Genomic DNA, 71,670 nt, shown 5'->3' with positions numbered 1-71,670 from the left:
GTACGTTTCCGTTTCTCGTACGTTGCATATCCGTTGGATGTCCGTTATGCATTCGTTAAGCGTCCGTTTTATTCGGTCAGTACATCAACGGACTCCCAACGGATAACAATTTTGTCAACGGACAACTTTTATTTTCATCCGTTAGGCGTCCGTTAGTGCCATCCGGTAAGGTGTGACCGAGGCTTAACTGCCTAATATATGTACAAAAATGAAAGAAAAACAAATATGTAACACATCAAAAAACGACAACTACTGAATTACAGGCTCCTGGCTTGGGACAGACACATACATACAGAATGTGGCGGGGTTAAACATGTAAGCGGGATTCCGTAATCGTTTCAGCGCTCGACTGATACCCTGTTACTTATTATTTCCTTTTTTGCTTAAAATACGTGTGTTATATGTTGCACCTTTAAAAAGAATCATTCTGATTTTTCTGGTCTCTGGTGCTAGCTATATGGGTTCTTATAGGTGAAATAACCCTATAAGCGCGTATGTACCCGCTTCAGCGCTCGACTTTGCCCTGTTTCTTATTCATTCCTTATTCGCTTGTTATACGTTGCACCTTTTAAATAAATTCTTGGTTTGACAACTCCGTATTTTTGCGCCTGTCTCAAGTCATGAGCTTGATTTTGTCAGTCTGTGTATTTTAAGCTCAACGGGGCCCGAAGGGCCCCATCTAAGATTATGCCTTTACTTTGCGTCCGTCGTCGTCCGTCGTCTGTCGTGGTTAACTATTAAAAAAATATTCTCCTCTGAAACTAAAGGGCCAAATACCTTCAAATTTAAATAAATGGTCCTTAGGGTATCTAGTTTTATTTTAGTACTTGTATATGTTTACTTTTAGAGTTATGTGTGACCGTCCATTTTCACTGAACTAGTACACAATTTTATTTAGGGGCCAGCTGATGACCACCTCCGGGTGCGGGATTTTCTCGCTGCGTTGAAAACCCATTGGTGGCCTACGGATGTTATCTGCCCTTTGGTCGGGTTGTTGTCGTTTTGCCTGACATATGCATTCTCATGCATTCTCAATTTTATCTTTTCATTTTTGTTCATGTCTCTGGTGTTAGCTATGAGTTCTAAAAGGTGAAATATCGTCTACTATTCACTTGTAATACGTGTGTTATACTTTGCACTTTTCAAATAAATTGTTGTAAACAAATTTCTTGTCTTTAGTGTATCTTATGGGTACTTAGAAGTAAAATAACATTATTAGCGCGTATGCACCCGTGTCAGCGCTCAACTAATACCCTTTTACCTATTAGTTTCTTATTCGCTTGTAATACGTGTGTAATACGTTGTACCTTTTAAATAAATCTTTACAATTGATTTCTTGTCTCTGGTGTTACATGTAGCTATGAGTTCTTCGGGGTGAAATCCCCCCATTAAGTCGTATGAACCAGTTTGAGCGCTCGACTGATACTCAGTTACTTATTCGTTCCTTATTCGTTTGTAATACGTGTGTTTTTACGTTCCATTTAATTCCGATTTTATTCTTGTCTCTGGTGTTAGCTATGGGTTCTTTTATGTGAAGTAACCCTATTAGTGTGTACACACTGGTTTCGGCGCTCGACTGATACACTGTTTCCTTTCATTCCTTATTCGCTTGTAATGAGTGTGGTATACTCTGTCTCTGGCCTTGAAGTCATAAAACTTTCGAATAAATTTGTTGTACTCATACTCCAAAATCAACCAATCAAAATGCTAGATTTCATGTTTCGAGCATAATTTGTGTGCTTCGAACACTGAGCATTGTTTTATGACTTAAACCCCAGGTGTTAGCTATGGATTCTTAGAGGTGAAATTACAATATAAGCGCGTAATGTAACGAATAAGGAATGAGGATTACTAGTAAGTAACCAACTTGAAAATGGGTGGGGTTTTTTTAAAGCAAAAAAGGAATATGGGACGGAAATTAGAAACAGAGGAATACATGTAAGCTTGTATTCATCTCAGGTTTAGGAATTTGTGTGAACTTTTCGGACTCCTTGTGGTTTGTTTTTTTAACAATACAGGGTAACATGTTTCCCCCATACATGTATTACCCTCTTTTCATTGCATATAAGACTTCAATTTATCATATCCACAAGGGTAACTGGGGACCGGTATTAAAACCCTCGTCAAATAGGGTCATCCGTTTGGCTGTGCGGGATGTACAAATGTGCAGCAACATCTGGTCAGAATGGAGACATCCAATCCGATGTCATGTGTATAGAGAGTGCCACGCTCTTTGAAAATTAAGATTCCTTGCAACAACTTCATGCTGAGTCCGCATGGCTAAATGTCTGTCCCTATCCAATATACCCTCATTTCCTTGGTTGTCTGAATTTATCTGACCTTAATCCCGGATGCTCTATTACGGAACCTACCTATGCATTTATTTTTAATTTTTTCTCGTCCTGAATATGCATGAAATATTCGCCATTGAACGCTTAGCAACCAACAATCAATCAATCAATATCTCATAAAAGGTCATTAACCAAATTCAAGCTGATTCTAGATTTCTTCTCTCACGATTGAGAGCCAAATATTGCCTATGCTAAATAAGGTAAAAGTCCAAGTCAGCCAATTCCCGCGAAAAAAAATATCTTAAAAAGGAAATCCATTACCTATCAATTATTTTAATTTATACTTAAACTAATATACGGAAGCGTGTTAGCGCCACACATTTTTTTTTAATTATTCTTCATATCTTTGAATTTAACGCAAACCTTTGCGAAATAACGCAAACATTTGTTTTTTATATAATCTTATTAAAGATTTAAAAGAAACAGCAGTTATTAATGCAGGAGCCTGAATATATTAAAATTTATCACCTTTGAAGTCATTGCAAAGTAAAATCATATGCTTGAATAATTAGAACATATCATTGAATAATTATGAGCAGAAAATATAAGAAGATGTGGTATGAGTGCTAATGAGAAAACTCTCCATCTAAGTCACTATTCGTTAAAGTAAACCATCATAGGACAAAGTACGGTCTTCAACACGGAGCATTGGCTCACACCGAACAGCAAACTATATAAAGGTCCCCCAAAACGATATCCATGTTACTACTGGTATACCAAGAAAATTGAGGTTATCCCGAAGAAAAAAATCAATCCTGCTAATATAGTTATAACCGAATATAAATATACTTCCAAAGTAAGTTCTCTTTGAGAACTGTGTAAAGTTGGTTAGATTCAAACAAGCTACCCTTTGATAATGAATGTATAGAATGAAGATGTTTAATTAATAAAATTATGTTCTCTCCATTCAAATTGCTACCCAGGCATCCTAAAAGTACTTAACTATATTGAAATGAAAATTCAATAACTTTCTAACAAAAAGTCTTTATCATATTCTGAGATTTTTGCTTCAAAATTAAAAAAAAATGTTTCCTTATTAATAATAAATCATTTCAAAGCATAAATAACATTTTGCGATTTGACTATGAAGTTTCACAATTGTATGACATTATTCTTGATCTTTCCTATATACTATACTATATCTATTTTCTTGTTAAATTATATACTTTTCTGATGCACAAATCAGTCTTAATTTATGTATAATTGTACTTCAAGTATTCCATTATTCCTATGCATATTTATTATAATGATTTGGCCTTGTATGTATCTTTTTTTTTTATATCTACAGTAACTAGTAAATTACAACCGAAAGGAAGGACAGACGGACATTTATACAAAACTTAATGAATGATTGCAATCAAGATATTTGCGTTATAACGCAAAGGTTAGCGTTGTATTGCAAAGGTTTGCGTTATTTTGCAAAGATTTGCGTTATATCGCAAAGATCACTTTGTGTTAGAACACACATGTTTGTGTTATTTCGCAAAGGTTTGTGTTATAACGATAAGAAAGGAAGAAAAACAAAAAATAAAAATGTGTGGCGCTAATACGCTTCTGTACTAATACTCTTCGGATTTAGAGTACTAGTATCAATTCTTAATTCCAGATATTTGTTTAATTTCACCTAACTGCATTATTCAAGATAAAAGATTTTAATGCATATTGTATTGATATGAATGGCATAAAATGATGAGACTATATTTTTGAAATATTGATTGTATGTAATTTAATGCGCGATAACCACTTCATTCATTTTATATTCTACTTGTAACCATGGCCGTACGTTGTAACGGTGAATTCATGCGATTAACTAAAGTTTGTTTGACTTTTCTTATTTAAAAAGTAAATAATAATGATTTTGGATTTAAACATCAACACGCAGTAACCCAACAACTCAAATAAGATCTACATATGGCATAAAAAGATTGATATTCGCACGACTTATTAATGCATGTTTAGTCCTTCAATGTTAAAGGTCATATGGCAATACATTGATGTTTTTTTTAATTGACTTAATACCGGGAGATTGGTGGCCTCGTGTTAATTTAACGCATGTCAGCTATCTAGTGTTATCTACAAAAAAGAGGGCCAGTTTTTATTCTTTAATATTAAGTCAATTCTCCCATGAAGAAAGGATAAATTTTTCTGTGTTCAGTAGCATCGTATTTTCTTAAAATATTTTCTCGCACAATATTTGGACATCGGTGGACATGCAGCATTGTCAAACCACAACCGTTCACCCGTCATCGTAGCTCTTATTTCGATAATATTCTAACAATTTCATGTATTTTTTTTAATTAGACAAAAGGTACTTCGGTATAAGAAAACTCCCAAGTTAAAAAAAATTACTAGATTTGCAAAAGAAAATCAACACTTAGAATTTAGTCAAAAAGTAGGACAATAAATGAACAAAAAACAAACCCGGGTACAGATAAGACACATAACTACAATAAAAGACCTTTAACACTGATTATAAAGATGGATCACGAAAAATATACAGGGGCAACATCAAAAAGTGAAGAGAAATCAGCTGATTTTTGCAAGACACTCGCCGTGAAAACAATATGATCTGAAGAAAAGCTTTTGTTTCAACTTTTTAAAATTTATTTCCAACATCAGACCATGTAGTTACGGCCCTGGGCTCCATATAAAATTATAAAATCTAAACTGACTTATTCAAATGGTCAATGTAATAAAATACATTTGTTGACTGAAACTCATTATAGATTACTTTTTGTTTGAATTTATTGGAAAAATTATATATTAAAACTAGGTCCGATAATTGACGGCAGTCTTTTAACCTGAAATCTGTGGCAAATTTTTATGTTTGAAATAATGAATAAGATAGTTTCTGCTGAAAACGAAACGTCACGGAAAATTCAGGGTTATGGATTTATAATATATAATGGAGCATCAGATCAGCATCGTCTGGTCAAACTATTCATAGGTGTTATTGTAACTAAAGGTTTAAGATTTACAACATATGGCATTCTTGACCTTGAAATACATTTAAAAGAAACAAATGTTATCAATCTGAATCACAATAGCTGTCCACCACAGCATGTATTCCAAGGGTTTATTAAAGATGAAGCGACTGATACAGAAACAACAGGTGACCATTAAAATTAATACAAATCTAACAAATTTTAGATTAGTATAAGTGGTTATATTAACGTCAAAAACGACGAAACTAGTATAATTACAAAACATATATATATATGTATTATTATTATTTATTGATTCTACTGAAATATTGCAGCACAGAAACTTAAACCAGAAAGAATATATTCATTATTTTTTAATAGCAAAATATAAAGTATCATGAAATATTCAAATAAATTTATTGCAGTCTGAAGAGGACAAGTGTTAAATGTTAAACCATTAGTTATGTAGAGCAATCACAAAAGTCTAGGGGAAATGCGAACTATAGATCAAGACTTTTAAAACAACAATTGATAGTTGTACCCCTAATGATGGCATATCTGTCATGATAATGATGAATCATTTATAGATTTATGACTGATTTAACATGTACTGGTAAACGATTTTTTTTTTTATATTTAATTATAATCAAGTCTAAGCTAGAGGACAAACCCAAGCTATAACTGCCGACATACTAAAACAGTGTCGGGTCCTATCAGACGACATTGGATGCATCGTTTTATGCATGATAATAAAATATGTACACGGAAATCATTTCAATCTATGAAAATACTCTCAAAGCCAATTTTAACATCATCGAGCCCGACTCTCACGAACATTTATATAGCTCTTTTGATGTTGTTGCTTGGCAAAAAAATGAGGGATAAAAAGTTAATGCAAAATAATTATAAGATGATATAATTTAGCCACAAATGTTTAGTCAATTAATTTGCATTAAGACTTTAGGGTAAATGTGCTAATGTGTTAAGGTTCTCACACTGTCCTAGGGATTGTTTTCGGTCGTTAGTGATTCGGCATCTGTCTCTTAAAGATTTAAACATTGGCTATGAATTGGCATAACAACTTATACACGAAAAATTCGGGATATATATGGTTTCTATAGGTTAAACTTTATGCAAAGCTGTTTAATTCAACAATTTAGTTGAATTTGGTTTTGAAATGGTGATATATGACAGCTAAAGGTCATTTTATTGATGATAATTTAATTAAGTAACAAAGAAGTCTAGTATTTTTGAAGCTAAATCTAGGTTGACACTGCCGATCAGACCAACTATATCAATTCCGATCAAGACAGATTAAGTGATCGGGAGACTGGTCTGGCTAGTTCGACAAGAATGTTCGGGGTGGTCTACCTTACTCGTCATCGATCTGACTTTCTTTCAGAGAGTTTTTGACCTTTCAAAAACATTCGAGTAAGCATCGAGAAGCCAGTCACTCGAGAAGAGATCGGAGTTTCGCCGAGTAGCGATCGATTTGATCGAAAAAGGATCGTAAAGGGATCGAGTTTGGTCTGAATACAAATATTTGAACAATCAGTACTCGATCATCACGACCTTTGTTCGACTAAAATGCGATCGTTTCTCAACCAACGTCATCGATCACTGCGACTACTATTATTTTTTTTTTATCCCAGACCAACTCGACCAATACCCAATCTCTATTCGACCAAACGCAACCACTTTTCGATGTATAGATCTAATTAACTCTCATAACTTTTCCCGCAAGAATATATTGTCCTTGTTATTTTGAAATGTACGAAAATGAAATCCGCAAAAATTTCCTCGTGTACCGTACTTAGCTGTACTTTAACAGAGGCAAATATACCAAACAAACAATCACACCCAGAGGTCAGGAACAAACCGACCCAGCCATGGAAAAAGCTAAAAACGACGACAAGACAAACAGCAGTCCACAACTCATTATAACTAAAATCTTAGCAACACGAAACCCACCAAATACACATTGCACCTGTCATATTGCATAAGTACCAATCCGGTGACGAGTCTCATTTAGTGGTGTCATTTTCAAGAAAAGAGCAGTAAATCTAATAAATAAGTAAATACAAACGTTTCGAATCATTTTTGAAACGTAAAAAAAAGGCAAAACATCTACCAAAGCTTTAGTACAGTTTTAAACAAAACAAGGCATAATTACCTTTATTTTAAAATCAATCCTGACAACTTTATAACACATAAAAACAAGGTGCCATATTGAAAAATAACTACATCAGTGGTTTAACGATAAAACTACAAGTAGCTTAATTTACAATAGCACTGATGAACAAAATCATACTCTCTTGCCACTCAACTGAACCTGCTGGCATTTTGAAATAGTGCATACGATAGTCTCGGTTTTGATATCTCTGGAGTACGGCTTCATCCAGATCTCAATGATAATGCACCATATTCAATCATGAGGTACCGGTATGAGTGTTCTCCATATCGCCGGGCAGTGGGTGTTTCTAGTTCCTCAATCAAAGTCCTCTATTCAGAATGGTTGAAGAGTCAGACGCACTTCCATCTCTGTACCATATAAACTTGTAACATGCGTCAACGAGGGCTAATAGTGTGACTGAGAATAATCCTTTGTAGTTGCAGTACAGTGTACCAGAGTCCTTGGTGCACTTTATCCGGACGCTTTAGCCCCCGTTCGCATATAACGATATTTAATCTGTGATATTTGATTAGGATACTAGTAATAAGCAGTGTGTACGAGCTTAAGGTAGCACTCCACAGTTAGGTGTGTAGTTTCGCATTTTGGCCCCTGTGGATTTTTCAAATATGAGAGCTAGTGTGCAATAAAATACATTTTTTGATAGCTGAGTATTAAAATAGCCTTTGTATTGGGTTTATATGAACATCAAGGTTATGTAATGTATGTAATATAGGCTGTTTTCTGTATGAAAGTCCGTATTTGCATGTCCATACCATACATTGGTCCGGCAATTATTGCAATGTTTTTTTCCAACTTTTTATTGCACGAACTTTGTGATTGGATTTTATGAAAAAATGAGGCGAAAGACACCCACTTTTTATTTGATCATTAGGAAGATTTAAGAAAACAGTTTCTAAAAAGGTATCACTCAAAGGCATTGAAATTCTAGTTTGATCCAAATTTTGGGGGGATATATGACATGTTCACCCCCCTTTTTGCAATATTTTATGGTAAATAAATGCAGAATGTTGCCATGGATACACATAAAAGGAATTAATTTTCATCCTTTTAACTTTTGAAAATTGAATCTATGGAAGATACTGATTACATACATATGCACATGTACAACACAAACAGTTAGGTTAATGTATTAGAAATCCAGGAATAAGAGATGATGAAACATTTTGGGGCTCATTTTTAATTTTATTTTCTAACTGGGGAGTGCTACCTAATAACATTAGGTTAATAGAGGCAAACCAAAGTTAGAGAACGGAAACTAATATGCGGAATGAACAGACGTACGGACGAATGGATTGACAAGTGTAACACTAAATGTCTCATTTGTTTCGGCGAGGCATAAGACAATCCGACTTTTTTCTAATGAAATTGCACTTACTCGACCAATTCCCGGCTATCCCTACGACCCCTTTACGATCAAGTCTATTAATTCTGGTCGAGATCGGGCTGAGTTCGAGCTTTGTTGACTTGTTCTAGCTAGTCGAGTAAAGATCTCGTCTTGTAGAGATCTTGTAGAGATTGTGAATTCGTCTTATAGTCGAATGTTTATTATAGTGGTGGTTGGGTTGGAGTCATGATGTAGTCATTAAGAAGTCGTGAATTGTCGAGTTAAAATCTTGTACAGTAGGATTGCGGTCGGGTAGAAGTCGTAAACAAGCCTGGTCAAGAATGTGGTCCCGCTTGATCGTGGGAATTTGAGCAATCGGGTTCATAGAGTTGATCTAATCGGCTGTGTGAATCTGGCTGATCTTGTGCGGGTAACTAAAGCTAGGTTCACACTACCGATCAGATCAACTCGATCAATCCCGATCATGACAAATTAAGTAATCGGGATACTGGTATGACTCAATCGGCAAGAATGCTCGAGGTTGTCTATCTTGGTCGTCATCAATCTGAAATTCTACCCGATAATTTTTGACATGTTAAAAACATTCGAGTAAGGATCGAGAAGCCAGTCACTCATATTTAATGCTTCCTTTCCAAATGTACAATGCAATGTAATGTTATTTAATATGTTTTTTCTGTGTACCTTTGTTCAACTTAGGTGATACCAGAATAAAATGATATACACAAGAAGAGATCGACTATTCGTCGAGTAACGGTCGAATTGATCGGGAAATGATCGTGTAAAGATCGAGTTTGGGTGGAATACAAATATTTTACCGATCTTTACTCGATCATCTCGACCTTTGCTTGATTAGTATCAGATCATTTCCCGATCAACGCCAACCTGTTTGATCTGTGGTCCAGATGAACTCGACCGATGCCCGATCGCTTAGATCACCGCGACCTCTATATTATTTTGACCCCAGACCAAATCGACCAATACCCGATTTCTACGCGACCATATTTGACATCTCTTCGATCTTTACTCGGCCATATACAAGTACACATGATTGCTACACGATTCACTAAAAATGTTTGCAAATCTGAATAACTCTCATAACTTTGCTTTCGCAAAAGTATATTGTCACTATTTATTTTTAATTGTACCAAAAATCCTCCATGTACAGTACTGGTCTGTACATTTGCAAGGAGGGGTAAAATTTTAACAGAGAGTCAAAAGATACCAAAGGAACAATCAAACTGAAATTTCGAAAATACCTACACAGCCATTAAGAAAAACGAAAAACGACGAGAAGAAAAACATGCAGCAGTCCACATAACACAAAATAGAAAGCTTAAAACTAATTAGCAACACGAAACCTTACAAAACCTGGGACTATCTCGTGCAGGTGTTCCGGAAGGGAAATAGATTCTGCATTTTGGTCCCTTGGGTTTTTTCAGATATGAAAGTAATTGTGCTATAAAAAATCATTATTAGAATGCTAATGACTATTATAGCCTCCAAAGTGGGGTTTACCTGTTTTATGAACTATTTTCTGTTTGACTGTTGTGTAGTATAAAAATAAGAACAGGTATGATTGCCAATGAGGTAACTCTCCACAAGAAACCAAATGATACAGAAATGAACAACTATCTGTCACCGTACAAACGAACTTTATGACGCAATTTTACAGAAAATAAGACGAAAGACAACTGATTTTGATTTGATCTCTTGATAGTTGTACGTAAACAGTTTCAGAAAAGGTTTCACTCCAGGGGATTATACAAGTCTACTTCTGGTCAATTTTTGGGAAATATATGACAGCTTTACCATCTTTCTACAATAGTTTTTAGCCAATAGGTAATTGCCATGGATATACACATACATGTATGCATATATATATGACACAAACAGCAAGCTTCATTTGTAAAAAAGCAAGGAAAAGGGGATGGTCAAATTTATGTATATTGCTATCTAACATAAGTACTAATCCAGTGACAAATCTCATTTTGTGGTGTCATTTTCAAGAAATTTAAAGACCAGTTAAACTCCCAAAATATATCTGCTTAGACTCTGAAGAAGTTTTTCAACCATTTGTCGAACTCTGCAAGTCTCTGATGCTACTCACACAGTGGTCGCCGTGTTACACACTGCCTAACCTAGACGTCTCGGCATCCGTTGCTGTCTACGCCTTCTTGTTCGTCTTCTACGTATGTCCTCACAATTAGTTTCCGTTCACTAATTTTGTTTAGCCTCAATAAGATTTTATGAAACTTACACACAACACTTATTATCATAAAACACAGATCAAGATCGAATTTGGAAGGCGTCACTTTTGTCGTTCTTGGGGAATGAACCTTTATAACGTTATATGCAAGCTGGGGCATTATCTATGTCCCATGGACACATTCTTCGTTTGTTTGGTTAAATTAAGTAGTGCACAGAAGGTCTGAGTAAAACCATTAGAATATCTATATGGAAATAAAGCAGTTGGATTTATAGAGCACAGAGAGACAGGTCAAAGGTATAAATTTTATAGTGTCAACTCGGTATTAGTCTTAATGACCCCTACACTGCGGCGTCGCATAATAAAATATGATGTTTCTATATAAAAATTGTATATACCCGACTAATTCCCGACTATCTATACGATTCGGTCGATCTGGTTTGGTAGAGATCAGGCTGTGATCGAGTATAATTGATTTGGTCTAACAAGTCGAGTAAAGATCGTGTGGATCGTAAATTGGTCGGAATTATCGAATATTTAATCAATTAGTGGTCGGGTTGGAGTCGTGGATGGTCGAGTTAAAGTCGTGTACAGTCTGTCGAATAACAGTCGGGCAGAAGTCGTAAACAGGCCCGATCAAGATTTTGGTTTCGCTTGGTGGTGGAATAGGGACAGTAGGGATCATCGAATTGATCTGATCGGCAGTGTGAACCTGGCATAAAATTTAAGTTTCCAATGAAAATTACAAAAAAACAAAAGTTGTGACCTCTATTTTGTATTTCATATTCCGATTTAATTCGGATTAAAGTCAAAAAGTGTACAAAATATTTAAAAAATCGGTAGATATGCAATTCGGTATCGTGTTACTTGTGCCATTAAATGTTTTGTAAACTCCCATGGCACATTCTACTTTATTGTCATCCAATGTTTTTTTATTTACTTTTGTTGCTGTGTTACAGTTTTGGTTTTTCGTTTATTATTATGTACATCAAATAGGTCGTTAGTTTTTTCGTTTGAATTGTTTTACGTTTGTCATTTCGAGGCAGTATATAGTTGACTATGCAGTATGGGTTTTACTCATTGTTGAAGGTGTCCTATAGTTGTTAATTTCTGCGTCTTACGTATCCTTTGGAAGCGTTAAAGATGGTTTAAAAGCCCAAAACAACTAGCGCTTAATATGTTTTTCCATTTTTTTTATAAAGAGAATGAACCAACCAACAATTATTCACAAATCGATCTAGAAATTATAATATTAAGGAATGAAGAGGAGAAATTCTACCACCTGGAAAGCGTCTACCGTGTGGTTATGTCGGCGTTAATATAAAAAAGGAGGTAGGGTGGGAGAAGAGGGGAGGCTGATAAGTAAATGAATCCATTTTTTTGGTGATTAATTCATGCAAAACAATCCGTTTTGTCATAAATAAAATAAAGATTACTGACGTGCGATATAGTGTTATGTGCTATAATATTGCCACGTGCTCAACGCTCGAAACATGTGGGCGTTCTTTAAGTAATTCTAATTGACCAAAATGGGAGGAGTAAGCAATTAAAATTACTGTGTTAACAGGTTAAGCGATAAACCTCCTCCATCAATCACTTACTTATTTTCAATAATTATTTGTTTTGTGCATAGACGATAAATTAGAAGTTATTAACACTCAAAAATAGTGGTTAACCGATAAAATAGCGGTTAACCGATAAAAATAGCGGTTAACCGACATACTAATAGCGATTAATCGGTATAAATAGCGGTTAACCGATACAATTAGCGGTTAACCGATATATAAATAGCGGTTAATCGATAAAAATAGCGATTAACCGATAAAAATAGCGGTTAACCGGTATATAAATAGCGGTTAACCGACAAAAATACCTTTTGAACCAAATGGTACACCATACAGACCTGTGGACAAGTCTGCTCCTGACCAGACCTGAGGACAGGTCTGCCTCAGACCAGACCTGTGGACAAGTTTGCTCCTGACCAGACCTGAGGACAGGTCTGCCCCAGACCAGACCTATGGACAAGTCTGCTTCTGACCAGTCCTGAGGACAGGTCTGCCTCAGACCAGACATGTGGACAAGTCTGCTCCTGACCAGACCTGAGGACAGGTCTGCTTTTGACCAGACCTGTGGACAAGTCTGCTATTGACCAGACCTGCGGACAGGTCTGCTTATGACAGATTATCGTTATAAGAGTTTTCATATCAGCCTTGAACTTTCCGCATGATTAAAATATGTAAACAACATTCGCATTGTTTTTCCACAGATATCGTTTATTATTTACTCGCTAGACTCTACTTTGATATACTTGTATTCTTATATAAATAAAAATGGCTATACGATCACACAGAGTTTTTTTTTATTAGAAGGCGGATAGAAAGGTTATCCAACGCATCGGAACAATATTCTTATATCACGGGATATCGGCAACATTGTTTACGTTACTTCGTTCCCCGTTGTTTACCTGTCCCTTCCTAAATTTTACTTTGTTCATAAATTTATACTTGCATGGATATTTCATTGATATTCAACATGTTTGCATTGGATTTACTATTCTATTTCCCGCAGAATATTCTAACAGAAATTGTACAGTGTCCGTAAGCATACGGTGTGGTAAAACTATCAACTATCTCGTCAAATTCGTCAGATTTATCGAGAGATTTGTCATTGCCGATATTTATATGGGACATCCTAAAATTATACTCAATGCGCACTCTAATGAAATAGTTGCCACTTGACGTTTAGCTATAAACAAAATCAATCAACCGACATAATAGATTCCAGGAAGAGAACCTCGTATCCCTTTTTTGTTAAATCATTGTAAATAGTACAAATGAATTCAGACATGTCAGTGTTGGTACTTTGATGATGTGGCATAATAGTTTTGTTTTACACGTACACCATCATGAACTCCTATACATGATCTGACTGTTATAATGAATAAAGAGATGAAATTCTGACATTCTCAATTTAATCAGAATATTTTTTGCATTAATAGTTTTCCGATATTATTGATTACTACGTGTACATTTAGGGTCCTACAAAAATGTGAACAGGAGCGCCAGGAGAAGACATTAAGGCGCTCGGTACAATGGTATGCGGGTAAATAGATTTGCAAATAAAAGTGCACATATGATGAGTTTTGGTCAACTAGTTTTGTTTTCCAAGTCAGCATGAGGTATTAAAACTACTGCAATTTTGTTACGTATCAATATTTTGAATAAAAGGAGGACACGCTGGTATCCTAAATTTATGCGAACAAATTTTTTTGTTATTAAATTGCAATATTGCTGTCCATTGTCATGATTATATTATACATTGATTCCTGACATAAAAAATATGGCTGATTAATACTATGCGGGTACGTCATGGTGTATATAGATTTACAAATTAAATACACATATGGTCAGTTTTGGTAATGCGGTAAAATAATTTTGTTGTACAAGTCAGCTGGAGGTATCAAAACTACTGAAATTTTGTTACGTATCAATATTTTGAATAAAATGAGGACATGCTGGTATCCTAAATTAATGCAAACAAAAATTTGTTGTTATTATATAGCAATATTGCTGTCCATTGTCATGATTGTATTATACATTAAATCCTGACATAAAAAATAAGGCTGATTTACTATGCGGGTATATAGATTTACAATTTAAAGTTCACATATGGTCAGTTTTGGTAATGCGGTCAAATAATTTTGTTGTACAAATCAACTGGAGGTATCAAAACAACTGAAATTTTATTACGTATCAATATTTTGAATAAAATGAGGATATGTTGGTATCCTAAATTTATGCAAACCAAAATTTGTTGTTATTATATTGCAATATTGCTGTCCATTGTCATGATTGTATTATATGTTAAATCCTGACATAAAAAAATGACTGATTTACTGTCTGGGTATATAGATTTTCAAATTAAAGAGTACATATGGTCAGTTTTGGTGGATGCGGTCAAATAATTTTGTTGTGCAAGTCAGCTGGAGGTATCAAAACTACTGTATTTTGTTACATATCAATATTTTGAATACAATGAGGACATGCTGGTATCCAAAATTTATGCGAACCAAAATGTTTTGTTATTATATTGCAATATTTCTGTCCATTGTCATGATTGTATTATACATTAAATCCTGACATAAAAAAAATGGCTGATTTACTATGCGGGTATATAGATTTTCGAATTAAAGTGAACATATGGTCAGTTTTGGTGGATGCAGTCAAAAAATTATGTTGTACAAGTCAGCAGGAGGTATCAAAACTACTGAAATTTTGTTACGTATCAATATTTTGAATAAAATGAGGACATGCTGGAATTCTAAATTTATGTGAACAAAAATTTGTTGTGATTATATTGCAATATTGCTGTCCATTGTCATGATTGTATTATACATTGAATCCTGACATTAAAAATAAGGCTGATTTACTATGCTGGTATATAGATTTACAATTTAAAGTTAACATATGGTCAGTTTTGGTAATGCAGTCAAATAATTTTGTTGTACAAATCAGCTGGAGGTATCAAAACTACTGAAATTTTGACATTAAAAATAAGGCTGATTTACTATGCTGTTATATAGATTTACAATTTAAAGTTAACATATGGTCAGTTTTGGTAATGCGGTCAAATAATTTTGTTGTACAAATCAGCTGGAGGTATCAAAACTACTGAAATTTTGTTACGTATCAATATTTTGAATAAAATAAGGACATTATAATCCTGGTACTTTTGATAACTTTTGGTAATGCGGTCAAATAATTTTGTTGTACAAGTCAGCAGGAGGTATCAAAACTACTGAAATTTTGTTACGTATCAATATTTTGAATAAAATGAGGACATGCTGGAATTCTAAATTTATGTGAACAAAAATTTGTTGTGATTATATTGCAATATTGCTGTCCATTGTCATGATTGTATTATACATTGAATCCTGACATTAAAAATAAGGCTGATTTACTATGCTGGTATATAGATTTACAATTTAAAGTTAAAATATGGTCAGTTTTGGTAATGCAGTCAAATAATTTTGTTGTATAAATCAGCTGGAGGTATCAAAACTACTGAAATTTTGACATTAAAAATAAGGCTGATTTACTATGCTGTTATATAGATTTACAATTTAAAGTTAACATATGGTCAGTTTTGGTAATGCGGTCAAATAATTTTGTTGTACAAATCAGCTGGAGGTATCAAAACTACTGAAATTTTGTTACGTATCAATATTTTGAATAAAATAAGGACATTATAATCCTGGTACTTTTGATAACTTTTGGTAATGCGGTCAAATAATTTTGTTGTACAAGTCAGCAGGAGGTATCAAAACTACTGAAATTTTGTTACGTATCAATATTTTGAATAAAATGAGGACATGCTGGAATTCTAAATTTATGTGAACAAAAATTTGTTGTGATTATATTGCAATATTGCTGTCCATTGTCATGATTGTATTATACATTGAATCCTGACATTAAAAATAAGGCTGATTTACTATGCTGGTATATAGATTTACAATTTAAAGTTAACATATGGTCAGTTTTGGTAATGCAGTCAAATAATTTTGTTGTACAAATCAGCTGGAGGTATCAAAACTACTGAAATTTTGACACTAAAAATAAGGCTGATTTACTATGCTGTTATATAGATTTACAATTTAAAGTTAACATATGGTCAGTTTTGGTAATGCGGTCAAATAATTTTGTTGTACAAATCAGCTGGAGGTATCAAAACTACTGAAATTTTGTTACGTATCAATATTTTGAATAAAATAAGGACATTATAATCCTGGTACTTTTGATAACTTTTGGTAATGCGGTCAAATAATTTTGTTGTACAAGTCAGCAGGAGGTATCAAAACTACTGAAATTTTGTTACGTATCAATATTTTGAATAAAATGAGGACATGCTGGAATTCTAAATTTATGTGAACAAAATTTGTTGTGATTATATTGCAATATTGCTGTCCATTGTCATGATTGTATTATACATTGAATCCTGACATTAAAAATAAGGCTGATTTACTATGCTGGTATATAGATTTACAATTTAAAGTTAACATATGGTCAGTTTTGGTAATGCAGTCAAATAATTTTGTTGTACAAATCAGCTGGAGGTATCAAAACTACTGAAATTTTGACATTAAAAATAAGGCTGATTTACTATGCTGTTATATAGATTTACAATTTAAAGTTAACATATGGTCAGTTTTGGTAATGCGGTCAAATAATTTTGTTGTACAAATCAGCTGGAGGTATCAAAACTACTGAAATTTTGTTACGTATCAATATTTTGAATAAAATAAGGACATTATAATCCTGGTACTTTTGATAACTTTTGGTAATGCGGTCAAATAATTTTGTTGTACAAGTCAGCAGGAGGTATCAAAACTACTGAAATTTTGTTACGTATCAATATTTTGAATAAAATGAGGACATGCTGGAATTCTAAATTTATGTGAACAAAAATTTGTTGTGATTATATTGCAATATTGCTGTCCATTGCCATGATTGTATTATACATTGAATCCTGACATTAAAAATAAGGCTGATTTAATATGCTGGTATATAGATTTACAATTTAAAGTTAACATATGGTCAGTTTTGGTAATGTGGTCAAATAATTTTGTTGTACAAATCAGCTGGAGGTATCAAAACTACTGAAATTTTGTTACGTATCAATATTTTGAATAAAATAAGGACATGCTGGTATCCTAAATTTATGCGAACACAAATTTGTTGTTATTATATTGCAATTTTGCTGTCCATTGTCATGATTGTATTATACATTGAATCCTGACATAAAAAATATGGGTGATTTACTATGCGGGTATATAGATTTGCAAATTAAAGTGCATATATGGTCAGTTTTGGTGGATGCGGTCAAATAATTTTGTTGTACAAGTCAACTGGAGGCATCAAAACTACTGAAATTTTGTTACGTATCAGTATTTTAAGTAAAAAGAGGACATGCTGGCACCCTTAATTTAGGGGAACAAAAATTTGTTGTTATTATATTGTAATATTGCTGTCCATTGTCATGATTGTATTATACATTGAATCCTGACATTAATAATAAGGCTGATTTACTATGCTGGTATATAGATTTACAATTTATAGTTCACATATGGTCAGTTTTGGTAATGCGGTCAAATAATTTTGTTGTACAAATCAGCTGGAGGTATCAAAACTACTGAAATTTTGTTACGTATCAATATTTTGAATAAAATAAGGACATGCTGGTATCCTAAATTTATGCGAACACAAATTTGTTGTTATTATATTGCAATTTTGCTGTCCATTGTCATGATCGTATTATACATTGAATCCTGACATAAAAAATATGGCTGATTTACTATGCGGGTATATAGATTTGCAAATTAAAGTGCATATATGGTCAGTTTTGGTGGATGCGGTCAAATAATTTTGTTGTACAAGTCAACTGGAGGCATCAAAACTACTGAAATTTTGTTACGTATCAGTATTTTAAGTAAAAAGAGGACATGCTGGCACCCTTAATTTAGGGGAACAAAAATTTGTTGTTATTATATTGTAATATTGCTGTCCATTGTCATGATTGTATTCATACATTGAATCCTGACATTAATAATAAGGCTGATTTACTATGCTGGTATATAGATTTACAATTTATAGTTCACATATGGTCAGTTTTGGTAATGCGGTCAAATAATTTTGTTGTACAAATCAGCTGGAGGTATCAAAACTACTGAAATTTTGATACGTATCAATATTTTGAATAAAATGAGGACATGCTGGTATCTTAAATTTATGCGAACCAAAATATTTTGTTATTATATTGCAATTTTGCTGTCCATTGTCATGATTGTATTATACATTGAATCCTGACATAAAAAATATGGCTGATTTACTATGCGGGTATATAGATTTACAAATTAAAGTGCATATATGGTCAGTTTTGGTGGATGCGGTCAAATAATTTTGTTGTACAAGTCAACTGGAGGCATCAAAACTACTGAAATTTTGTTACGTATCAGTATTTTAAGTAAAAAGAGGACATGCTGGCACCCTTAATTTAGGGGAACAAAAATTTGTTGTTATTATATTGTAATATTGCTGTCCATTGTCATGATTGTATTATACATTGAATCCTGACATTAATAATAAGGCTGATTTACTATGCTGGTATATAGATTTACAATTTAAAGTTCACATATGGTCAGTTTTGTAAATGCGGTCAAATAATTTTGTTGTACAAATCAGCTGGAGGTATCAAAACTACTGAAATTTTGTTACGTATCAATATTTTGAATAAAATGAGGACATGCTGGTATCTTAAATTTATGCGAACCAAAATATTTTGTTATTATATTGCAATTTTGCTGTCCATTGTCATGATTGTATTATACATTGAATCCTGACATAAAAAATATGGCTGATTTACTATGCGGGTATATAGATTTACAAATTAAAGTGCATATATGGTCAGTTTTGGTGGATGCGGTGAAATAATTTTGTTATACAAGTCAACTGGAGGCATCAAAACTACTGAAATTTTGTTACGTATCAGTATTTTGAGTAAAAAGAGGACATGCTTGCACCCTTAATTTAGGCGAACAAAAATTTGTAGTCATTATTTAAATGAATTAAACTATTGCTGATTGTGGCTGCATAGTTCAAGGATGTATAACTAACAGGGACGAACAAGGACGTATACAACTAACATCAAATATACTTCTTTTTCAAAAATATACATCATATGATTGAATTTGATCTCGGAATATATATATATATATTCAGTGCCTGTTATCATTGTAACCGAGATCGTTTTTATAATAGATAGATTGTCAGATCACAGATAAATTTGTGTTACGTTCTGTGCGTACTTATTTTCAAATATTTGTATTTAATCCTGTTCATAAAACGGAAGTATTAATTTTCAAATTACTTTAGTTTCGATGTTTATACTACGAAACAAAGATATTAAAAATATTTTTTTCTAAATCAACAAAGAGCGGTCCTGGTTACAAGTTAACTTAGTGTTGAGCAGACCAGTCAAAAGTTAACTTGGGAACAGGTCTGGTTTTGATCGGATTTGTCCAAGCAGAAGTTAACTTTGTGGCAGGACCGGTTTCCAAGTTAACTTATGTTAACTTTATGACAGGACTGGTTCGAAGTTAACTTATATCAATAGCGGACCTGTTTCCAAGTTAACTTTTTGGCAGACATAAAAACAGTCCTAGGACCAAGTCCGCTTTTCAAGTTAACTAGATTTTGGTCCTAGGACTGGTCAGAGCAGTCCTATATTCGGTCACAGGTTAACTTTGACCAGTCCAAATGACTGGTTATCAAGTTAACTTGCTGTACAGGTTAGGAGTGCACCCATCTGTAACTGTGATATTTTATCATTGACAGATAGATTCAGCTTTGAGAAAGTGCATCATAAGTTTTGTAAAACTGTTCTTGGAATTAAAAAAATCTCATGTAATATAGCTGCAAAGTCTGAGTTAGGACGATTTCCACTTGACTCAAGTTTTATTATATTTTTGTAGAATAAACTGCCATGAAATAAACCCTCTTGTTAAAGAAGCTTTTGCAGTAAATAAGTCTATGTCTGAAGATGGAATATATACTTGATACACTTTTGCCAAGCATATTTTTAAAGAATTTAATATTGATGAAGAACAATATGTTGATTCTGATAAACCTTTTAAACTTATAAAAAATTCACTCAAAAAAACTTTTAAATGTGTAGTGAAGGAAAAGTGTAATAACATCACTCTTCAAAAACTTTCTAATATTGATAACAGTTCAAAACTTTATCTTTATAGTAAACTTAAAAATGAAATTAAATTTGAGGACTACCTGCACAATCTAACCAATTTTAATAGTCGTCAGCTTTTAACAAAATTACGTGTAAGTGATCATAATTTGGAAATTGAATTAGGACGTTGTAAAAAAATTCAAAGAGAACACAGACTGTGCAAAGTTTGTAAAATTTTAGATGATGAGGAACACTTTTTCCTTCATTGCCAAATTAACAGTAATGTCAGACATTCCCTTATAAATGCAATTAAACCCATTATCCTAATTTTAACCAGCTTGACTCAAACTCTAAACTTAAAACTATTCTAGATCCCAATAAAGATATTTTGTCTAGTGTTGTAGACTATGTAAAGCAATCTATGGAATTGCGAAAATAAGGTCCACATTGGTCAATTATTATATACATCTATATATAGATATATGTTATTAATATCAACTTCACTTTTTAAAAACATTTATCATGTATAGTTATGTTTCTTGTCACTTGTGTATACAATGTACTATGTTTGCATTTTAACCCGTCAGGGTTTCATGTTTTTTGCAATAAAGATTTTTATTATATAAAAGAAACATTTTGAAATATATACTTTTAAATAAATATTTTAATAATAAGTATAGGAAATGTGTCCTTACACTTGAAACATCAAGAATTATTTAATTTTTATCATGCTAGAGATATATTTCTTGACACTATGAAGCCACTTTGGCATTTTTCTTTTTAACAATTCTTTGATCATCTTTGATATTGTTTTGATCAATTTTGATGACAAAGTTGGTTTATATACAAAAGTCAAATGGAAATTTTTTTTAACCTCGCAAATCGACTTTTTTAACTAGCAACTCGACTTTAGTAACTCGCAACTTGCCATCGTTACTCGCAACTTGCCATTCGTAACTCGCAATTCAACTTTCTTAACTCGCAACCCGGCTTTCTCAACTCGCAATTCGACGATAAAAAACACTCGTATATTATCCCATTGACACTAGCAACGACAAATTTATTTACCTATGTGAAGCGCATTAAAGATTAATTGTGCAATTGAATTGCTTTATGATATTTAAGTGTCAATAGATTTGTTAAATATATCAATAAACATTTCTTTTAAAAATATATTTTATTTTGATTGGCTAATTATCTTAAAGACTGATCACCCCGTATAACCCCGATACAAATGAATCCGGTTTTTGACGCGGTCGAAGCGATAATCAGGACAATATTTGGGATGACAACAATTTCGAATGCCTCTCTAGAACTTATTTGGATATATATATATATATATAATAAATGTGTCAACGTGCATGTTAGTTTATTTATTCAATTATACAGTTGTTAAGTTTTAGATATTGTATAAAACGTTTGATAAAACTGCTACATACAAAACGCACAGACATAGTGCAATTCCATATGGTTAATGATGTAAACAATGCTGAATATATCTGTTCGTGCATACACCTTTGCGTATTAATACCTGAAGCCATATTAAATAACTATACATTTAATAACTACGTGCCTTCAAATTTGCCCTAGAACTTAGAATAAACGCAATGTCATTCAAAATAATTTTTCTCTTACTGTATTGTTCGTTCCACCAAAAGAGTCGCGTTCGTTGTGAAATAATCACTGTACAGTTCGTTGACAAAAACCGTCACAAATCACTTTCTCTTTAAGGTTTTCGAGATGGTGTCGGCGACTGTTTTTTCTGTATTTTATTATAAATGTTTTTCGGTTAACTCAGTCAAAGTAGTTGAACTTAAAATATATGTCATACAAAGCCAAAATTGAAATATTTAACCAGCGTAAATCTGCTTTGAATGTTTCTATTGAAAATTGAGACTATTAATATTATTCCAAATGGAATTAACAGTTAATAAATATATTCCATAGGTAATAAAGTTTCAAAAAGTATAGTACAGTCATTAACACTTTAATGACTTCCTTTTCACAATTTGAGGCTCCTCCAAATGCCGATGTTGGTCCAAAATCGCCTAGACGAAAGCAGACATACATGCAGGAGCTCGTTGAACTTAATCTGCCGAATGCCATAGTTGTCATTCCAACTGCATTATTTTTTTTTACATATAAAGCTTTGTAGATGTTGTGTAATGGCCAGTGAGACGACTTTCCACCAAAGTTGAAATGAAGTTAATGTATAAAGCAAATATTATAGTCCAATGTACAATAGTTAACAATGAGGAAAACCTAGACCACACAGTCGGCTATGAAAGGCCCCGATATAAAAAAAATATGTGAAAAATTAAAACGATAAAAATAACGGTTATTTATTACTTATGAATTATGTCATGATTATAAAGAAGAAAAATGACAGATCTATATAACCAATGTACTACAGGGTCCTGACGTTGGACCGACAAAAAAAGTGCGGCGGGATTAAAATGCTCAAAATGTCGGTACAAGGCATAAAAACCTTATACATAAAATATCGACAATGGAGTAATCGTAGTAACTGATATATCAAAGCGAATTATAACCAAGAAGTAAAAAAGGGACGACAGATACCAAAAGGGACAGTCAAACTCATAAATCTAAAACAAACTAACAACGCCATGGCAAAACATGAATAAGACAAAACAGAAAAACAATAGTACACATGACACAACATAGAAAACTAAAGAATAAACAACACGAACCCCACCAAAAACTAGGGGTGAACTCGGGTGCTCCGGAAGGGTAAGCATATCCCACTTCACATGTGGTACCCGTCGTGTTGCTTTTGTGATTGCAAATCCGGTCAATAGTCTAATTCGGTAGGTCACATTCTTGAAAGGGAAGGGGAATGTAGTTACGACGTAAGGAACATATCCGATATCATTTGTGAAACGGTTTTTCCATAACGGTCAACCAACTCGTGATGGCGTCGTAAAATTACGAAGGGATGATTTCAACTTCACCATTTGGAACTCTTGGTTTAATAGCTTCCTTGTGAGAAGTAACCCTCTATCAAGAAAATCATGATAGGAAATATAAGCACAGTAATATCGTATCAATTGGGAGATATATATCCCGTATGCGGGTGCTGCTGGAATGTTGCTACTTAGAAATGGAAAGTTCACAATTGAAAAGCTGAAATCATCTCTTTTGTCGTAAAGTTTTTTGTTTTCAACAGACCCTCATTGTAAATCATGTATCGAAAGAATTATTCACTATATCCTACGCTTTTAAGTAAAGATGTAATAAAACGCATGGACTTGTGCAATGCCAAATATAAACAGTATCGTGAGGATATACGGTATTATGAGTTATCATAAGTGTGCATATGTTATAGTAATGTTAAGTGATGTTTTGATTAAAATGTCAAACAAAACTTTCAACATTGTGGCAATTTTTTTTTTATTGATGAAAGAATTTGGTGAAGGGTGACTGGGAAATATACGTCTATTAGATCTGATCACGTTGGTCTTTTTCCGACCGGCAGTAAAAACTGACCGAAGTTGGCCACCCGTTGAGTTGTGTGGGATGTAAAAGTACACAGTCACGTCCAGTCCGATTGGGAATATAAAATCCAATGTCTCGTGAAAAGAGAGTACCTCGCTAACTACAATGTACGAACCCCTGCAAAAACTTGAAGAGACGTCCATAAATAGCGTGTTGATAGACAACATTTGTGTCCTTATTCAATATACAATGTACATCATTTTATCCAGTGGCAGTTAAAACGTCCCTGACGTAATTCCAGAGGGCCTCCTTCCAGGACTTACATGTAGTATGTGTTGCTGCTTTGTGCTTATCCTGAACATGCATGACATATTTGCAATTTAACGTTAAGCAACCAACAATCAGCCATTACGTACGCGTGTCATAAACAAATAAAAGGGTCTATAAATTGTTCAGTACCAACATGAAAGAAGAAACACAGCAAATGTCTAAGGTAAGGTTGATGATTGATGCTTTGCTCAATCCATAGTTTACCAATGACGCCAATGGTAACGGGGGAATATAAATATGGTCCTTGTGGTCTTCTGCGAAATAAATCAAAATTTGAATGAAATGCATATAGTTGGGTATAGACTTTAAGGTGCTTATAATAACCAGAATGACTTGACCAATCATTTAGATTTTTTGCATCACAGAAGAAAGACCTTAATGTTCGAGGAATTTAAGCATTATCTTTAAACCTTAATAATTAAACAAACACAAAAACATAATCGAAGAAAGCAAACCAGTTAATATTAAGATTTTCTCTTCATCTTTATATCTTCACATTAAAGTAACTGTATTACTATGTTATTTTTGTTTGTTGCTATTTTATGCTTACAGCATTCATACAGCATGCAGCTATTGCTTTTAGTTTTGTTAATTTGCTTTCTTAAAGTTTGTGTTGACCGCTTTAGTTATTTTTCGTATAGTAGACTTGTTTATTTAAAACGAGTCGTTAAATGCATATGTACTAGACTTTGTCAGTTACGCTCAACAATATAAGCATATTGTTGTAAATACATGCAGAACAGTTTAATTTATATTTCTAATAGTAAAACATTTGTTTATCATAATACATGGATAGAAACCTATGTACCAGGATATTTGATAACGGTCAGAATCTTACTATTGTATTTATTTTGTAGGGTATTGTTTTTATATATATTTGTATTATCCTGAAAGTAGTCCAGAAATAAAAGGAACCACCTTCAACAAAAGTATTGTGTTTATTAAGCCCTAGAAAGTGCTACTACACTATCATGTTAAACCCCGCTGCGCCTGTCTTTAGTCTGGAGCCCCTGGTCTTTGTTGGTCTTTTATGGAGACAAAGTTATATTTAGCTTGCAGACTTTGTGAAACGTCACCAGTGTCTGAGTAAAAAGTTGATGAACCAAGGGTATGTTAAAGAACGTCTCGTCTTTTTTCTAAAAAGATCATCGGAAGGTACCAAGACCTTATTGATAAATATAGATTCTTACACTGCAACAAGTGTATTACGATATTTCTCCACTCGAGACAGTTAAATTTTATTATTTAAAGCGCGAGGCTTGCCGAGCCCTTTAAATAATAAAATTTAACTGTCGAGAGTGGAGAAATATCGTAACACACGAGTTATAGTGTCGGAATCTGTTTCTCTAATGCTTTTTATCGTTCTTTTTCAAAGATTTTCAGAAAATTGTGCTATTGATATGCGACGTCATCAGGCAAGGTCTCCTTTTTTCATGACGTCACAATAGGAAAATTGAGAAGAAAACACAAAACGCTTTGACGTCATAATCAAATTTCGACTTATCATTTGCCGAGAACAGATTTTTCACTAGTGAGGAGAAATATTTTTCTCACACCGGTCAGGAAATGTGAAAATAGCACAAAAATTAGAGAAATATTCCTTATCAACTTCTCAAATAATACACAATGGTCTTGATGTTGTTTATCATGTTAACAACGTATTTGATAGGTCTTTCATTTGCCTTTGTTCTATTGTTAATATTACTTTTTCTTTGAATGGTTGTGATTTCACCCCAAGGGTAACTGGGGAATATAAACATGGTCACTTGGTCTTCTTCCGACCGGCAGTTGAACGCTTGCCGAAGTGAGGCGTCCGTTTGGCTGTGCTGGATGTATCAATTTCGCAGTCACGTCCGGTCTGATTTGGGACGTTAAATCCGATGTCTCGTGTATAGAGGGGCACGCTCTTTATACGTTTAGAACCCTTGCAACAACTCGTTCAGGGGCCCTTAGGTTGCCTGTTCCTGTTTTCATCAAATATACCCTCATTTTCCAGTGGCAGTCCAAATTTCCCCGACCATTATCCCAATAAAAGATCTGTTTGAAGCAAGATGTACATAAACTGTTACACAGTCTGATAACAATACACAAAGTATGATAGAAAAAGAGTCTAGAAATAGCATCCAAAAACACAAGCATACACAAAGTGGATTTATAGGTCATAGGATCATCAATTGTGAAAGACCTTGGTGGTAAAAAAATGTACAAGAATAAACAAGTGAAAAACCCTTCTTTGAGAGATAAAACTGTAGAGGGAGCAACAAAATTTGTGAAATCGGGAACCGTACATGCTAAAAATGTTTGGCTACAAATAGGATCAAATGATTTGGAACAAAAAACACCAGATGATGTACTACAAGAAGTTGAAGTAATTGTTCGTGAACTTAAATCTACTCTACCAGAATCTACAGTTGTGATCGGGGAAACTTTTACAAAGATATTATCTTGGTGACCGAAAAAAAGCTAATGCATATTTAAAAAAAAAAGGTCTATACAATATTTTAGTTAACGACTATTGTGTTTATACTGGGTTGCACTATGTACTATTTGAAAATACGATTCATTCAGATTTCTATGGTGGTATTCATCCAAATTTTAAAGGTGTAAAGCTTTATGTCAGATGTATTAAGGAAATTATAAACCCACTGTTATCAGTTAGATATGATAAAAATTATCCAAGGTCCTTCAACAATGGCTATCCAGAGAGGTCAAATTATGACCAGAATAGAAGTGGGTACAATAAAACAGATACAAATGGATATCAGGGTTACAGACATGACAAGCATAACTCTTATAATATATATACAGAGAATACAAACAATAGATACACAGATAGTACAAACAACAGATTTACAGATAATACAAACAATAGATATACAGATAATAAAAATAAGATATACAGATAATGCAAATACTAGTCACCTGCACATGCACAATGATAGGGACCACATGTACAAATAAAGGCAACAGTGGTATACCGCTGTTCATAACTCATAAATCCATGGACAAAAAACAAAATCAGGGTTACAAACAAAAACGAGGGAAACGCATTAAATATACGAGGAGAACAACGACACAACACTGAAATGTAACACACACAGAAACGGACCAAGCATCAGACAAAATCCCACGAGAATAACAAATATAACCTCAAAACCAAATACATGAATTTGGGATATTACATCCCCCCTATAAATTCAAACTATTTTGAAAATGATTATAGCTTTTTAGAAAATGAGATCAGTACATTTGCAAGACGAGGAAAAATACTTTTAATGGGGGACTGGAAAATATCCTGATTTTATCACAGGAGATTCTTGTCAAAAAAATAATTTTGATGCCAAAATCTAACACCAAATTATTATGAAGTTGACACGGAAATTTCTAGAAACAATCAAGATAATGTAACAAATGTACAAGGTAAATCCTTATTAGAACTATGAATTGCCTCAAGGTTACGCATATTAAATGGCAGATTTATAGGGGACAGGCTAGGCTACTATACTTATACGTCAATAAATGGATACAGTGCTGTAGTTTATGCATTAATAAGTGAAAGTCTCCTGTCCTCAGTGAAATACTTTAAAACTGATGATTTTACTAACTTGTCAGATCATGTACAGATTCAGTTAACATTAAATTGTATTATAAAACAATTTTTTGACCTTAAAAGTCATACTAGTATAGAAAAAAAAATGGAATTATTTGAAAAGATATAAATGGACTGAAAACTCACATAACTTGTTACTTAAAGCTCTTATGTCAGAGCATCAGGAAAATCAAAAAGGGGTTGATGGTGCAACTGAAAATTTAACTAACATTTTTGAAAATATCTCTGATATTACTTTTAAAATTACAAAAATAATTAAAAGTAAGAGAAACAAATATATACAGGTGTGGTCAGACAATTGTGTATACGAGACAAAAAAAAGGAAATAAACAGGGTTGGAAATAAACTTAAAAAATGTCTAAATAATCAACTAAAAAAGAAATATTTTGAATTGTTAAAAAGTTTGAAAAAAATGGTAAAATTTAAAAAAGTACAATACAGAGAGAAAATATTTAACTCATTAACAGATAATTTTGATAAGAAACCTAAAGATTTGTGGTAAATATTCAAAGGAATGAATAACCAAAAAAATACTGGTAATGAAGTGCCGGAAATTTTAAAAAATAAAGAAATTATTACGAAGCATATTCAGGACCCCACATTTGTAAATATAAAATGGAAAGAGGAAACAGAAAAACAACTTGTTAATATTGAGAAGAACATAATATCTTATAGAGAAACAGATGCTCCAATAAAATACTCTGAAATAAAAAATGTTATTGGTAAGCCAAAAAAAGAAAAAGCGCCGGGGCCAGATACCATTATCAATGAAATAGTAAAATTAAGTTAAAATGTATCTATCAAAGGTATTGTTAAATTACCTTATTATACCCCACGCAACGAGTTGCGGAGGGTATAATGTTTTTGACCCGTCCGTCCGTCCGTCCTGTTTCTTGTCATCGCAACTCCTCTCAAACCACTCAACAGAATTTCACGAAACCTTTTCAGATAATAAGGACATACTATGTAGTTGTGCATATCGATGGGAAATTGCGATTCAATTATTTTTCTAGGAGTTACGCCCCCTTGAACTTATTTACTTTAACATACTACTGCAACAGTTTGTCATCGCAATTCCTCTCAAACCACACAACAGAATTTCATGAAACCTTTTCAGTTAATGAGGACATACTATGTAGTTGTGCATATCGACGGGAAATTGCGATTCAATTTTTTTTTCTAGGAGTTACGCCCCTTTGAACTTATTTACTTTAATGTACTACTGACGCCCCTTTGAACTTATTTACTTTAATGTACTACTGCAACAGTTTGTCATCGCAACTCCTCTGAAACTACTCAACGGAATTTCACGAAACCTTTTCAGTTAATAAGGACATTCTATGTAGTTGTGCATATCGACGGGAAATTGCGATTCAATTTTTTACTAGGAGTTACGCCCCTTTGAACTTATTTACTCGAATGTACTACTGCAACAGTTTGTCATCGCAATTCCTCCCAAACCACACAACATAATTTCACGAAACCTTTTCAGATAATAAGGACATACTATGTACTTGTGCATGTTGACGGGAAATTGCGATTCAAATTTTTTTCTAGGAGTTACGCCCCTTTGAACTTATTTACTTTAATGTACTACTGCAACAGTTTGTCATCGCAACTCCTCTGAAACTACTCTACAGAATTTCATGAAACCTTTTCAGATAATAAGGACATACTATGTAGATGTGCATATCGACCGGAAATTGCGATTCAATTTTTTTTTCTAGGAGTTACACCTGTTTGAACTTATTTGCTTTACGGTACTACTTCAACAGTTTGTCATCTCAACTCCTCTCAAACCACACAACAGAATTTCATGAAATTTTGTAGATAATAAGGGCATACTATGCATGTAGATGTGGATATTGACAGGAAATAATTATTCAATATTTTTTCTTATACAATTTTTTTCCTTACACTTATTTAATTTCTCCAATGACAATGTTGGGACGTGGGGTATGTGAGCGTGCTCACTAAGGTTTTTCAATTTTGAATACAGGTATTTACCAATCAAAATAGAAATATTCATACTAAATTTCATTGCATAAATCAGGAGTAAAAACTGAACCTGATAATTACAGGGAAATATCTCTGACAGGTTGCTTACCAAAGTTGTGTAATGCTGTGTTAAATGAAAGATTGATTAAAATGATGGAAAATACACAATTTGGCTTTAGAAAAAATTACAGAACCTCTGATAGTATATTTGTGCTAAAGTCTTTAATAAACAAATACTTGCTCAAAAATAAAATATATGCCTGCTTTGTTGATTTAAAAAAAGGCTTTTGATTCTGTCTGGAGAAAAGCTTTACTTTATGCACTGTATAAGGCAGGAGCAGGGAAAAAATACTTAATATTATTACAGGACAGTATGAGGAAACAAAATCTGCCTTCAAGCATCAAGAGTGGCACTCATAATATTTTGAGGATAAACCAGGGGGTTCATTGAGTCCTACTGTATTTAATTTATTTATTAATGATTAAGATGCAGAATTTTCAAATGAAAATAGCTGTCCATTAGAACAAATTGATACTAAAGTAGGATCTTTACAATTTGCTGATGACCTTTTAATATTATCTGAAAGTAAAAGAAGACCTGCAAATTAGTCAGAACAACTTAGAAAAATATTGTGAATAATGGTAATTGACTTTAAATATTAAACCCTAACGCCTAGGCGTAAGTCGTGCCGGTCGGCAGCCCGAACCTGGATGGTAAGTCCGGTAGTGGTGACCGAAAGTTTACTTCTGCTTTATGTTTTTCGATGGTGGAAATACTTGCCTCTCTTCTATCTTTAGCCACATTTTCGACGTCGTCGAGGTGGAAAACACTACATTACTAGTAGTAGATAAATCTTTCAAATCCGCCTCGACCGTAGCGCCTAGGCGTAGGTCGTGCCGGTCGGTAGCCCGGACCCAGATGGTAAGTCCGGTAGTGGTGACCGAAAGTTTACTTCTGCTTTATGTTTTTCGATGGTGGAAATATTTGCCTCTTTTTCTTTTCTTTAGCCACATCATCGACGTCGTCGAGGTGGATAGGACTAGTAGGGAAATCTTTAAGGCCCGCCTCGACACTAGCGTAGGTCGTGCCGGTCGGCAGCCCGGACCCGGATGGTAAGCCGGTTAAGTGGTGACAGAAAGTTTCTCGATGGTAGACAGTTGGTAAAGACGACATAGTGGCTCTACGACCCTACGCCGTTGGCTACTGTTACTTTCTAAGCAGTCTAAGCACGTCTCGCAAACGTGACAGTGTAGAAATACCGTTAAGGATTAGGCAGGACCCTACGTGCCAAAAGCGATGACATGCCGGTGGCCCGTGTATAAAATTCCCCTTACAATTAAGTGGCTCTTTACTTTAAGATTAAGATTACCACCCGATACGGTCCTGTCGCTGGACCAGGGGAAGTATTCGTGGGTCATTAATCAGTTTTTCTATTTATTACAGAAATGAATAGTAAAGGTAGAAACGAAAGGAAGAAAAGGCAGAGGTAAGTCATCCAAGCAATTTGAACGCGAGGATACCTACTCCCCAGTACCAAGGCCGTCAGGAGCCATGGCCGTTGGATACGGTCGCTTTTTAAGCAATCCGTGTGTACGGGTCCAGAGGATTTTAGCGTTGGTCTCATCGCATCTGACACGTTCACAAACGTGACCCTTAAAGATTCGGCAGGATCCTAGTTCTTTCGATACCATTCCGGTGGCCCATGTTTAAACTCCCCCTTACAATTAAGTGGCTCTTAACTTTAAGATTACCACCCCATACGGTCATGTCGCTGGACCGCAGGACCAGGGGAAGTATTCGTGAATCATTAACCGGTTTTTCTATGTATTACAGAAATGAATAGTAAAGGTAAAGACATGAAAGGAAGAAAAGGCAGAGGCAAGTCGTCCAAGCAATTTGAACGCGAGGATACCGATTCCCCGGTACCAAGGCCGTTGAGAGTGCCCACCCTGTACTGCCGGCCGTTCTCAGTCGCGCATAACGTGAAGGCAAAATAATACAGGTGTGGGGAGTTAAAGTCGGCTTCTCACTTCCAAGCTTGGTGGAAATGTGCCTGCCGATGTTTACATGTACGGCCTCCTTGACAAAATCGGGACTCTAACGGGAGCTTAATACAGCCCGTCAGCGTCACCGGATAGCGGTATTCCGATGCTCGTGGGCGGGCGGTATAGGAGTGGGTTCTGGCGAGATGCTTCCTCGCAACAGTTGGGACAACATCCCTAATGCGCCTTGAAATGTCACGTGTAAAGAAAAAATCTCTGTGTAGTGATATTAGACATGTTTCTATTTTTAGCAAATGACTGAACTTAATTATTTGTGGTGATTAGGAAAGTAGAGGAACATAGAATAAATGTGTAAAAACTATGGAGCTATTGAATGTGTTCAAAGTATTAAATTTTCAAAGAACTTATTGTGTTAAAAAGGGGATATTTTACCACAAGGAGCCGCATCACAACAGGATGTTCGGGGTTTGCTAATTTACGGAAAAAGTAATCTCACTTCGTACCCCGAAAATTTAACCACATATGTGAAAATGTCACAGCTTCGAAACAAGCTATCATACATATCCAAGTTAACGACATGGACTGAGCTACCGGAAAAAACGTTACCATTACCGCCTATGTAAAAACAATTAAAGATTTTGACCCAAATTAGAAGCTCCATTCCAGAGGTTGTCAGACTGATTTATGGATGATTTCACCTTGTACACCACCGAAAATGATGGTACGTAGTTTTTTATTTATACCTAGATATTATAAATTGTTTAAGATAAATGTTATTGATAAAGATCAGCAAAAACTCAAGAAAATTTTCACTTTTAAAATGCATTACTAGCACGGGGCTGAACACTTGTTTTAGGCACAATCATAAATTTGTTTACTTCCGAGAGATCCGAAAGGAATGTGTTTACTACATTGAAAAGGAAAGAAATAACTTTTAAATATTATTAAATTGTAAGTAAACATGACACAATATAGTCTTTGTTATGTAATATCACTCTGGTCTACAGGAATACCTGATAATCAAGGGAGATAACACACTTCATACGAGTAATGTGAGATTCAATATCGCATGTGCCTTTATCCAATGATTTGACCCCTGGTCAGTAGATATCATATGCACAAAAACACAGACAAAAACAGTTACATGTTTTTAGAAAATCATGAATTATTATTTTAATGCACATGAGCAAAACAAAGGATATTGTCATTTCTCAGTGAAAAAGGGGGAGGGTCAAACCTTCTTGAAAACAATATTTCTGCACCTATTCAACTATTACGCTAGTTAGCTACTACCCATGGTTCTAATACAAAAGGTTTAAATGAAGGTGGCTAAGCCACAAGGGAGAAGCTTTTGTCTTTCTTTGTGATTAAACTTTCAAGAATAGATTTTTCTCTCTCAATAATACTTATGTATTTAAATCAAATGATAACACAGCCTGAGTATTTTTTTTGGTCTTATTTCAGTTCCAGACATATCATTATTTTTCAACCTGAGATGGCAAACTAGAGGTTTTAAAAAGTCCTGAATAACTGGTAAGCATTTTGATTTATTAATCAAGCTCTAATTGTTTATTTCTGGTATTTATGCAATTGAAATTACAGTCGGAATGTTAAAAATATGCTAATATGAAAACTGTTGCTATGGTCTTGGTATTAAATGAAAAGGCTTAGTTACAGATCGTTTGGACTCAATATTTCGAGTTAAATCTTGCGGCAACTGTTTCTCACGTAACACTGCAAACTATATTTAGCGCTATTTTGATCTGTCGTTATTTAATGACGCCATAATACATGTGATGTCACATAGTTTCCGTTAAGACCTCATGTGGATTTCTCACTGATAAAAGGTTTTCACTGAAAAACATGTAAAAAACATTTTTTCTCAAATGGAATTATGTGAAAGGACAAGTTTTGAAAATTTGCACTATATTGCACTCTAATTATATGATATGGATGACTTTCCCAGTAGTTTAGAGCGGTTTCAACAGTATTAAATACAAGATTACCACTAGTAAGAATAATTATTTTGGTGGTTTTGTTTTTATAAAACCTTCAGTTTTGCATAATTACTCTGTCAAAATGCACCTTAAGACACAAGAAAATTTTATAGAATGCTTTATCAGGGTCTGTGTATTGTAATTAAAGGTTATAATCAGAAGTTTTGTCCTTGATTTGACTAGTGGAGGTAATCTGGAAGAAATTACTTATACATACTCATTGTATTCAAAATAAATGAATATAGCGACGAAAGTGTCATTGCCTTATAGTGCTAAAACAACTTTATTTCTTTTCAGAAATGGACAAAAATACAAAGATTTATTCAGAATATAATACCGATGAAGATCACATACAAATATTTGAAAAAATCAGAAGTATGGATTACAATATGGGACAACATCCCTAATGCGCCTTGAAATGAGGAACTCAAAAGTCACGTGTAAAGAAAAAATCTCTGTGTAGTGATATTAGACATGTTTCTATTTTTAGCAAATGACTGAACTTAATTATTTGTGGTGATTAGGAAAGTAGAGGAACATAGAATAAATGTGTAAAAACTATGGAGCTATTGAATGTGTTCAAAGTATTAAATTTTCAAAGAACTTATTGTGTTAAAAAGGGGATATTTTACCACAAGGAGCCGCATCACAACAGGATGTTCGGGGTTTGCTAATTTACGGAAAAAGTAATCTCACTTCGTACCCCGAAAATTTAACCACATATGTGAAAATGTCACAGCTTCGAAACAAGCTATCATACATATCCAAGTTAACGACATGGACTGAGCTACCGGAAAAAAACGTTACCATTACCGCCTATGTAAAAACAATTAAAGATTTTGACCCAAATTAGAAGCTCCATTCCAGAGGTTGTCAGACTGATTTATGGATGATTTCACCTTGTACACCACCGAAAATGATGGTACGTAGTTTTTTATTTATACCTAGATATTATAAATTGTTTAAGATAAATGTTATTGATAAAGATCAGCAAAAACTCAAGAAAATTTTCACTTTTAAAATGCATTACTAGCACGGGGCTGAACACTTGTTTTAGGCACAATCATAAATTTGTTTACTTCCGAGAGATCCGAAAGGAATGTGTTTACTACATTGAAAAGGAAAGAAATAACTTTTAAATATTATTAAATTGTAAGTAAACATGACACAATATAGTCTTTGTTATGTAATATCACTCTGGTCTACAGGAATACCTGATAATCAAGGGAGATAACACACTTCATACGAGTAATGTGAGATTCAATATCGCATGTGCCTTTATCCAATGATTTGACCCCTGGTCAGTAGATATCATATGCACAAAAACACAGACAAAAACAGTTACATGTTTTTAGAAAATCATGAATTATTATTTTAATGCACATGAGCAAAACAAAGGATATTGTCATTTCTCAGTGAAAAAGGGGGAGGGTCAAACCTTCTTGAAAACAATATTTCTGCACCTATTCAACTATTACGCTAGTTAGCTACTACCCATGGTTCTAATACAAAAGGTTTAAATGAAGGTGGCTAAGCCACAAGGGAGAAGCTTTTGTCTTTCTTTGTGATTAAACTTTCAAGAATAGATTTTTCTCTCTCAATAATACTTATGTATTTAAATCAAATGATAACACAGCCTGAGTATTTTTTTTGGTCTTATTTCAGTTCCAGACATATCATTATTTTTCAACCTGAGATGGCAAACTAGAGGTTTTAAAAAGTCCTGAATAACTGGTAAGCATTTTGATTTATTAATCAAGCTCTAATTGTTTATTTCTGGTATTTATGCAATTGAAATTACAGTCGGAATGTTAAAAATATGCTAATATGAAAACTGTTGCTATGGTCTTGGTATTAAATGAAAAGGCTTAGTTACAGATCGTTTGGACTCAATATTTCGAGTTAAATCTTGCGGCAACTGTTTCTCACGTAACACTGCAAACTATATTTAGCGCTATTTTGATCTGTCGTTATTTAATGACGCCATAATACATGTGATGTCACATAGTTTCCGTTAAGACCTCATGTGGATTTCTCACTGATAAAAGGTTTTCACTGAAAAACATGTAAAAAACATTTTTTCTCAAATGGAATTATGTGAAAGGACAAGTTTTGAAAATTTGCACTATATTGCACTCTAATTATATGATATGGATGACTTTCCCAGTAGTTTAGAGCGGTTTCAACAGTATTAAATACAAGATTACCACTAGTAAGAATAATTATTTTGGTGGTTTTGTTTTTATAAAACCTTCAGTTTTGCATAATTACTCTGTCAAAATGCACCTTAAGACACAAGAAAATTTTATAGAATGCTTTATCAGGGTCTGTGTATTGTAATTAAAGGTTATAATCAGAAGTTTTGTCCTTGATTTGACTAGTGGAGGTAATCTGGAAGAAATTACTTATACATACTCATTGTATTCAAAATAAATGAATATAGCGACGAAAGTGTCATTGCCTTATAGTGCTAAAACAACTTTATTTCTTTTCAGAAATGGACAAAAATACAAAGATTTATTCAGAATATAATACCGATGAAGATCACATACAAATATTTGAAAAAATCAGAAGTATGGATTACAATATGGGACAACATCCCTAATGCGCCTTGAAATGAGGAACTCAAAAGTCACGTGTAAAGAAAAAATCTCTGTGTAGTGATATTAGACATGTTTCTATTTTTAGCAAATGACTGAACTTAATTATTTGTGGTGATTAGGAAAGTAGAGGAACATAGAATAAATGTGTAAAAACTATGGAGCTATTGAATGTGTTCAAAGTATTAAATTTTCAAAGAACTTATTGTGTTAAAAAGGGGATATTTTACCACAAGGAGCCGCATCACAACAGGATGTTCGGGGTTTGCTAATTTACGGAAAAAGTAATCTCACTTCGTACCCCGAAAATTTAACCACATATGTGAAAATGTCACAGCTTCGAAACAAGCTATCATACATATCCAAGTTAACGACATGGACTGAGCTACCGGAAAAAACGTTACCATTACCGCCTATGTAAAAACAATTAAAGATTTTGACCCAAATTAGAAGCTCCATTCCAGAGGTTGTCAGACTGATTTATGGATGATTTCACCTTGTACACCACCGAAAATGATGGTACGTAGTTTTTTATTTATACCTAGATATTATAAATTGTTTAAGATAAATGTTATTGATAAAGATCAGCAAAAACTCAAGAAAATTTTCACTTTTAAAATGCATTACTAGCACGGGGCTGAACACTTGTTTTAGGCACAATCATAAATTTTTTTACTTCCGAGAGATCCGAAAGGAATGTGTTTACTACATTGAAAAGGAAAGAAATAACTTTTAAATATTATTAAATTGTAAGTAAACATGACACAATATAGTCTTTGTTATGTAATATCACTCTGGTCTACAGGAATACCTGATAATCAAGGGAGATAACACACTTCATACGAGTAATGTGAGATTCAATATCGCATGTGCCTTTATCCAATGATTTGACCCCTGGTCAGTAGATATCATATGCACAAAAACACAGACAAAAACAGTTACATGTTTTTAGAAAATCATGAATTATTATTTTAATGCACATGAGCAAAACAAAGGATATTGTCATTTCTCAGTGAAAAAGGGGGAGGGTCAAACCTTCTTGAAAACAATATTTCTGCACCTATTCAACTATTACGCTAGTTAGCTACTACCCATGGTTCTAATACAAAAGGTTTAAATGAAGGTGGCTAAGCCACAAGGGAGAAGCTTTTGTCTTTCTTTGTGATTAAACTTTCAAGAATAGATTTTTCTCTCTCAATAATACTTATGTATTTAAATCAAATGATAACACAGCCTGAGTATTTTTTTTGGTCTTATTTCAGTTCCAGACAAATCATTATTTTTCAACCTGAGATGGCAAACTAGAGGTTTTAAAAAGTCCTGAATAACTGGTAAGCATTTTGATTTATTAATCAAGCTCTAATTGTTTATTTCTGGTATTTATGCAATTGAAATTACAGTCGGAATGTTAAAAATATGCTAATATGAAAACTGTTGCTATGGTCTTGGTATTAAATGAAAAGGCTTAGTTACAGATCGTTTGGACTCAATATTTCGAGTTAAATCTTGCGGCAACTGTTTCTCACGTAACACTGCAAACTATATTTAGCGCTATTTTGATCTGTCGTTATTTAATGACGCCATAATACATGTGATGTCACATAGTTTCCGTTAAGACCTCATGTGGATTTCTCACTGATAAAAGGTTTTCACTGAAAAACATGTAAAAAACATTTTTTCTCAAATGGAATTATGTGAAAGGACAAGTTTTGAAAATTTGCACTATATTGCACTCTAATTATATGATATGGATGACTTTCCCAGTAGTTTAGAGCGGTTTCAACAGTATTAAATACAAGATTACCACTAGTAAGAATAATTATTTTGGTGGTTTTGTTTTTATAAAACCTTCAGTTTTGCATAATTACTCTGTCAAAATGCACCTTAAGACACAAGAAAATTTTATAGAATGCTTTATCAGGGTCTGTGTATTGTAATTAAAGGTTATAATCAGAAGTTTTGTCCTTGATTTGACTAGTGGAGGTAATCTGGAAAAAAATTACTTATACATACTCATTGTATTCAAAATAAATGAATATAGCGACGAAAGTGTCATTGCCTTATAGTGCTAAAACAACTTTATTTCTTTTCAGAAATGGACAAAAATACAAAGATTTATTCAGAATATAATACCGATGAAGATCACATACAAATATTTGAAAAAATCAGAAGTATGGATTACAATATGGGACAACATCCCTAATGCGCCTTGAAATGAGGAACTCAAAAGTCACGTGTAAAGAAAAAATCTCTGTGTAGTGATATTAGACATGTTTCTATTTTTAGCAAATGACTGAACTTAATTATTTGTGGTGATTAGGAAAGTAGAGGAACATAGAATAAATGTGTAAAAACTATGGAGCTATTGAATGTGTTCAAAGTATTAAATTTTCAAAGAACTTATTGTGTTAAAAAGGGGATATTTTACCACAAGGAGCCGCATCACAACAGGATGTTCGGGGTTTGCTAATTTACGGAAAAAGTAATCTCACTTCGTACCCCGAAAATTTAACCACATATGTGAAAATGTCACAGCTTCGAAACAAGCTATCATACATATCCAAGTTAACGACATGGACTGAGCTACCGGAAAAAACGTTACCATTACCGCCTATGTAAAAACAATTAAAGATTTTGACCCAAATTAGAAGCTCCATTCCAGAGGTTGTCAGACTGATTTATGGATGATTTCACCTTGTACACCACCGAAAATGATGGTACGTAGTTTTTTATTTATACCTAGATATTATAAATTGTTTAAGATAAATGTTATTGATAAAGATCAGCAAAAACTCAAGAAAATTTTCACTTTTAAAATGCATTACTAGCACGGGGCTGAACACTTGTTTTAGGCACAATCATAAATTTGTTTACTTCCGAGAGATCCGAAAGGAATGTGTTTACTACATTGAAAAGGAAAGAAATAACTTTTAAATATTATTAAATTGTAAGTAAACATGACACAATATAGTCTTTGTTATGTAATATCACTCTGGTCTACAGGAATACCTGATAATCAAGGGAGATAACACACTTCATACGAGTAATGTGAGATTCAATATCGCATGTGCCTTTATCCAATGATTTGACCCCTGGTCAGTAGATATCATATGCACAAAAACACAGACAAAAACAGTTACATGTTTTTAGAAAATCATGAATTATTATTTTAATGCACATGAGCAAAACAAAGGATATTGTCATTTCTCAGTGAAAAAGGGGGAGGGTCAAACCTTCTTGAAAACAATATTTCTGCACCTATTCAACTATTACGCTAGTTAGCTACTACCCATGGTTCTAATACAAAAGGTTTAAATGAAGGTGGCTAAGCCACAAGGGAGAAGCTTTTGTCTTTCTTTGTGATTAAACTTTCAAGAATAGATTTTTCTCTCTCAATAATACTTATGTATTTAAATCAAATGATAACACAGCCTGAGTATTTTTTTTGGTCTTATTTCAGTTCCAGACAAATCATTATTTTTCAACCTGAGATGGCAAACTAGAGGTTTTAAAAAGTCCTGAATAACTGGTAAGCATTTTGATTTATTAATCAAGCTCTAATTGTTTATTTCTGGTATTTATGCAATTGAAATTACAGTCGGAATGTTAAAAATATGCTAATATGAAAACTGTTGCTATGGTCTTGGTATTAAATGAAAAGGCTTAGTTACAGATCGTTTGGACTCAATATTTCGAGTTAAATCTTGCGGCAACTGTTTCTCACGTAACACTGCAAACTATATTTAGCGCTATTTTGATCTGTCGTTATTTAATGACGCCATAATACATGTGATGTCACATAGTTTCCGTTAAGACCTCATGTGGATTTCTCACTGATAAAAGGTTTTCACTGAAAAACATGTAAAAAACATTTTTTCTCAAATGGAATTATGTGAAAGGACAAGTTTTGAAAATTTGCACTATATTGCACTCTAATTATATGATATGGATGACTTTCCCAGTAGTTTAGAGCGGTTTCAACAGTATTAAATACAAGATTACCACTAGTAAGAATAATTATTTTGGTGGTTTTGTTTTTATAAAACCTTCAGTTTTGCATAATTACTCTGTCAAAATGCACCTTAAGACACAAGAAAATTTTATAGAATGCTTTATCAGGGTCTGTGTATTGTAATTAAAGGTTATAATCAGAAGTTTTGTCCTTGATTTGACTAGTGGAGGTAATCTGGAAAAAAATTACTTATACATACTCATTGTATTCAAAATAAATGAATATAGCGACGAAAGTGTCATTGCCTTATAGTGCTAAAACAACTTTATTTCTTTTCAGAAATGGACAAAAATACAAAGATTTATTCAGAATATAATACCGATGAAGATCACATACAAATATTTGAAAAAATCAGAAGTATGGATTACAATATGGGACAACATCCCTAATGCGCCTTGAAATGAGGAACTCAAAAGTCACGTGTAAAGAAAAAATCTCTGTGTAGTGATATTAGACATGTTTCTATTTTTAGCAAATGACTGAACTTAATTATTTGTGGTGATTAGGAAAGTAGAGGAACATAGAATAAATGTGTAAAAACTATGGAGCTATTGAATGTGTTCAAAGTATTAAATTTTCAAAGAACTTATTGTGTTAAAAAGGGGATATTTTACCACAAGGAGCCGCATCACAACAGGATGTTCGGGTTTGCTAATTTACGGAAAAAGTAATCTCACTTCGTACCCCGAAAATTTAACCACATATGTGAAAATGTCACAGCTTCGAAACAAGCTATCATACATATCCAAGTTAACGACATGGACTGAGCTACCGGAAAAAACGTTACCATTACCGCCTATGTAAAAACAATTAAAGATTTTGACCCAAATTAGAAGCTCCATTCCAGAGGTTGTCAGACTGATTTATGGATGATTTCACCTTGTACACCACCGAAAATGATGGTACGTAGTTTTTTTATTTATACCTAGATATTATAAATTGTTTAAGATAAATGTTATTGATAAAGATCAGCAAAAACTCAAGAAAATTTTCACTTTTAAAATGCATTACTAGCACGGGGCTGAACACTTGTTTTAGGCACAATCATAAATTTGTTTACTTCCGAGAGATCCGAAAGGAATGTGTTTACTACATTGAAAAGGAAAGAAATAACTTTTAAATATTATTAAATTGTAAGTAAACATGACACAATATAGTCTTTGTTATGTAATATCACTCTGGTCTACAGGAATACCTGATAATCAAGGGAGATAACACACTTCATACGAGTAATGTGAGATTCAATATCGCATGTGCCTTTATCCAATGATTTGACCCCTGGTCAGTAGATATCATATGCACAAAAACACAGACAAAAACAGTTACATGTTTTTAGAAAATCATGAATTATTATTTTAATGCACATGAGCAAAACAAAGGATATTGTCATTTCTCAGTGAAAAAGGGGGAGGGTCAAACCTTCTTGAAAACAATATTTCTGCACCTATTCAACTATTACGCTAGTTAGCTACTACCCATGGTTCTAATACAAAAGGTTTAAATGAAGGTGGCTAAGCCACAAGGGAGAAGCTTTTGTCTTTCTTTGTGATTAAACTTTCAAGAATAGATTTTTCTCTCTCAATAATACTTATGTATTTAAATCAAATGATAACACAGCCTGAGTATTTTTTTTGGTCTTATTTCAGTTCCAGACATATCATTATTTTTCAACCTGAGATGGCAAACTAGAGGTTTTAAAAAGTCCTGAATAACTGGTAAGCATTTTGATTTATTAATCAAGCTCTAATTGTTTATTTCTGGTATTTATGCAATTGAAATTACAGTCGGAATGTTAAAAATATGCTAATATGAAAACTGTTGCTATGGTCTTGGTATTAAATGAAAAGGCTTAGTTACAGATCGTTTGGACTCAATATTTCGAGTTAAATCTTGCGGCAACTGTTTCTCACGTAACACTGCAAACTATATTTAGCGCTATTTTGATCTGTCGTTATTTAATGACGCCATAATACATGTGATGTCACATAGTTTCCGTTAAGACCTCATGTGGATTTCTCACTGATAAAAGGTTTTCACTGAAAAACATGTAAAAAACATTTTTTCTCAAATGGAATTATGTGAAAGGACAAGTTTTGAAAATTTGCACTATATTGCACTCTAATTATATGATATGGATGACTTTCCCAGTAGTTTAGAGCGGTTTCAACAGTATTAAATACAAGATTACCACTAGTAAGAATAATTATTTTGGTGGTTTTGTTTTTATAAAACCTTCAGTTTTGCATAATTACTCTGTCAAAATGCACCTTAAGACACAAGAAAATTTTATAGAATGCTTTATCAGGGTCTGTGTATTGTAATTAAAGGTTATAATCAGAAGTTTTGTCCTTGATTTGACTAGTGGAGGTAATCTGGAAAAAAATTACTTATACATACTCATTGTATTCAAAATAAATGAATATAGCGACGAAAGTGTCATTGCCTTATAGTGCTAAAACAACTTTATTTCTTTTCAGAAATGGACAAAAATACAAAGATTTATTCAGAATATAATACCGATGAAGATCACATACAAATATTTGAAAAAATCAGAAGTATGGATTACAATATGGGACAACATCCCTAATGCGCCTTGAAATGAGGAACTCAAAAGTCACGTGTAAAGAAAAAATCTCTGTGTAGTGATATTAGACATGTTTCTATTTTTAGCAAATGACTGAACTTAATTATTTGTGGTGATTAGGAAAGTAGAGGAACATAGAATAAATGTGTAAAAACTATGGAGCTATTGAATGTGTTCAAAGTATTAAATTTTCAAAGAACTTATTGTGTTAAAAAGGGGATATTTTACCACAAGGAGCCGCATCACAACAGGATGTTCGGGGTTTGCTAATTTACGGAAAAAGTAATCTCACTTCGTACCCCGAAAATTTAACCACATATGTGAAAATGTCACAGCTTCGAAACAAGCTATCATACATATCCAAGTTAACGACATGGACTGAGCTACCGGAAAAAACGTTACCATTACCGCCTATGTAAAAACAATTAAAGATTTTGACCCAAATTAGAAGCTCCATTCCAGAGGTTGTCAGACTGATTTATGGATGATTTCACCTTGTACACCACCGAAAATGATGGTACGTAGTTTTTTATTTATACCTAGATATTATAAATTGTTTAAGATAAATGTTATTGATAAAGATCAGCAAAAACTCAAGAAAATTTTCACTTTTAAAATGCATTACTAGCACGGGGCTGAACACTTGTTTTAGGCACAATCATAAATTTGTTTACTTCCGAGAGATCCGAAAGGAATGTGTTTACTACATTGAAAAGGAAAGAAATAACTTTTAAATATTATTAAATTGTAAGTAAACATGACACAATATAGTCTTTGTTATGTAATATCACTCTGGTCTACAGGAATACCTGATAATCAAGGGAGATAACACACTTCATACGAGTAATGTGAGATTCAATATCGCATGTGCCTTTATCCAATGATTTGACCCCTGGTCAGTAGATATCATATGCACAAAAACACAGACAAAAACAGTTACATGTTTTTAGAAAATCATGAATTATTATTTTAATGCACATGAGCAAAACAAAGGATATTGTCATTTCTCAGTGAAAAAGGGGGAGGGTCAAACCTTCTTGAAAACAATATTTCTGCACCTATTCAACTATTACGCTAGTTAGCTACTACCCATGGTTCTAATACAAAAGGTTTAAATGAAGGTGGCTAAGCCACAAGGGAGAAGCTTTTGTCTTTCTTTGTGATTAAACTTTCAAGAATAGATTTTTCTCTCTCAATAATACTTATGTATTTAAATCAAATGATAACACAGCCTGAGTATTTTTTTTGGTCTTATTTCAGTTCCAGACAAATCATTATTTTTCAACCTGAGATGGCAAACTAGAGGTTTTAAAAAGTCCTGAATAACTGGTAAGCATTTTGATTTATTAATCAAGCTCTAATTGTTTATTTCTGGTATTTATGCAATTGAAATTACAGTCGGAATGTTAAAAATATGCTAATATGAAAACTGTTGCTATGGTCTTGGTATTAAATGAAAAGGCTTAGTTACAGATCGTTTGGACTCAATATTTCGAGTTAAATCTTGCGGCAACTGTTTCTCACGTAACACTGCAAACTATATTTAGCGCTATTTTGATCTGTCGTTATTTAATGACGCCATAATACATGTGATGTCACATAGTTTCCGTTAAGACCTCATGTGGATTTCTCACTGATAAAAGGTTTTCACTGAAAAACATGTAAAAAACATTTTTTCTCAAATGGAATTATGTGAAAGGACAAGTTTTGAAAATTTGCACTATATTGCACTCTAATTATATGATATGGATGACTTTCCCAGTAGTTTAGAGCGGTTTCAACAGTATTAAATACAAGATTACCACTAGTAAGAATAATTATTTTGGTGGTTTTGTTTTTATAAAACCTTCAGTTTTGCATAATTACTCTGTCAAAATGCACCTTAAGACACAAGAAAATTTTATAGAATGCTTTATCAGGGTCTGTGTATTGTAATTAAAGGTTATAATCAGAAGTTTTGTCCTTGATTTGACTAGTGGAGGTAATCTGGAAAAAAATTACTTATACATACTCATTGTATTCAAAATAAATGAATATAGCGACGAAAGTGTCATTGCCTTATAGTGCTAAAACAACTTTATTTCTTTTCAGAAATGGACAAAAATACAAAGATTTATTCAGAATATAATACCGATGAAGATCACATACAAATATTTGAAAAAATCAGAAGTATGGATTACAATATGGGACAACATCCCTAATGCGCCTTGAAATGAGGAACTCAAAAGTCACGTGTAAAGAAAAAATCTCTGTGTAGTGATATTAGACATGTTTCTATTTTTAGCAAATGACTGAACTTAATTATTTGTGGTGATTAGGAAAGTAGAGGAACATAGAATAAATGTGTAAAAACTATGGAGCTATTGAATGTGTTCAAAGTATTAAATTTTCAAAGAACTTATTGTGTTAAAAAGGGGATATTTTACCACAAGGAGCCGCATCACAACAGGATGTTCGGGTTTGCTAATTTACGGAAAAAGTAATCTCACTTCGTACCCCGAAAATTTAACCACATATGTGAAAATGTCACAGCTTCGAAACAAGCTATCATACATATCCAAGTTAACGACATGGACTGAGCTACCGGAAAAAACGTTACCATTACCGCCTATGTAAAAACAATTAAAGATTTTGACCCAAATTAGAAGCTCCATTCCAGAGGTTGTCAGACTGATTTATGGATGATTTCACCTTGTACACCACCGAAAATGATGGTACGTAGTTTTTTTATTTATACCTAGATATTATAAATTGTTTAAGATAAATGTTATTGATAAAGATCAGCAAAAACTCAAGAAAATTTTCACTTTTAAAATGCATTACTAGCACGGGGCTGAACACTTGTTTTAGGCACAATCATAAATTTGTTTACTTCCGAGAGATCCGAAAGGAATGTGTTTACTACATTGAAAAGGAAAGAAATAACTTTTAAATATTATTAAATTGTAAGTAAACATGACACAATATAGTCTTTGTTATGTAATATCACTCTGGTCTACAGGAATACCTGATAATCAAGGGAGATAACACACTTCATACGAGTAATGTGAGATTCAATATCGCATGTGCCTTTATCCAATGATTTGACCCCTGGTCAGTAGATATCATATGCACAAAAACACAGACAAAAACAGTTACATGTTTTTAGAAAATCATGAATTATTATTTTAATGCACATGAGCAAAACAAAGGATATTGTCATTTCTCAGTGAAAAAGGGGGAGGGTCAAACCTTCTTGAAAACAATATTTCTGCACCTATTCAACTATTACGCTAGTTAGCTACTACCCATGGTTCTAATACAAAAGGTTTAAATGAAGGTGGCTAAGCCACAAGGGAGAAGCTTTTGTCTTTCTTTGTGATTAAACTTTCAAGAATAGATTTTTCTCTCTCAATAATACTTATGTATTTAAATCAAATGATAACACAGCCTGAGTATTTTTTTTGGTCTTATTTCAGTTCCAGACATATCATTATTTTTCAACCTGAGATGGCAAACTAGAGGTTTTAAAAAGTCCTGAATAACTGGTAAGCATTTTGATTTATTAATCAAGCTCTAATTGTTTATTTCTGGTATTTATGCAATTGAAATTACAGTCGGAATGTTAAAAATATGCTAATATGAAAACTGTTGCTATGGTCTTGGTATTAAATGAAAAGGCTTAGTTACAGATCGTTTGGACTCAATATTTCGAGTTAAATCTTGCGGCAACTGTTTCTCACGTAACACTGCAAACTATATTTAGCGCTATTTTGATCTGTCGTTATTTAATGACGCCATAATACATGTGATGTCACATAGTTTCCGTTAAGACCTCATGTGGATTTCTCACTGATAAAAGGTTTTCACTGAAAAACATGTAAAAAACATTTTTTCTCAAATGGAATTATGTGAAAGGACAAGTTTTGAAAATTTGCACTATATTGCACTCTAATTATATGATATGGATGACTTTCCCAGTAGTTTAGAGCGGTTTCAACAGTATTAAATACAAGATTACCACTAGTAAGAATAATTATTTTGGTGGTTTTGTTTTTATAAAACCTTCAGTTTTGCATAATTACTCTGTCAAAATGCACCTTAAGACACAAGAAAATTTTATAGAATGCTTTATCAGGGTCTGTGTATTGTAATTAAAGGTTATAATCAGAAGTTTTGTCCTTGATTTGACTAGTGGAGGTAATCTGGAAGAAATTACTTATACATACTCATTGTATTCAAAATAAATGAATATAGCGACGAAAGTGTCATTGCCTTATAGTGCTAAAACAACTTTATTTCTTTTCAGAAATGGACAAAAATACAAAGATTTATTCAGAATATAATACCGATGAAGATCACATACAAATATTTGAAAAAATCAGAAGTATGGATTACAATATGGGACAACATCCCTAATGCGCCTTGAAATGAGGAACTCAAAAGTCACGTGTAAAGAAAAAATCTCTGTGTAGTGATATTAGACATGTTTCTATTTTTAGCAAATGACTGAACTTAATTATTTGTGGTGATTAGGAAAGTAGAGGAACATAGAATAAATGTGTAAAAACTATGGAGCTATTGAATGTGTTCAAAGTATTAAATTTTCAAAGAACTTATTGTGTTAAAAAGGGGATATTTTACCACAAGGAGCCGCATCACAACAGGATGTTCGGGGTTTGCTAATTTACGGAAAAAGTAATCTCACTTCGTACCCCGAAAATTTAACCACATAATTATGTGAAAATGTCACAGCTTCGAAACAAGCTATCATACATATCCAAGTTAACGACATGGACTGAGCTACCGGAAAAAACGTTACCATTACCGCCTATGTAAAAACAATTAAAGATTTTGACCCAAATTAGAAGCTCCATTCCAGAGGTTGTCAGACTGATTTTTGGATGATTTCACCTTGTACACCACCGAAAATGATGGTACGTAGTTTTTTATTTATACCTAGATATTATAAATTGTTTAAGATAAATGTTATTGATAAAGATCAGCAAAAACTCAAGAAAATTTTCACTTTTAAAATGCATTACTAGCACGGGGCTGAACACTTGTTTTAGGCACAATCATAAATTTGTTTACTTCCGAGAGATCCGAAAGGAATGTGTTTACTACATTGAAAAGGAAAGAAATAACTTTTAAATATTATTAAATTGTAAGTAAACATGACACAATATAGTCTTTGTTATGTAATATCACTCTGGTCTACAGGAATACCTGATAATCAAGGGAGATAACACACTTCATACGAGTAATGTGAGATTCAATATCGCATGTGCCTTTATCCAATGATTTGACCCCTGGTCAGTAGATATCATATGCACAAAAACACAGACAAAAACAGTTACATGTTTTTAGAAAATCATGAATTATTATTTTAATGCACATGAGCAAAACAAAGGATATTGTCATTTCTCAGTGAAAAAGGGGGAGGGTCAAACCTTCTTGAAAACAATATTTCTGCACCTATTCAACTATTACGCTAGTTAGCTACTACCCATGGTTCTAATACAAAAGGTTTAAATGAAGGTGGCTAAGCCACAAGGGAGAAGCTTTTGTCTTTCTTTGTGATTAAACTTTCAAGAATAGATTTTTCTCTCTCAATAATACTTATGTATTTAAATCAAATGATAACACAGCCTGAGTATTTTTTTTGGTCTTATTTCAGTTCCAGACATATCATTATTTTTCAACCTGAGATGGCAAACTAGAGGTTTTAAAAAGTCCTGAATAACTGGTAAGCATTTTGATTTATTAATCAAGCTCTAATTGTTTATTTCTGGTATTTATGCAATTGAAATTACAGTCGGAATGTTAAAAATATGCTAATATGAAAACTGTTGCTATGGTCTTGGTATTAAATGAAAAGGCTTAGTTACAGATCGTTTGGACTCAATATTTCGAGTTAAATCTTGCGGCAACTGTTTCTCACGTAACACTGCAAACTATATTTAGCGCTATTTTGATCTGTCGTTATTTAATGACGCCATAATACATGTGATGTCACATAGTTTCCGTTAAGACCTCATGTGGATTTCTCACTGATAAAAGGTTTTCACTGAAAAACATGTAAAAAACATTTTTTCTCAAATGGAATTATGTGAAAGGACAAGTTTTGAAAATTTGCACTATATTGCACTCTAATTATATGATATGGATGACTTTCCCAGTAGTTTAGAGCGGTTTCAACAGTATTAAATACAAGATTACCACTAGTAAGAATAATTATTTTGGTGGTTTTGTTTTTATAAAACCTTCAGTTTTGCATAATTACTCTGTCAAAATGCACCTTAAGACACAAGAAAATTTTATAGAATGCTTTATCAGGGTCTGTGTATTGTAATTAAAGGTTATAATCAGAAGTTTTGTCCTTGATTTGACTAGTGGAGGTAATCTGGAAGAAATTACTTATACATACTCATTGTATTCAAAATAAATGAATATAGCGACGAAAGTGTCATTGCCTTATAGTGCTAAAACAACTTTATTTCTTTTCAGAAATGGACAAAAATACAAAGATTTATTCAGAATATAATACCGATGAAGATCACATACAAATATTTGAAAAAATCAGAAGTATGGATTACAATATGGGACAACATCCCTAATGCGCCTTGAAATGAGGAACTCAAAAGTCACGTGTAAAGAAAAAATCTCTGTGTAGTGATATTAGACATGTTTCTATTTTTAGCAAATGACTGAACTTAATTATTTGTGGTGATTAGGAAAGTAGAGGAACATAGAATAAATGTGTAAAAACTATGGAGCTATTGAATGTGTTCAAAGTATTAAATTTTCAAAGAACTTATTGTGTTAAAAAGGGGATATTTTACCACAAGGAGCCGCATCACAACAGGATGTTCGGGGTTTGCTAATTTACGGAAAAAGTAATCTCACTTCGTACCCCGAAAATTTAACCACATATGTGAAAATGTCACAGCTTCGAAACAAGCTATCATACATATCCAAGTTAACGACATGGACTGAGCTACCGGAAAAAACGTTACCATTACCGCCTATGTAAAAACAATTAAAGATTTTGACCCAAATTAGAAGCTCCATTCCAGAGGTTGTCAGACTGATTTATGGATGATTTCACCTTGTACACCACCGAAAATGATGGTACGTAGTTTTTTTATTTATACCTAGATATTATAAATTGTTTAAGATAAATGTTATTGATAAAGATCAGCAAAAACTCAAGAAAATTTTCACTTTTAAAATGCATTACTAGCACGGGGCTGAACACTTGTTTTAGGCACAATCATAAATTTGTTTACTTCCGAGAGATCCGAAAGGAATGTGTTTACTACATTGAAAAGGAAAGAAATAACTTTTAAATATTATTAAATTGTAAGTAAACATGACACAATATAGTCTTTGTTATGTAATATCACTCTGGTCTACAGGAATACCTGATAATCAAGGGAGATAACACACTTCATACGAGTAATGTGAGATTCAATATCGCATGTGCCTTTATCCAATGATTTGACCCCTGGTCAGTAGATATCATATGCACAAAAACACAGACAAAAACAGTTACATGTTTTTAGAAAATCATGAATTATTATTTTAATGCACATGAGCAAAACAAAGGATATTGTCATTTCTCAGTGAAAAAGGGGGAGGGTCAAACCTTCTTGAAAACAATATTTCTGCACCTATTCAACTATTACGCTAGTTAGCTACTACCCATGGTTCTAATACAAAAGGTTTAAATGAAGGTGGCTAAGCCACAAGGGAGAAGCTTTTGTCTTTCTTTGTGATTAAACTTTCAAGAATAGATTTTTCTCTCTCAATAATACTTATGTATTTAAATCAAATGATAACACAGCCTGAGTATTTTTTTTGGTCTTATTTCAGTTCCAGACATATCATTATTTTTCAACCTGAGATGGCAAACTAGAGGTTTTAAAAAGTCCTGAATAACTGGTAAGCATTTTGATTTATTAATCAAGCTCTAATTGTTTATTTCTGGTATTTATGCAATTGAAATTACAGTCGGAATGTTAAAAATATGCTAATATGAAAACTGTTGCTATGGTCTTGGTATTAAATGAAAAGGCTTAGTTACAGATCGTTTGGACTCAATATTTCGAGTTAAATCTTGCGGCAACTGTTTCTCACGTAACACTGCAAACTATATTTAGCGCTATTTTGATCTGTCGTTATTTAATGACGCCATAATACATGTGATGTCACATAGTTTCCGTTAAGACCTCATGTGGATTTCTCACTGATAAAAGGTTTTCACTGAAAAACATGTAAAAAACATTTTTTCTCAAACGGAATTATGTGAAAGGACAAGTTTTGAAAATTTGCACTATATTGCACTCTAATTATATGATATGGATGACTTTCCCAGTAGTTTAGAGCGGTTTCAACAGTATTAAATACAAGATTACCACTAGTAAGAATAATTATTTTGGTGGTTTTGTTTTTATAAAACCTTCAGTTTTGCATAATTACTCTGTCAAAATGCACCTTAAGACACAAGAAAATTTTATAGAATGCTTTATCAGGGTCTGTGTATTGTAATTAAAGGTTATAATCAGAAGTTTTGTCCTTGATTTGACTAGTGGAGGTAATCTGGAAGAAATTACTTATACATACTCATTGTATTCAAAATAAATGAATATAGCGACGAAAGTGTCATTGCCTTATAGTGCTAAAACAACTTTATTTCTTTTCAGAAATGGACAAAAATACAAAGATTTATTCAGAATATAATACCGATGAAGATCACATACAAATATTTGAAAAAATCAGAAGTATGGATTACAATATGGGACAACATCCCTAATGCGCCTTGAAATGAGGAACTCAAAAGTCACGTGTAAAGAAAAAATCTCTGTGTAGTGATATTAGACATGTTTCTATTTTTAGCAAATGACTGAACTTAATTATTTGTGGTGATTAGGAAAGTAGAGGAACATAGAATAAATGTGTAAAAACTATGGAGCTATTGAATGTGTTCAAAGTATTAAATTTTCAAAGAACTTATTGTGTTAAAAAGGGGATATTTTACCACAAGGAGCCGCATCACAACAGGATGTTCGGGGTTTGCTAATTTACGGAAAAAGTAATCTCACTTCGTACCCCGAAAATTTAACCACATAATTATGTGAAAATGTCACAGCTTCGAAACAAGCTATCATACATATCCAAGTTAACGACATGGACTGAGCTACCGGAAAAAACGTTACCATTACCGCCTATGTAAAAACAATTAAAGATTTTGACCCAAATTAGAAGCTCCATTCCAGAGGTTGTCAGACTGATTTATGGATGATTTCACCTTGTACACCACCGAAAATGATGGTACGTAGTTTTTTATTTATACCTAGATATTATAAATTGTTTAAGATAAATGTTATTGATAAAGATCAGCAAAAACTCAAGAAAATTTTCACTTTTAAAATGCATTACTAGCACGGGGCTGAACACTTGTTTTAGGCACAATCATAAATTTGTTTACTTCCGAGAGATCCGAAAGGAATGTGTTTACTACATTGAAAAGGAAAGAAATAACTTTTAAATATTATTAAATTGTAAGTAAACATGACACAATATAGTCTTTGTTATGTAATATCACTCTGGTCTACAGGAATACCTGATAATCAAGGGAGATAACACACTTCATACGAGTAATGTGAGATTCAATATCGCATGTGCCTTTATCCAATGATTTGACCCCTGGTCAGTAGATATCATATGCACAAAAACACAGACAAAAACAGTTACATGTTTTTAGAAAATCATGAATTATTATTTTAATGCACATGAGCAAAACAAAGGATATTGTCATTTCTCAGTGAAAAAGGGGGAGGGTCAAACCTTCTTGAAAACAATATTTCTGCACCTATTCAACTATTACGCTAGTTAGCTACTACCCATGGTTCTAATACAAAAGGTTTAAATGAAGGTGGCTAAGCCACAAGGGAGAAGCTTTTGTCTTTCTTTGTGATTAAACTTTCAAGAATAGATTTTTCTCTCTCAATAATACTTATGTATTTAAATCAAATGATAACACAGCCTGAGTATTTTTTTTGGTCTTATTTCAGTTCCAGACATATCATTATTTTTCAACCTGAGATGGCAAACTAGAGGTTTTAAAAAGTCCTGAATAACTGGTAAGCATTTTGATTTATTAATCAAGCTCTAATTGTTTATTTCTGGTATTTATGCAATTGAAATTACAGTCGGAATGTTAAAAATATGCTAATATGAAAACTGTTGCTATGGTCTTGGTATTAAATGAAAAGGCTTAGTTACAGATCGTTTGGACTCAATATTTCGAGTTAAATCTTGCGGCAACTGTTTCTCACGTAACACTGCAAACTATATTTAGCGCTATTTTGATCTGTCGTTATTTAATGACGCCATAATACATGTGATGTCACATAGTTTCCGTTAAGACCTCATGTGGATTTTTCACTGATAAAAGGTTTTCACTGAAAAACATGTAAAAAACATTTTTTCTCAAATGGAATTATGTGAAAGGACAAGTTTTGAAAATTTGCACTATATTGCACTCTAATTATATGATATGGATGACTTTCCCAGTAGTTTAGAGCGGTTTCAACAGTATTAAATACAAGATTACCACTAGTAAGAATAATTATTTTGGTGGTTTTGTTTTTATAAAACCTTCAGTTTTGCATAATTACTCTGTCAAAATGCACCTTAAGACACAAGAAAATTTTATAGAATGCTTTATCAGGGTCTGTGTATTGTAATTAAAGGTTATAATCAGAAGTTTTGTCCTTGATTTGACTAGTGGAGGTAATCTGGAAGAAATTACTTATACATACTCATTGTATTCAAAATAAATGAATATAGCGACGAAAGTGTCATTGCCTTATAGTGCTAAAACAACTTTATTTCTTTTCAGAAATGGACAAAAATACAAAGATTTATTCAGAATATAATACCGATGAAGATCACATACAAATATTTGAAAAAATCAGAAGTATGGATTACAATATGGGACAACATCCCTAATGCGCCTTGAAATGAGGAACTCAAAAGTCACGTGTAAAGAAAAAATCTCTGTGTAGTGATATTAGACATGTTTCTATTTTTAGCAAATGACTGAACTTAATTATTTGTGGTGATTAGGAAAGTAGAGGAACATAGAATAAATGTGTAAAAACTATGGAGCTATTGAATGTGTTCAAAGTATTAAATTTTCAAAGAACTTATTGTGTTAAAAAGGGGATATTTTACCACAAGGAGCCGCATCACAACAGGATGTTCGGGGTTTGCTAATTTACGGAAAAAGTAATCTCACTTCGTACCCCGAAAATTTAACCACATATGTGAAAATGTCACAGCTTCGAAACAAGCTATCATACATATCCAAGTTAACGACATGGACTGAGCTACCTGAAAAAAACGTTACCATTACCGCCTATGTAAAAACAATTAAAGATTTTGACCCAGTTCTCTTTCGAGTCGCAAGAGGATACCAACAAGGTCGGCCAGACCACCTTGTATTGCACGCTCGTAAAGATCAAAGGCCAGGTGCGCTATACGAGGAACCAATATTGTGACGACATCGGTCACTGTTCCTCCAACGATTTTAGCGGGTGTACACAGCAGCCCGAGAATACATGTATGGCCTCCAAGAGAAAAATACCCGCCATAGAGAGCGGCAGCAGACCGCAGAATGAGTCGCACTGCGTCTTCCATACTCCCAGCAGATATGACAAGCACAGCGAAGAGCACATTCTAGGCCTGCAAATTATCTTAGAGCGTATGTCAGCTGGTATCGCCTCGTGGCTGAAAAAGACAGAAACAGTGGTGCAGCGGGTGGCAAGCAAAATAGCACTCGAGCCCGCTGCCGTCATCGCAACGGCTCCGTCCGATTGCCAAGGTGAGAAAGGTGTAGCTCACAAGGATGAGGCTAATGATGCGGCTACTGCCGACGAGGCCAAGTCCCTCAGTTGGGTGAGGAAAAGACTCAAAAAGGAATTGAAGAATGCGAGAAAGCTAGCCAAGCGGTTGCTTGCTGAGGGGGAGGCCAAAGTTGGACAGGCCAAGGCCAAGAAGGTGACAAAGGTTTCCAAGAAGGCTAAGGTAAACCCTAAAGCCGACTCGGCGGTAGTCGTCGAGTCTATTAAAGTGGAGGCACCGTGCAAGAAGGCTAAGCTTGTCGCCTCGGACGAGGGTGAGGCTAATGATGCGGCTACTGCTGACAAGGTCATGTCCCTCGGTCGGGAGACAAAGAGTCTAAAGCGCGAGAAGAGGGTGAGAAAGCTAGCCAAGCGTTTGCCGGCTGAGGGGGGAGCCGAAGTTGGAAAGGCATCCGATGTCGCGAGACAGGCCAATGCCGAGACGGTGACAAAGGTAGTCACGAAGGCTGAGGTAACCCCTGGAGCTGAGGAGGCAACGTCGGAAACTTTGGAGCCCGCCTCCAAGAAGGCTAAGCTTGTCGCAGCCTGGGTTCTTGATCATTTTAATCACTACCCGACTGAAGCAGAAATTGCTTTACTTCTTCCCCGGCGGGAGTCAAAGAGTGCACGAGTCCCTTGGATCAAATGCACCAATGTGTGGATGTAGACCTGGAAGTAGCGACGCTTGATCGGGTGGTGACGAGGTTCGACTCTCCACCTAAGTCCGTCTCCAATTCCGCATCGAGAGTTCCTTCCGGCCCTGTTGTTCACCGGAGCTAGTGGTCACTGCAAAGGCCGTCCTGCCGGTAAAGGTGCAAACTACAGATACACGAGCAGCCACGTATTCAAAATCGGGCTCACGGGCTGTTAGACAGTCTCTATTCATTGCAGCATCCACAGCGGAAACTAGTAAAGGGAAAGATGATGGCAGGAACGGGAAAGATGTCAAGACAGTCGACAAAAGTCTGAGTGTGGCCCGGTTTTTTTGGTGACGGGGCCGCTCGTATGAGTATGCCCCTGTGCCTGACAACACAAGAACAACGATCAGTTGATCAGGATGCACAGGCCGATGGAACGTCCTCCCCTGAAGCCAGCGTAGATTACGCAAACTGCCTCTCTAGCTTTGCCCGCTGCGGTAATGGCTAAAACACAGACAAAAAATGAATGGGCTGTCGAAATGGGACGAAGTACTGCTGGCAAAGCAAGAGATAGTACTCACAAAGTGGAAGATCAGGCGGTGCGGAGGTGCCATCTGTGTAATCAGGAGAAGTCCGGCCATATGCGGCGCCATTTGCAGCGTGCCCATCAACGCTGCAATGAAGAGATCGACGTACCCCTAATTCAGTGGAAGCAAATGACCGCCGGACCTGCTAATAAAAAGGCTCTTAAATGCCCTTACTGCAAACAATGTCACACTAGACTTAAGCGGCAATTGAAAACCGTACACAAAATGACCGATCCACTATTAATTAAAGATCGCCTGGTCGCAGCGGAATTATCACGCCAGCAGACGGTCGATGGATTTATACAATTCGGTCATGACAGGCTTTGAAGCTTTCCTGTCCAGTAGAGGTGGCTACGTGTACAAGGCGTGCATCGTGAAGGCCTTGCTACAAAAGGTCAAATTTATCGTGTCCTTCGTTAATCCGAGTGCCTTCACTTATGGGTCGTTACGTGATCTGCAGAGATGTGGGAATAAAGACGGCATTCTATAGCAGGTTGCCACATACGAGCACAGTTCGTCGGGCACGATGGTAAGACGTGAGAAGCCTCTAGGGGCTGGTACCAGGTCTAACTACGTGCTGGCACTGAAACGCTTCTGTGAGTTTATACACGGGAGGAAAGACCGGGTCCTATCCATCGTACCGGACCTACATTCCTGGGCTACGCTCACTCAGCATGTTAACCGTGTCTATACTACGTATAACATGGATAAGACCAGGGAGCAAGCCATGCGCCGCATTGACCAATCGCAGCTCCTTGATGGAGTGCAAGTCGGGCTACACTACATCCGTTTTAGCTGTAAGACTAAATGAGATACTATTAGCGGCTACGCCCTTGGATACATCTGTGGAGGCATACACTCTAGTCCGCGGCCACATTCTCATGCTATTGGAAATCATGAACGGTAAGACGGACGGCGAGTTCCCGAACTTGACCATGCAGGAGTGGCAAGAAGCCACACAAGTAGGAATTGATTACATCGTCCGGGTTCGACGACATAAGGTAATCACTAAACCTTGTAACATCAACTTCCCGGGCCTAATCTATCGGTATATAAAACATTTCATTAAACACTTCAGGCCGATAGTGCTCAAAAAGGGTGTCGTTACGAGGAATGTGTTCCTCGGAACCACGGGCACACAGTTAACAAGTAGCCAAATCGTTGACGCCATGAATAAGTGCTGGCAAATATATGGTCGCGAGATTAACGTGAAACTGCCACGGTTTACCACAACCAGGCTGCGGAAGTTGATCGTCACGATCCATAGATCCACCACCCAGTCTAAGTCACAGGATGTCCTTGCCGCCCACATGGCTCATTCACCCGCGGTTGCAGACCGTTGGTATGACATGGGTCAGGGTACGTTTAAGTCCTCACGGGCAGGCAACATCATTATTAATGGTGTATGGTCCTCGGTATTGAATAAAACAGCTGTCAAGGTAGGGACGACGGAGGAAGAACACATTGATGGGGATGAAGACGATCCTAGTGACATCGATGAAGATGAGGAGGACGCCGAAGCACTGGCGGGAGAACTGGAGGGTCGGTCTGTTAGCGCTCACGACGGGATGGATCTGCACGCCGTCCCGTTAGTCCAAGAAGTCCTCCGCTCAGCCCAAACCTCCTACAGTCACCGTGGCCGGCATCATTGCAGATTCAGACTCTACGCCTTTCGCACGAACCTTGACGACGATGCAGCGCTGCTTTCAGAGCTACATCAGCGAACACCGTGACAATCGGGATCTAAAAGTGTCAACTGCGGACATCAAATGAAAGCTGAAATCCGAACCGCCCCCTTTCTCTAGTTGACTTGATAACTACGGGGCAACAAAGATAGCGGAGCGTATCCTCCATCTTGTGCGTAAGCCATGAATTTTATTTGGTGAGGCAGACGGGATGTGAACCAGAAGAAGAATGGCCTAATGCTAAAAGTGACGTTTTTCTTTTAATCTTTTTTATGCCCAAGAGGGTGACTTTTATTTTTATATTTTTATACTGTTATTTTTACCCGTTGTCAAGCTGGTAGTTTTTTTTTGCCACCCCATCTTTTCAACGGGGGTTGACGGACAGCTTAGTGGCCCCGCACTGCTGTCCAAAAGAACTATCGGGCAAGTCACGGGCAAAACCTTAACCATCGGGTAAGGCATGGGAAAACCAAAAAAATATTAAGTCCCGCTTATGTCCGGTACGCCCGACACGAATCAAGGGAAATTATCGGGGAATAATGCATTCGCCTGCTTATGTCTGACACGGCCTAACCCATCGGGTCAAGACTTAAAGCTTCCGTTACCTGCGTGCCAAGGGCGATACCATTCCGGTGACCCGTGTATATACTCCCCCTTACAATTAAGTGGCTCTCTTAACTTTAAGATTAATTTTTCCACCCCATACGGTCATGTCGCTGGACCGCAAAACCAGGGGAAGTATTCGTGGGTCATTAACCGGTTTTTCTATTTATTAGCAGCCCGAATTTACATGCATGGCCTCCACGAGAAAATATCCCGCTACAGAGAGCGGCAGCGGACCACAGGCTGAGTCACACTGCGTGTTCCATACTCCCAGCAGATATGGTAAGCACAGCCTAGAGCATATTCTAGCCGTGAAAATTATCATAGAGCGTATTCCAGCTGGTACCGCCTCGTGGCTGACAAAGAAAGAGACAGTGATGCAGCGGATGGCAAGCAAAATAACACTCGAGCCCGCTGCCGTCGGCGCAACGGCTCCGTCCGATTGCCGGGGTAACAAAGGTGTAGCACACCAGGATGAGGCCGATGATGCGGCTACTGTCGACGAGGCCAAGTCCATCAGTCGGGAGAGGAAAGCTCTTAAAAAAGATAAAAGGAAAGCCAGAAAGCTAGCCAAGCGGTTGCTTGATGAAGGGGACGCAAAAGCTGTCGCGGGACAGGCCAAGGCCAAGAAGGCTAAGGTAACTTGTCACTGTAAATATTGTGAAATGCGCTACCCTCAATTAATTGCTACTTATATAACTTGTAAAGATATATCATAGCCAATGGGACAACTGTCGGTTGTTTGCTTGGGTCCTGACACCGCATAGGGTTAACCATGGGGTTTTTCCATATTATTGTTTCCTCTATTTTTCAGATATAAAGCAATGACGACGACGTACATTATCAAGTTTCGTGGAAGCAGGAAGGAATGGAATAGGCTGCTGGAAAGCAGTCATCCGTCAACAGAAGAATATAACTATTACAAACAAGAATTGAAGATCGCCACCTTCGAACGAACGAAAGAGATGGTGGAAATGATAGAGGGTCGGGGTGTTGAGTTCATCCTCATCCACCCCGACCCCTATCCCTCTCCTGAAGAAGAGACTCGAAGGAGGGAGGAGGAGAAGACGAGGAAAAGTGAAGAAAAGAAAGAGAAGAATTTGCACCGCAAAAGAAGGGAGGCAGAGAGGCGGCTTCGAGGCAGGCCAGATCGCTCTGGCTCTGCGTGAACCTCATTGTATAGCATGTACCGGACATTTTACATGACTCTACCAATTAATGTGATTTTGTTTTCTTTTTAAGTTTATATTTTTTTACCAGTGTAGGTTTCTTTGTTTATTATATGTATTTACATTATTTACACGCTGAGTCACACTGCGTGTTCCATACTCCCAGCAGATATGGTAAGCACAGCCTAGAGCACATTCTAGCCGTGAAAATTATCATAGAGCGTATTCCAGCTGGTACCGCCTCGTGGCTGACAAAGAAAGAGACAGTGATGCAGCGGATGGCAAGCAAAATAACACTCGAGCCCGCTGCCGTCGGCGCAACGGCTCCGTCCGATTGCCGGGGTAACAAAGGTGTAGCACACCAGGATGAGGCCGATGATGCGGCTACTGTCGACGAGGCCAAGTCCATCAGTCGGGAGAGGAAAGCTCTTAAAAAAGATAAAAGGAAAGCCAGAAAGCTAGCCAAGCGGTTGCTTGATGAAGGGGACGCAAAAGCTGTCGCGGGACAGGCCAAGGCCAAGAAGGCTAAGGTAACTTGTCACTGTAAATATTGTGAAATGCGCTACCCTCAATTAATTGCTACTTATATAACTTGTAAAGATATATCATAGCCAATGGGACAACTGTCGGTTGTTTGCTTGGGTCCTGACACCGCATAGGGTTAACCATGGGGTTTTTCCATATTATTGTTTCCTCTATTTTTCAGATATAAAGCAATGACGACGACGTACATTATCAAGTTTCGTGGAAGCAGGAAGGAATGGAATAGGCTGCTGGAAAGCAGTCATCCGTCAACAGAAGAATATAACTATTACAAACAAGAATTGAAGATCGCCACCTTCGAACGAACGAAAGAGATGGTGGAAATGATAGAGGGTCGGGGTGTTGAGTTCATCCTCATCCACCCCGACCCCTATCCCTCTCCTGAAGAAGAGACTCGAAGGAGGGAGGAGGAGAAGACGAGGAAAAGTGAAGAAAAGAAAGAGAAGAATTTGCACCGCAAAAGAAGGGAGGCAGAGAGGCGGCTTCGAGGCAGGCCAGATCGCTCTGGCTCTGCGTGAACCTCATTGTATAGCATGTACCGGACATTTTACATGACTCTACCAATTAATGTGATTTTGTTTTCTTTTTAAGTTTATATTTTTTTACCAGTGTAGGTTTCTTTGTTTATTATATGTATTTACATTATTTACACGCTGAGTCACACTGCGTGTTCCATACTCCCAGCAGATATGGTAAGCACAGCCTAGAGCACATTCTAGCCGTGAAAATTATCATAGAGCGTATTCCAGCTGGTACCGCCTCGTGGCTGACAAAGAAAGAGACAGTGATGCAGCGGATGGCAAGCAAAATAACACTCGAGTCCGCTGCCGTCGTCGCAACGGCTCCGTCCGATTGCCGGGGTAACAAAGGTGTAGCACACCAGGATGAGGCCGATGATGCGGCTACTGTCGACGAGGCCAAGTCCATCAGTCGGGAGTGGAAAGCTCTTAAAAAAGATAAAAGGAAAGCCAGAAAGCTAGCCAAGCGGTTGCTTGATGAAGGGGACGCAAAAGCTGTCGCGGGACAGGCCAAGGCCAAGAAGGCTTAGGTAACCCCTGAAGCCGACTCGGCGGTAGTCGTCGAGTCTAATCAAGTGGAGGCACCGTGCAAGAAGGCTAAGCTTGTTGTCGCCTCGGACAAAAATGAGACAAAGAAGAGAGCGAGAGACATATCCACGCGTTTGCCGGCTGATGGGGAAGCCGAAGTTGGAAAGGCCAAGGCCAATGCCGAGACGGTGACCAAGGTAGTCACGAAGGCTGAGGTAACCCCTAAAGCTGTAGAGGCAAAGTCGGAAAAAATGGAGCCCGCCTCCCATGATACGTTTGTCGCTAATTGGGTTCTTAAATATAGTGCTGAATTCCTGAATGAGGAAGAAATTGCAATGTGTGTTACTCATCCCCGGCCGGAGTATAAAGAGTGCGCGAGGCCCTTGGATTTAATGATCCCATGTGTGGATGTAGACCCAGAAGTAGAAGCGCCTGCTCGGGTGGTGACGAGGGTCGCCTCTCCACCTAAGTCCGTCTCCACTACCGCTATGCAAGTTCCTTCCGGCCCTGTTGAACACTCTGATCCGGAGCTAGCGGTCCCTGCAAAGGCCGTGTAGTCGGTTAAGGCGCTACCTTCAATAAATTGCTACTCATATTACATGTCACTGTAAATATTGTGAAATGCGCTACCTTCAATTAATTGCTACTTATATAACTTGTAAAGATATCTCATAGCCAATGGGACAACTGTCGGTTGTTTGCTTGGGTCCTGACACCGCATAGGGTTAACCATGGGGTTTTCCATATTATTGTTTCCTCTATTTTTCAGATATAAAGCAATGACGACGACGTACATTATCAAGTTTCGTGGAAGCAGGAAGGGATGGAATAGGCTGCTGGAAAGCAGTCATCCGTCAACAGAAGAATATAACTATTACAAACAAGAATTGAAGATCGCCACCTTCGAACGAACGAAAGAGATGGTGGAAATGATAGAGGGTCGGGGTGTTGAGTTCATCCTCATCCACCCCGACCCCTATCCCTCTCCTGAAGAAGAGACTCGAAGGAGGGAGGAGGAGAAGACGAGGAAAGTGAAGAAAAGAAAGAGAAGAATTTGCACCGCAAAAGAAGGGAGGCAGAGAGGCGGCTTCGAGGCAGGCCAGATCGCTCTGGCTCTGCGTGAACCTCATTGTATAGCATGTACCGGACATTTTACATGACTCTACCAATTACTGTGATTTTGTTTTCTTTTTAAGTTTATATTTTTTTACCAGTGTAGGTTTCTTTGTTTATTATATGTATTTACATTATTTACACGCTGAGTCACACTGCGTGTTCCATACTCCCAGCAGATATGGTAAGCACAGACTAGAGCACATTCTAGCCGTGAAAATTATCATAGAGCGTATTCCAGCTGGTACCGCCTCGTGGCTGACAAAGAAAGAGACAGTGATGCAGCAGATGGCAAGCAAAATAACACTCGAGCCCGCTGCCGTCGTCGCAACGGCTCCGTCCGATTGCCGGGGTAACAAAGGTGTAGCACACCAGGATGAGGCCGATGATGCGGCTACTGTCGACGAGGCCAAGTCCATCAGTCGGGAGAGGAAAGCTCTTAAAAAAGAGAAAAGGAAAGCCAGAAAGCTAGCCAAGCGGTTGCTTGATGAAGGGGACGCAAAAGCTGTCGCGGGACAGGCCAAGGCCAAGAAGGCTAAGGTAACCCCTGAAGCCGACTCGGCGGTAGTCGTCGAGTCTAATCAAGTGGAGGCACCGTGCAAGAAGGCTAAGCTTGTTGTCGCCTCGGACAAAAATGAGACAAAGAAGAGAGCGAGAGACATATCCACGCGTTTGCCGGCTGAGGGGGAAGCCGAAGTTGGAAAGGCCAAGGCCAATGCCGAGACGGTGACCAAGGTAGTCACGAGGGCTGAGGTAACCCCTAAAGCTGTAGAGGCAAAGTCGGAAAAAATGGAGCCCGCCTCCCATGATACGTTTGTCGCTAATTGGGTTCTTAAATATAGTGCTGAATTCCCGAATGAGGAAGAAATTGCAATGTGTGTTACTCATCCCCGGCCGGAGTATAAAGAGTGCGCGAGGCCCTTGGATTTAATGATCCCATGTGTGGATGTAGACCCAGAAGTAGAAGCGCCTGCTCGGGTGGTGACGAGGGTCGACTCTCCACCTAAGTCCGTCTCCACTACCGCTATGCAAGTTCCTTCCGGCCCTGTTGAACACTCTGATCCGGAGCTAGCGGTCCGTGCAAAGGCCGTGTAGTCGGTTAAGGCGCTACCTTCAATAAATTGCTACTCATATTACATGTCACTGTAAATATTGTGTCAAGGCGGCCCGAGAAAAAAACAAATTTTGTGAATGTTACTTATAAATGTTCGCACTTTTCTTGCAGATTCTTCGGCCAAGGGGTTTGTCGCCCGCACTATTGCGGAGTTCGAGGCCATTTCCGATGGAACTGATGTTCAAGCTGTTGCTGCTGACGTCCCAGCGGAGGAGTCAGGGTCTGACACTGATTCTGAAGCTGATGACCCAGAGCCAGCTGACGAGCCAGTTCGAGGAAGGAAGAGGAGAGCCGCTACGACACGGTGAGTTTTATGTTAATATATTTTTTATTATATACTATATATACCCTTAAGGGCTATCAGTGTAAAACATATCGAACCCTTCTAAGCAACTTTATTCGGTGGACGGACTTTTGTATTTTTCTGACAATTGCTACCCGTCATGTGAAAATGTTACACATAAATGTGAAAAAGTTTCGGACAGGAAAGGTCCCAAGACAGTTGCTCAGGATGCACAGGACGACGAGGCGTCCTTCCCTGAAGTCAGCTTTAACGTTCAGGATGCACAGGAAGACGAGACGTCCTCTTCTGAGGCAAGCTCTAACGTTCAGGATGCACAGGACGACGAGGCGTCCTCCCCTGAAGCAAGCTCTAACGTTCAGGATGCACAGGACGACGAGGCGTCCTCCCCTGAAGCAAGCTCTAACAGGTCAGGCGGTATTACTAGCAAGGCAGCGGTAACAAAGCAAACTAGAGAGGCAGTTGGATTTATATAAATCGGTCATGACAGGCTTCGAGGCTTTCCTGTCCAGTAGAGGTGGTTACACGTACAAGCCCACTGCATTGGCTAGACAACAGACAAGACATGAATGGGCTGTCAAGATGGGGAAGAGTACTGCTTGCAAAAAAAAGAGATTGTACTCATAAGGTGGAGGATCAGGCGCTCGTGACGTGCCATCTGTGCAATCAAGTGAAGTCGGGCCATATGCGGCGTCATTTGAAACTAGCCCACCAGCTCTGCAATGAGGAGATCGATGCACTCCTCGTTCAGTGGACGGAAATGACGACCGGTGCTGATAATAAAAAGGCCCTGACATGTCCATACTGCAAACAGTCTCACACTAGACTGAAAAGGCACTTGCAACTTGTACACAAATTGACTGATCCGCTATTGATTAAAGATCGCCTGGTCTCAGCGGCATTATCACGCCCGGAGACGGCCGATGGATTTATATAAATCGGTCATGACAGGCTTCGAGGCTTTCCTGTCCAGTAGAGGTGGTTACACGTACAAGCCCAGTATCGTAAAGGACTTACTACAAAAAGTTAAAACGATCTTGTCCTTTATCGTTAATGCAAGTGCCTTCACGTTTGGGTCGTTACGTGATCTGCAGAGATGTTGGGATAAAGACGGCATTCTAGAGCAGGTTGCCACTAACAAGCACGATCCGGCCCGCTGGAAAGACGTGAGAAGCCACTAGGGGCTGGTACCATGTCTAACTACGTGCTGGCATTGAAACGCTTCTGTGAGTTTCTCCACGGGAGGCAAGACCGGGTCCTAGCCATCGTACCGGACCTACATTCCTGGACTATTCTCACTATGCATGTGAACCGTGTTTATACCACGTATAACATGGAAAAGACTAGGGACCAAGCCATGCGCCGCACAGACCAGACTCAGCTCCTGGATGGAGTGTATGTCTGGAACTACACTACGTCCGATTTAGCTGTAAGACTAAATAAAGTTCTATCAGCTGGTACTAAGCCTACGGGTTTAACTGTGGAAGCATTCACTCTAGTCTGTGGTCACATTTTGATGCTATTGGAAATTATGAACGGTAAGAGGGCCGGCGATTTCCGAAACCTGACCATGCAGGAATTGCAAGAAGGCACGCAAGTGGGAATTGACTACATCGTCCGGGTTCGACGACATAAGGTAATCACTAAACCTTGTAACATCAACTTCCCGGGCCTCGTCTATAATTATATGAAAACCTTTATCAAATACTATAGACCGATAGTCCTGAAAAAGGGCATCGCTACGGAGAATGTGTTTCTTGGAACCTCTTGCGCACCATTAACTAGCAGCCAAATCGTTGACGCTATGAATAAATGCTGGCAAATATATGGATCGGAGATTAACGTGAACCTGCCACGGTTTACCACAACCAGGCTGCGTAAGTTGATCGTCACGATCCATAGATAGACCACCCAGTCTAAAGAGTCCCAGGAGATCCTTACCGCCTACATGGCTCATTCACCCGCGGTTGCAGACCGTTGGTATGACATGGTTCAGGGAACGTTTAAGTCCGCAAAGGCAAACGATATCATTTGTAATCAGATTTGGTAAAGTGTATTGACTAATTAGACTGGTGTTAAGGTACAGACGATGGAGGAAGAACAACTCGATGGGGATGTAGACGATCCTAGTGACATCAATCAAGATGAGGAGGACGCCGAAGGGCGGGAGAACTGGTAGATCGGTCGGTTAGCTCACGACGGGATGGATGTGTACGCCTTCCCGCTAGTGAGACAGTTGCTCCCCCCCCCCAAGTCCAACAAAGTAAAAAACCAAGAAGTCCTCCTCCGTTCAGCCCAAACTTCCACGAGTCTCCGGGGCCGACATCATTGCAGATACCGACTCAGACTCTGCGCCTGAGCCGGTCCGCCCGTCTGCACGTGGTGCTGCTCCTGATATGCCAAAGATCAGCCGCCCACGAACCTGGACCAAGGAGGATGCAGATTTGTTGCAGCACTGCTTTCGGACCTACATCAGCGAACGCCGTGCTAACCGGGATCTTAAAGTCACAGTTGCGGACATCAAAATTAAGCTAAAATCCGAACCGCCCCCTATCAGTAGTTTGCTTGACAACTACGGGCCAATAAAGATAGCAGAGCGTATCGGCTCTCTTGTGCGTAAGCCATAAATTTTATTTGGTGAGGGCTTGCACACACGTTGTATGGATATAAATTCTCTTTGCCTTATCTAGATCCGCAACCCGGTTGGTACATCGCACGGGACAAACGTATGGGAGTCGCGAGGAGACATGTGATGTTGCATGTTTCAACCGATAACAAAATATAAAAATGTACCGGTAACGGTACGCCCAAAAATTTAGAAAAATTGAAAAAGAACAAAAAACACATAAAAATATTTAAAAAAAGAAAAAAATGTTGGTTACTCCCTATCCACTCCAGCTATCTTGGGCCTGAAAATACAGCGTGAGATGTGTGTATCGCCTTCTTTGTCCAGTCGTTACAGTTGAGAGGGGGTGTCTGCCTGAGAAAACCAAAAAATACCAAGTCCCGCGTATGTCCGGTACGCTTGACACGAATCAAGGGTAAAGTATCGGGGAATAATGCATTTGCCTGCTGGGCTGGCTACCACGGGTCTCTACCGCGGCTTTCGCTTACTAACTTCGCCAAAGACGGTCCCAAGCCCGTTTGCAAAAGAAGTAGGGGTAGGTCGCAAGTTTAACTTTGCTTGCATAACATGCTAGGTACCAACATTTTTGATACTAACCTTTTACTCCTGTTATTTCAGAACCAACTAACCATGAACCAACTAACCATGCAAAGCAGATTTCTTATCCATGTTTACGACCACGGCATGCAGGGGACAATGGACCCGGTGTGGCTAGTGATCAGAGGTCCCCTTCGAACCAGGCTGGCGTATATAGTCGGGCATCACATCGTTGCGTTCTGCCCGGCTATATGCCAAGAGATTATGGAGCTGATACTGCGTCTGGGTATCTTCTGCCGTCTACATTACCTACATTACAGGAGTCCGCCAGACGGAGAATGAAGAAGGAATCATGATTAAAGTGACCGTTTTTTTTAATCTTTTTATAATTCTATTGTGATTTTTTTATGCCTAAGTCGGTGATTTTATTTGTATATTTTTATACTCTGTTATTTTTATTTGTGATTAAAATTCAAACAGCAGTGTACGTGGGTTCGATTCCCAAACTAGGCTTTAACGGGTAACGCACGGCTGGTGCAAAGCGGGCAGATTAGCTTAGTGGCCCCGCATTGCTGTCCAAAAGAACTATCGGGCAAGACACGGGTAAAACCTTAACCATCGGGTAAGGCATGGGAAAACCAAAATATTAACAAGTCCCGCTTATGTCCTGTACGCCTGACACGAATCAAGGGTATTTGGGGAAAACAAAATTATAAGTCAGGCTTATGTCCTGACACGAAAGGGTTAGGCTTAGCACAAACTGTAACCCTAGCTTATGGCCTGACACTCCTAGTTCAAACCTTCGCGAAGGTGTCGGACATGAGCACACGGACGACCAAGAGACAGACAGGACTGCTCCCGGGGTGTTTTCGCATGCCCATATAAGGACTGATAACCATCCATGTACCCTGGACTACACTAGGCAGCCACCGGACCGGATGTCAAAGTAAGGAAGGGTCTGAACCTACGGTATGTAAGTTCGGGTCTTGTGGGTCGATCAGGGTATCTACTTTGAACGGTCAATCTGATCATCGAACGTGCTCTAGACCATCGGCATTGTGCGCAAACGATTTCCCCGACTCACAGCTACAAAGCGTGGGGTATGGTGGCTTCGAAATATTGCCCGTCCGGGAACCCCAGACTTTGAAAAAAAAATCCCAATGACGTCAGGCGAAAGGGACATAAGCATCAACTTGGGACCTCTGATAAATATATTTATCTTGGGAAGAAACAACATATATTTATCTTGGGAAGAAACAACAAAGTAAAGCTGAAAAATACTTGCCAGCATTGGAAGACAAGTTTCGTTAGGTTTTAACCGATAGTAAAAAAAGTCACTTTAAAGACCCATAACGGGTCAAAATGGCAAAGTGTCTACGTACACGCCTGGACCTCCAAACTAACCGTCCGATCGATGCGAAACCTATATGTTTGGAAAACCCGACCCTTTTTTTAGTCGGTATACCATATGGGGGCTAAATCGATTGAGAGTTAAAGAAACGTCAGCCTCGGGAAAATAGCATACGCCACGGCTATCTGCATATCTGCTTTTTAAACCCAGCCGACCCCTAGGTTTTTGACCTCACGGTCGAACCACTAAGCCCTACAAATTTACTGTTTAATCGTACGAGGCGATCTGTAGAAAAAACTTTCCGCCCCACGGTCATGGTTCTGCTTATGTCCTGACAGTCCCGTGAAATACTACAAATCGACACCGGGACCGGCTATGGGCGCAACAATCTTCCCCGCGTCCATACCTTCCTATTGTATAATATTTGTTTGATTTGTTACGAGATTATGATAGGTGCAGTGTTTGCCAAAGTGCATCAAGACGACGGGATGTAAAAGTACAGAGCCACATCATATACAGTATGTAACGAAGAAACAATAAAAAGCAAAAACTGTGAGACAGGAAACAAACAAGTTAGCACGATACCTCGATTTACAAGCACGTCAGATGCATACGAGAAAATAATAAACTGTTATGGTACATATTTGTTTGTTTTTTTAGTGATCAAGATTATTAACAATGTTGACTACTGTGTATTTGACAGTTTAACCTAATAAAATCATGTCTTTTTTTGCTCACGCATCGTTGTCAACTTACGCGATTGTAATACAATTGGGGGATCAAGCTAGCTTAAAACAAGGTTCAACCCACCATTTTCTACACTAGAAAAAACCTGCATCAAGTCAGAAATATGACAGTTATCCATTCGTTTGCATCTTCGCTAGCAAAGGGTTACGATCCACTCCCGCTATCTGCACCCTTGGCGGAATGAGCCAACATTTGTGATAACAATGGTCCGCCATCTATCGGAAGATAAAAATCACGCCCATTCCGAATGCGTTATTCTTGACCAATGATAGCACTTGAACTGTCCAATTTGGAGGTAAAAACACGTTAGCATCTAGCTTCTACACACTTGGTAAAGCCGGAAATGAAAATATACATCAACATTCATGCATTTGTGCATGAAACAAACACAGGAACTTCTATTGGTTGATTAAAAACATTCAAGTTGTCACTAAATATAGTCGTACGTTTAGGGATATAAACACGTGGTAATTGTTTACAAATACTTTCTACATTTAGACGTAATCATGTTATAGGCGTTGTTTGATTGGATGCAGCGAATTTTCACTGCAAGCAATAAAAATCCTTACCTTGCGTCTCCGAATTTTTATTTCAATCCGCCAAGGGTGAACAGAGCGGGAGTGGATCGTAACCCTTGGCCACCGAAGACGATTCGTTTGATGTGTTTGAGCTTTAAATTTTGCCATTTAATACGCGACTTTCTGCTTTAAATTTTTCTCGACGTTCAGTTTATTTTCTACTTTAGTGGGTTAGTGAGTGGAATATAATCATGATTTTGTACGTATCTTGTCGTAACGGAATATTCGTTTGATTGATTGTTGGTTGCTTAACGTTCGTTGCTTAACGTTCGTTGCTTAACGTTCAGTGGCAAATATTTCATGCATGTTCACCTACGGACCCCTCAAAGAGTTGTTGCAAGGGTTCTTAACGTGCAAAGAGCGTGGCACTCTCTTTACACGAGGCATCGGATTTAACGTCCCCATCTGACCGGACGTGATTGCGAACTTCATGCATCCGGCACAGCCAAACGGACGCCCCACTTCGGCAAGCGTTTCACTGCCGGTCGTGAGAAGACCAAGTGACCATATTTCTATACCCCAGTCACCCTTGTGGATCGGAATATTCGTGACTGGTTATAAGAATAATAACAACTGGATTTAATTGGCTTGACATTTTACCTCTCAAGAAGTATACATTTTGGATATTGAATTTCCACTATTAAAGTCCTTTATCTCGAGAGAAAACAATTTAGTTTCTTAGGGCACCAATGCAAACACGGAAAGTGGAAAACTACCGGAGGGACATTCAAACTCGCTAGTTAAAAATAAACTGACCATATCATAAACAACAAACAAACGTCCAAAACACAATATTGACTACTAGACACTAAGCATAATATAATAATAATATTTTCTGTTCTATTCTATATACAGATTTCGAATTGAGTGTGTAAGTATTCGGACTACATCAGCCTTATGTTATATATATACGGAGTTATTTCTTATAATATATAAACGTAAATAAACAGACAAACACGTTTTATTTTACCCGGATACCCTTATACTTGGCTTAATAAGTGTCGGACTTGCGGGTTGTCAAGAGCAATGGGTTGTCGGACTAATGGCGTGTAACCGAAAATGCAACAGTATCCAAATAATGCACATATGCGAAGTAATTTTCGTAGACTTCGCAAAGAATATAACAAATCTTTGAAATAAGCAAGACGAAAGTTTGTCAATGATTTAGTTACAAAAATGGACACTCTACATAAATATAATACTGGACACTCTACATAAATATAATACTGGACACTCTACATAAATATAATACTGGACACTCTACATAAATATAATACTGGACACTCTACATAAGACACTCTACATAAATATAATACTGGACACTCTACATAAATATAATACTGGACACTCTACATAAATATAATACTGGACACTCTACATAAATATAATACTGGACACTCTACATAAATATAATACTGGACACTCTACATAAGACACTCTACATAAATATAATACTGGACACTCTACATAAATATAATACTGGACACTCTACATAAATATAATACTGGACACTCTACATAAATATAATACTGGACACTCTACATAAATATAATACTGGACACTCTACATAAATATAATACTGGACACTCTACATAAAAATAATACTGGGGGACACTCTACATAAAAATAATACTGGGGGACACTCTACATAAAAATAATACTGGACACTACATAAAAATAATACTGGGGGACACTCTACATAAAAATAATCCGAAATAATTTTGGGAGACTAACTGCCTAAACTAATCCGATTAGTATCTCTGATTGGCACAAATATATAAATGATTTATAA

The 71,670-nt window shown here is 36.2% G+C and overlaps 1 protein-coding gene and 4 long non-coding RNA genes across 5 annotated transcripts; all 5 read left to right on the top strand.

The window, feature by feature from the left end:
* The first annotated feature begins 32,401 nt into the window (after positions 1–32,401).
* LOC134696429 (uncharacterized) lies at positions 32,402–37,266 on the top strand. The gene is made up of 5 exons (XR_010102946.1): positions 32,402–32,877; positions 33,621–33,689; positions 34,451–35,075; positions 35,819–35,887; positions 36,649–37,266. It is a non-coding gene; the product is annotated as an uncharacterized LOC134696429 (long non-coding RNA).
* Positions 37,267–41,130: 3,864 nt separating this feature from the next.
* Positions 41,131–43,860, top strand: LOC134696983 (uncharacterized). Its single transcript, XR_010103042.1, has 3 exons — positions 41,131–41,667; positions 42,412–42,480; positions 43,243–43,860. It is a non-coding gene; the product is annotated as an uncharacterized LOC134696983 (long non-coding RNA).
* Positions 43,861–45,526: 1,666 nt separating this feature from the next.
* Positions 45,527–48,051, top strand: LOC134696288 (uncharacterized). Its single transcript, XR_010102925.1, has 3 exons — positions 45,527–46,063; positions 46,808–46,876; positions 47,638–48,051. It is a non-coding gene; the product is annotated as an uncharacterized LOC134696288 (long non-coding RNA).
* A 1,793-nt stretch (positions 48,052–49,844) lies between these two features.
* LOC134696750 (uncharacterized) lies at positions 49,845–54,694 on the top strand. The gene is made up of 5 exons (XR_010103006.1): positions 49,845–50,462; positions 51,207–51,275; positions 52,037–52,664; positions 53,408–53,476; positions 54,238–54,694. It is a non-coding gene; the product is annotated as an uncharacterized LOC134696750 (long non-coding RNA).
* Positions 54,695–62,747: 8,053 nt separating this feature from the next.
* LOC134696858 (neurofilament heavy polypeptide-like) lies at positions 62,748–64,515 on the top strand. Its single transcript, XM_063558814.1, has 3 exons — positions 62,748–63,702; positions 63,850–64,042; positions 64,224–64,515. The coding sequence occupies exons 1-3, from the start codon at positions 62,748–62,750 to the stop codon at positions 64,513–64,515; spliced, it is 1,440 nt and encodes a 479-aa protein (XP_063414884.1).
* The last annotated feature ends 7,155 nt before the right edge of the window (positions 64,516–71,670 follow it).

The sequence above is a fragment of the Mytilus trossulus genome, chromosome 14, assembly GCF_036588685.1.
Source record: "Mytilus trossulus isolate FHL-02 chromosome 14, PNRI_Mtr1.1.1.hap1, whole genome shotgun sequence".
NCBI classification, from domain to species: domain Eukaryota; kingdom Metazoa; phylum Mollusca; class Bivalvia; order Mytilida; family Mytilidae; genus Mytilus; species Mytilus trossulus.
The sequence above is the reverse complement of the archived record's forward strand: the minus strand, read 5'-3'. Positions and strand labels throughout refer to the sequence as shown.

Coding starts and splice junctions, on each gene's coding strand:
- LOC134696858 (XM_063558814.1), top strand. CDS start 62,748: ATGTATTTACATTATTTACACGCTGAGTCACACTGCGTGTTCCATACT. Junction 63,703..63,849: donor TGATCCGGAGCTAGCGGTCC/GTGCAAAGGCCG, acceptor CTTTTCTTGCAG/ATTCTTCGGCCAAGGGGTTT. Junction 64,043..64,223: donor AGGAGAGCCGCTACGACACG/GTGAGTTTTATG, acceptor AGTTTCGGACAG/GAAAGGTCCCAAGACAGTTG.